Genomic DNA, 72,089 nt, shown 5'->3' with positions numbered 1-72,089 from the left:
TTTAGTGTGTTAAACAGTAAAAGGAAATAAATCTGTTATGCTTAAATGGGTCATGAACAGCTGAAAATTTCATTTGTTTTCTTTCTGCAAGACATGGACATCTTTTAAATATGTATATATCTGAATTGAATACCTTGCAAACCATTTACAAGTAGTTTCAAATTCAGATCAAGTTGGTATCAGATCTATGTTGTTGTTTCTTTGTATCAAAAGCAGTCAAATAAACTATAGACAGAGCCTGAAACGAGCCAGGAAGCCTTCGAAATGCTCTTGTTATACAATTGCAAAGTAGATAAATGCTCTTTGAGTCAATCTCTGGTGTAGTTGTGTTTTGATTGTTTTTGTGCAAAGATCTTCTAACTGTCTTGCAAGTATTGATGCTTACTAGGTTGAAACTTAAAAGAGGGGAAGGATAGTTGACTAGAGACCTAGAGAATCCTCAGTCAAGGAAGGCGAGAGAGCCATCACCTCCACCTTCAATTTCACCCTCAAGAGTCTCAGCGGAAGCTTCAATAATGTTTGCACGTGAAGAAGAAATTCCTGCAGACATGGATCCAAAAGAAGAAGAAAGAGTCTTCAGAAAGGCTTTCTTAGACCTCACTGAAATGGTGAGGATATTGTACCAAGAAAGAAATGAGAAATTGGCTGGAGAAGGGTCCAAACATCCTCACGAAGGAGAGGGCTCTTCAGGAGGTAAGAAGGATGATGATCATTCCAAGAAAGGACATGGAGGTAATGGTGATACACCACCCCCATCGTCACCTTCTTCCTCTTCATCCTCGTCTTCTTCTTCTGTGCATAAGCATAGATCCTCTGGAAAAAGTCCTTTTTTGAAGCTTGATGTAAAATTCGAATTACCTATGTTTAATGGTGAAGTGAATGCAGAAAAGCTTGACAATTGGATTAGGCAGTTGGAAGTTTACTTGAGGATCCAGAATATGCATGATGATGCCACAAAGATTCAGTTGGCTTCTTTGAGAATGGATGGAGCAACATTGGTCTCGTGGGAGGCCAAGACTAAAGGGGAGATCAAGAAATTTGGTAAGGTTACCTTAACATGGCCTGAATTTCTGTTAGCCATCAAAAAACAGTTTTATCCTCTTGCTCACATGCAGAAAGCCATTATGAACTGGAAAAATTTCAGACAAATTAAGGGTCAGAGTGTCCAAGACTACACCCAAGAATTCAGGAGAAGAGCTCTCTTGTTAGGGGTAGATTTACAGACCCAAGAAACCTTGCTGAAATACATTGGTGGCTTGCATAGCTACCTTAGACACATCATCTTGATGTTTAACCCTACTAGCCTGAATGAGGTTTGTGTCCAAGCTACCCATTTAGAGGCAAGGGGAAAAAACACATTTGAAGAGGGTAGAAACAAGCCCCCCAAGGGGAAAAACAAAGAGAAAACCTCCAAGGGAAAGGGCAAAAAGAATGCATCTGTCAAATAGGAGAGTGAGAGAGTGATCTGTAAACACTGTTCTAAACTAGGCCATGACGAGAAAAAATATTGGAAATTGCATCCTGAAAAATGACCTCAATCTAACAAATCCAAAGGGAAACAGAAAACTACTGCTACTACATCTACACCACAAGATTTAGGGGATGATTCAGGTGATGAAACCAAAATTGTAGCCATGGATTTGAAAAACTTGAAGGGAAAAGAAATTGAAACTCAAGCCAGCACTAGTACCTCAAACTGTCATGTACAAGCTCCTAATGAGGAAGAAAGAATTGAACTGTTTCATGTGAGGGTGATTTCAAAACATACTAAAATTGACACACTTTTTGATAGTGGGTCACAAGCAAACCTTATATCAGAGGACTTGGTCAAGCAGCTTAAACTTGAGACCGTTCCACATCCGAAGCCATATCCACTTGGATGGATTTGCAAGGATACAAATTTACAAGTTTCAAGGAAGTGCACATTGCCCTTTGCAATTACTGCACATTTTATTGACACAGTTGCACTTGATGTGGTACCTTTTGATATAGCAGGAATTGTTTTGTGAAGTCCTTACTTGTTTGACAGGAAAGCTATCTTTCATCGCCATGAAAACAAATATCATCTTTTCAAAGATGGCAAGGAGTTCATTGTTAGAGCTCATCGCAAGAAGACAAATATAGCGATGGTGAATGTAGGACAGGTAAAAAGGCTGGTCAATTCAAGTAAGAATTTTGTTCTTCTTATGATTAAGCCCAAGGTTGATGTGAATCATGAGTCATTTGACAATTGTGATCCAAAACTTAAGTCAGAACTGTATGATGTAGTTGATGCATATCATGAGATGTTTCAGGAGCCAACAGGTTGGCCTCTTAAGAGGGAGATTCAGCATGAAATCCATTTGCATCCAGATTGTCCTCTTCCAAACATAGGCATGTACCACGTGTCTATTATGGAGAATGCTGAAATAAAGAAGCAAATCAAGGACTTGTTGGACAAGGGTTTCATAAAGCCAAGTACTTTGCCATGTGGGTCACCGATTGTATTGATTCCAAAGAAAGATGGCACTTGGTGTATGTGTGTTGATTTCAGGGCCTTGAACAAGATAACGGTAAAGAATCGTTACCCACTCCCAAGGATAGATGATTTGCTAGACCATCTCAAAGATGCTCGATATTTCACTAAGCTAGACTTGCGCAGTGGATATCATCAAGTAAGAATTGAAGAAAGTGACATTTGGAAGACAACCTTTAAAACCAAACAAGGACTCTTTGAGTGGCTTGTGATGCCATTTGGTTTGTGTAATGCACCTGCAACTTTCATACGGGTAATGGATGATGTCTTGCATCCTTTTCTTGATGATTTCGTTATTGTCTACTTAGATGACATCTTAATTTTCAGCAAGTCTAGAGAAGATCATGTCATGCATGTTAGGAAAGTACTTGATGTTTTGAAGAAGAATTAGTTATTTCTTAAAATGTCAAAGTGTGAATTTGGAAAGACTTCTTTGGTTTATTTAGGACACATAGTAGGAGGAGGTGCTTTGAGAATTGATCCTGCTAAGATCGAGGCTATTGTGAAGTGGCCTACTCCCAAATCCATAACAGAGGTAAGAAGTTTTTTGGGTGCAGCTCAATATTGGAGGAAGTTCATCTCTAACTTCTCTTCTATAGCAGCTCCTATGCATGCAATGACAAGTGTGAAGCATGCTTCCCAATGGGGAGGCAAGCATCAAAAAGCTTTCGAATGTTTGAAAGAGAAGATTAGTTTAGCTCCGGTCCTTGCATTACCGGATTTGAGACAACCATTTGAGATACAAACCGATACTAGTGATTATGCCATGGGTGCAGTTCTTCTACAGCATGGTAAGCCTATTGCTTTTCATTCTGAAACTTTTAATGGTGCTGTTGTAAATTATCCTACATATGATAAGGAGTTGTATGCATTGGTGCAAAGTGTCAAAAAGTGGAAACACTATTTGATGGGCAAAGAAACTTTTATACATATCGACCATCAGCCCTTACAATACTTGCAATCACAAAGCAAGTTACAACAGTCACAACACTTCAGATGGATGGGCTTCTTGAACAGTTCCATTTGGTAATAAGGTACAAGAAAGGTACTTTGAATAAGGTTGCTGATATGCTTTCAAGGCCTATTATTGGTGCTGTTACTTTACTTAAGAATTATTCCATTGTACATGATAGTTACATAGAACAATATGCAACTGATGATGACTTTAAAGATGTGTATGCTAACTTGAGTAAAGGGAATCATGTAGAGGAAAATGACTATCACATGCATAATAATTTGCTGTTTCATTTGGGAAAGTTGTGTATACCACAGGGGGAGAGAATAAATGTCATAAGAGAAGCTCATTCTTCTCTTATTGCTGGCCATTTTGGGGTAAGCAAAACAATTGCACATCTACAGAGGTATTGCTATTGGCCTCGCATGGTAGATTCTCTTTCAAGGTTCATAAGAGGATGTTCATTATGTGCTACAAGCAAGCCTAGTAATAGGAAGCTTGGCTTGTATACTCCTTTGCCGGTACCTTCTAGACCATGGGGGAGCATCTCTATGGATTTTGTAGGAGGTTTGCCAAAATCTAGAAAGCAGCATGATTATTTATATGTAGTAGTTGATCGTTTCAGCAAAATGTTAATACTTATGCCTTGTAAGAAAACTATAACTGCTGAACAAACTGCTGAATTATTTTTTCATCATGTATGGATTCACTTTGGTTTTGCTACTTCCATTTTTAGTGACAGGGATTCCAGATTTGTGGGGAATTTTTGGTCCAACCTATGGGAGATGATGGACACCAAGTTGAAGAAAAGTACTGCTTTCCATCCGCAAACAGATGGACAAACAGAAGTTGTAAATAGAACCATTGTGCACCTCTTGAGAGGATATTGCAGCAAGCATCCCAAGCTGTGGGATGAACATTTGCACTACATACAACATGCTTAAGATCGAGCCAAGCACTCTTCCACAAACACCTCACCGTTTGAAGCTTGTTTTGGTTACTTCCCAAAATCACCTCTTGATTTCATTCTTGAGAAAGATGTTGCCATTGAGGGACATAGTGATATTGACAAAGCTCATTCATTCATTGAAAAAATTCAGCAAATACATCAGCAAATTCAAGAACAACTTGAGAAGAGTCAAGGAAAGTACAAGGAAAGACACGACAAGCATAGAGTCGATCACAAGTTTCAAGAAGGGGATGAGGTATGGCTGTACATTAGTAAGGAAAGGATGCAAGAAGAAGGTAAAAAGCTGAAGCCTATTCGTTATGGTCCATTCAAAATCCTCAAGAAGGTTGGAAATAATGCTTTTTAATTAGATTTGCCTTCCTACATGCAAATGTATTCTGTTGTCAATGTGGAGAACTTACGTTTGTATGAACCTCCTTTGATTGCTGATCATGAAAGTGTTGTTCAGCTACCATCTATAGAAGATTTCTCACCAGAATTCTTAGATGAACTGAAAGAAGATACAATCCTTGACAGAAGGACACGCACTTTAAGGAGGGGCAGTGTAGATTATGTTCGGGTTGGTTTCAAAGGCAGCAAACTGAGCAAGGCAAAGTGGATAGAGGTGGACAGAGTGATGGAGCTATACCCTCACCTCTTTAACAGGTAGTTGAAGGCTTTTGGGGTCCAAAAGCTTCCCAATGGGGAGGCGTGATCAGGTGCTCATGTCCTAAGTGTCGTACAATGCTCAAAATTTAAAATGCTCAGAACTGGTTCAGAGTTAAATGATTGAAAAGTGCTCATCTTCTTGATTCCAGCACCACAAACGGTTCAAAAAATGGTCGCCGTATGAGAAAGTTATGGCAAAAAGAAGGATTTCTCAGTAACATTGGAATTTTGAATTTTTCAAAAAAAATAATTAAAAAAAAGAATATTCCATAGAATATTCCACAGAATATTCCTTGGAATATTCTAGGGAATATTCCCTTCGAACAGCCAATAAAAATCTGCCATGTGGCAGGCCCGGAGGCCGCCATGTGGCGCACAATGATGTCAGCAAGCATTATATGGGCGCATGTTTGAAAAAAATATATGGGAAGTTCTGTGGTTTGAACCTGCGACCTCACTAGAGCAAAGACAACGTTTTACCATTGCATCAATGGTGTGAGTCATGAATTAAAGGCGGAGACAAGTTTATTTAAAGTTTAAATTTGTGTTGAGGCGGGGCCCAAAGGGGGCCAGGCCCTAGGGGCCAACCCCCATACCATGTGACCACAGCCCAAAAACCGTGGGCCAAACCTTTAACCGCGGGCACAAAATCCGAGGCGCCTAACCGCCGCCCCACAAATCCGTTCACATGTATTTATTAACTGCAGTTAGCATGGCGGAATATTTGGTGGAGCACGCCAAATTTGGTGGCCACTCCATATTTGGCGGGCCTCTCTGGCCATAACTACAGTTAGCTGGAGTTTTTTTAGGCCAAACTAGAGGAAATCTTTAATGGGCCATAACTTTGGCTAGGAAAGGCAGTTTTGGACGATTTTTTTTTTGATTTTGGGTATTTTCGACCTTCTGAAGCTATTGGTGTAGGTCTTATAACCATCTGAGGTCATTTGCAGAGGTTTTGGAGCCGTGAAAATTCTAGGAACCACTAGGGCCCAGTATTGTGAAGACTGTATAGGGTTGCAGGTATCCATTGGAGGTGAACCAGTAGTCAATCCTGAAGGATTCAAGTGTTCTGAATCCATTTTTACCATCTATTCCACCTGTGGATGCTTCTATTCAGCTGTATATTCAATTTGAGCATTTAATTAAATCAAGGACAGGCCCATTTGGGAGCTTTGGACCCAGCAGACGTAGCCCAGGAGGGGTGAACTACTTTATCAACTTCTTTTGCATCTGTGGTTGATTTATTTTGTAGAACAAATTCGTTTCAGTGTGTTAAACAGTAAAAGGAAATAAATCTACTATGCTTAAATGGGTCATGAACAGCTGAAAATTTCATTTGTTTTCTTTCTGCAAGACATGGACATCTTTTAAATATGTATATATCTAAATTGAATACCTTGCAAACCATTTACAAGTAGTTTCAAATTCAGATCAACAGAGGTTGAAGAAAGAGAGTGGTTTAAGAAGTATACCCTCGTTCACTTTTTCCAAGTGGAGTATACACATAGGTTAATAGAACAAAAGGAGCATATATGTATGCATGCCCTTTCACAGAAGGAAAACCACATATGGGATGGAAAATCAAGGTTTGGTTAAGGGTAATTGGTCTGAGGTATTGGTCCTAAGTGGTTTTTGTCCAAGGTATTGAGGAAGGCGTAAAACTATATAAGGAGCAGAAGGTCATTAGGCCAAGGGGTGTAAGAAATGAATCTCTTATGAAGAGTGAGATCAAAAGTAAATATGCATGTTATGGGTTTCTCGTGCAACTAAGGATGAACCTTAGTGGTTGATGAGGGATGAGATCTAATGAGGGATCAAGATCATAAGACTTGAAATGAATTATCATTATGTGGTTTGATCATGGATAGTCTAGATCTAAATACTAACGCATGAGTTACAATGTAAATGTCTTGATATGGGTATGACTAAAGTCTGGAATAGATGTGATGTTTTAAGTTAGTATTTGTAGATCTATACGCTGGTTCTCTTTGGTAAAAGCGCATATACACGCCGGTATGACACATCGAAGTAGCGTATACATTACGAAATATGATGTTTGAAGTTGTAGTTGGTTTTGGTTGTTGATTCAGAGTTCTGGGTTCTAATTTGTGTTCTCGTTATAGTGTTTTGAATGTTTAGACTCATTAATTGGCTCTATGGTTTGTTTTATCGCGGTTGAATTCACCACAAGATTTTAGTTAAAGGTTTTTGCAAGTGAAGAAGGAGGTTTTTGTCTTTACCAGTGGAAATAGGTGCTCAGGCATAGTTTTATATTTTACCTTAGGAATTCAACAAGGTTCATTCTGATAAGGTAGAAGGAGAATTTTTTCTATCATGTCAACTGTTCAGGTTTCAGGTCATGGTTGGAGGTTATCTGGAGGGGTAGTTACCTCGTGATTTTTAGTGGTTTTTTCTTTTAGTTGTAGAAGAGGATATTCACCATAATGGTGGAGGACAATGTTTATAACTTAGTAGATCCCTTCAAAGGAATATCCATCTGAAATGAATCTCCACGCCAACTCCAAGTTTTTGACATGGGTATGACATCTGGCTCCCTAGATTTATGGTATTATTCATCGCTCCCTTATTTGTCTAAAGTTATACAAAATTACCCTAATCATGGTTCTAAGGTAGTGATTACTGATCAAATTCTTATGGGAGAAGCAGATATTTCAGAGGTTGTTGTACAAGAATGATCAACCCCTTTAGAGAAAAATGTTAGTTTGGTCAGGGTTTCATTAGAAGATCTTAATTTTGTGGAAAACTGTATAAATTGTAACACCCAATATCAGTCTCGAGTAAAATTTTTGTCGGATTTATCTTCTCAGGATGCTAATGAGGATTTTTGAACATTTCCTTTCCATAATTTTGTCTTGACAACTTCTCTCGACTAAAGTGCAAGTTTTACTGGGTGCACGGGGTTCTTTTGGGGGGAAGAAATGTGATTATGGGTTTATCTCAGTATGAGGGTTTCCCTTGGTCATATGTTGTTTTTCATGACCTAATGTATTTTGATATTAGCCATGATGTACAGTCCGCAGGTGTGTTATTTGGTCTCCCTGAAGCTCCGTCTATTGTTCCTTTGGAAGGATCCCTTGAAGGTGGTTTTTTGAATAAGTGGAGGAAATCCAAATGCACAAAGCTGAAAGAAAGAGGTCATACAAGAATCCTTTGGAGTGAGCTTAGATTGGATGACATTATGATTATGCCAGAAAGGGTGTTATTCGAACAGGTTAGGGGAAGAAATTACACTTCCTTGGGCCTCAAAAAGTGGGCATAGGAAGAATGGGGCGGTGTGATCTACTCTGTGACATATTTGCACTTTGTCAAAGGGTTGGTTTGCTCTTAAGTTTGGCAAGGAATAACATGCATGATGGGTATTGTTGATTTTTTGGAAAAATCAATTGGCTTCAATATATCTAAAGAGGTGGTCCCCTCTTTTTGATACAGAAACGGAACAACTGGTTGTGAGTCCTATTGAGCTTCCACTTCTGGGGTTGCCACTTCATCTATGGAAAAAATACATATTTTGGAGAAACAGGGAAGTATTTTTATTATAATAGATCTTACTAGAGACTAGTAAGATTTCATATGTTAGGATTTTGATTCATCTACATATTGAATAGGGTTTCATGGCTAATTCTATCTTGCATTACAAAGGGCTCATTCACCACTAGAAGATGGATTATGAAGGTGTGTCATTCCGATGTCCATGGTGTCACAAGTTCATACATATTTTCATAGATTTCCCTTTGATTCTTAAATATTGGTTTGAAATCAATGGTGGTAATAAGGATAGAATCCATAACTAAGTGGATGATTGTGAGAAGCTGTCAAGTGGATCATAAAAGTAGGATGTGGAGAATCGATATAGGATGGACAACCAAGGTTACAAGATCCAACTGAGCAACGTCCTCATCTACTCATGGTTCTTTTTCCCTTTCTTCCCCCTCTCCATTTTTTATTTTATCTCCTAGTACATTGAATATGTCGGTGTCAGTGATTTCACATGCATTGGGGGTTAGGGATACTCGTTTTTCCTTACGGGTGATCTCATGTTCCATTGTTTCTGATTCTATATGTTGCTCGACTCCCATTCCATCCATTCCATATTTTAATGAGAGTTCATATGAAATTCATGGAAAATCCCATTATAACATGCGATCTTGATCAGAATCTTCTACTAAGGGCTCTTCTCAACCTGATTATGGAAGAGATTTGGGTCCCTTTTCCCCTTCCAAAATTCCCAAAATTTCTCAAGTTCGTTAATCATATATCTCGAATGATACTATCTAGGGTAGATATGTTATTCTTGTTGGTAGACAATTATCCTTGGATGTTTTCCTTATAGGAGGAATACCAAATCTCTATTCCTTGATGAAGTGGCTTTCATTTAATTATTGAGGGCTACCAAGTCCCTCCAAAAAACTAGCTTTGAAGCACATGACTGCTTTAGAAAAGATAAATATCATTTTTCATCAAGAAAGTTTAGGGACAAGTGATGATATTGATTAAAATATAGAAGGTATGTTATATGGATGATTTTTCTTTGCAATTGGTGTGCATGGGAGTTCCGAGGGATTGTCTTTGGATATAAATTGTAGATCTATGAAGATTTTGAATATATGGAGGTGTGAAGGAATGATAGTGGCTAATAGTTTCATCGAAGAACTCGGTATGGAAATCAAAGGACTTATGTATATGGGATATGTTAGGGCAGGGTTGAATTTTGGAGTAATTTGATGGAGTGATTGTTTATGGAGGCGAATATGTGATTTTTTTGGGTGACCTAAATTTCTCTATGGTGGTGTCAGAAATTTGGGGATCTCATGCTCACATTGATTCATTGTCTAATTATTTCTCCAATATTCTTGACACCCACAAATTAGTTGATGCTAATTTAGCCAAATTCGAGCTGACGTGGAAGAACATAAGAGTCGGTGATGAGATGATTGCAAATAGATTAAATGGTTTCTTTATTCTTGATGCCCTTTTGGATAAAATTCCCCTTTTCAAACAATGGCTTGGTTCTGGGGGGATATCTAATCATCATCCCATATATCTGGAGTTGGAAAACAACATTTGAAAGCTGAAAGCCACTCTAAAATTTATTGTGTCTTGGATGAAAGATGAATAATTTAGAAAATTTAAATCAAGCCAATTTGTAGAAAATTTAAATCATTTAAAGGAAACAACAATTGAAAGGGTGAAGGTTAAGTAAAAGGGAGATGAGGAGGCCCTGAAAAAGATTGAGGTTGAATTGGAGTAGCTGGAAAACCCTGATTGGGGGGAGGATATAAATCCAATAAAGAAAAAATTCATGTTATTATTTTCGAATCAGAAAAAATGACATTGTTAAAGGAAAACGAAGAAGTGTGGAGACATAAAAGTATGGTTATTTGGTTACAAGATGGGGATGATAACACAAAATTCTTGCAACAATATGAAAAGGGAAAGAGAGCCCTAAATACCATTTGGACATGAGAGAATGCATAGGAGTCAGGGCATTAAATTTTCACGATCTTACAAGGATGGAAACACATCACTTTTAGACCCTTTTTTGGGATCCTAGTGAGGTTACCTTGCCTCAGGTTATTTAGATTGCCTAATTGTTCCCTAGTTTCATTGAAGAGGATGATAATAAGAATATTTTGGCCCGAGTTGTTCCTGATGAAGTTTAGTAGGATTTTCATTGGTTTAAAAAGGATAAAAGTCTACGCCCTAGTGGATAGATGGTTGAATTCTATCATGGATTTTACGAGCGCATTGGATTTGACTTGCTAAAGGTTATTAATGAGTGTAGATTGTCTCATAAAATTTATGATGCATTTAATTCCACATTCCTTGAACTCATTCCAAAATCCGATGATCCAAAAATATCTAATAATTATCATTTGATTTATATTTGCAATTGTATTGAGAAGATGATAGCAAAAATCATTGCAAATAGGATTAAGCCCATATTATCACAACATATTTCTAAGGAACAGTTTTCATTTATGCATGATCATCAAATCCATGAGGTCAGAGGCATAGGTCAAGAGCAATGGCACAACCTAAAGACAAGGAAGTTAAAATGTATGATTCTCAAAATTGATATATCAAAAGCATATGATATAGCCAACTAGCTTTATATTAGGATGTTGCTCACTCATTTGGTATTTCATATTAGTTTTGTTAATTGGATTATTTGATGGGTATCCTCTACTTATTTTCTTGTTTTAATTATTGGCTTCACATCTCATTTTTTTCATATTGAGAGAGGCTTTTGACAAGGGTGTCCCCTTTCTCCCTTGCTCTTCTTGTTAATCATGGAAAGCCTTAGCAGCTTGGTTGGAGAGGCAAAGAGAAGGGGAAATATTAAAGGCACACTATTGGTAGGAAATACTTATATGACTCATTTGTTGTTTGTAGATGATGTTCTCATTCTCCTGGATGGATCTTGAGGAGAAGTTGTTGCTTTCAAATACGTGGTTAATATTTTTTGTAAAGCCATAGTTATGGAAATAAGTCGGCAAAAATCCACCCTATTTCCTACAGAATGTAATATGGATGAGATGACATATGTTTTTAGATAGTTACCATTCAAATCAACAAGTTTTGAAGATGGAATAAAATATTTGGGATTCCACTTGTGGACAAATAATTACAGGAAAATATATTAGATGTGGCTGATAAAAAGAATTGAAAAAAGGCTTAGAGTCTAGCATCACAGGTGGTTATCATGTGTTTAAAGGTTAGTTTCGATAAAGTCAGTTCTTGAAGCCATTTAGGTTTTGTGGATGGATTTATCATGGATTCCTAAAGGTTTTTTGAGACTTATCAAGAAAATTTATTGTGGTTACTTATGTCGGGGATTGAAACAAGGTAAAATTTTCACATGGGTTAGATGGGACCAGATTGCATTGCCCAAGAGATGGGTAGGTTATGGTATAAACAAATTATTATATTTCTTAGAATCCCTTGCTGCCAAGTTTGGTTGGAGGTTAATCAAGACTAACAACCTTTGGATAGAGGTAGTTACCAAGGAATATATTTTTCCATTCCCTATGGAAAAATGGATTTTCCATTCCCTATGGAAAAATGGATTTTCTTACAAAACAAGAGTAAAGTAAATATATTGATGATTTGGAAAATCGTGGTGGAATATTTGAATAACATTGGATCCATTATTTCTTAAAGAATTGCCTGAAGTGAAGAAATGGGAATAAGGACCTACCATTGATATAGTTGCAGTGACATGTATAACCTCCCCTGTTATTTAGTGGCTTTTCCGGTAGATTAAGCTAAGGAAAAATTAAATCAAGTATCAGATCCGAGAAACACATCCATGTGGGTTCAAGTATGGTTATCTTCTCAGAATATAAAACTTACTTGCTCATTGACACCAGACATGTCATGATTACATAAGTGCATTGACTATCTCTCATGTCAAAATTCGGGATAGAGCGGATGATATTATATGTAGTCATTGAAAACATATGATTTATAATCCAAAGGAAGGCAAATTATATCCTTATGCTTCAAAAAATGCTGAGGAGTTATTATGGTGCTAGAAGCTTCTGTGCAAACTTAGGAGTCCACCAAAATAATTTCTTTTAATGTGGTGCATCCTTTCAAATAAAATTCCTACAAGTGAAAACCTGAAAAGAAGAGCATTTCAGGGTCCATGATGTCTACCCTACAAATATTATGAGGAATTGGTAGACCATGTCCTTATATTGTGCCCTACTTATTCACAAATTTGGAACCTGATATATCAAGCTCTTGGAATCTGTATCAAGTGGTAGGGTAAATATTTTAATGTAGCATGGAAAATTGGTGGTTTGAAGTCAATCAAAAAAAACTTTGGAACATCCCTTGGCTTACATGATGGGGTATTTGGATAGCTAGAAATAATTAAAAAAAATAGAACAAACCTATCTTTCTTGATCGGATCAGTGCTCAAATTTTACAAATATATGGTCTTCTTCCTTAAGAGGATCAGAGATCTAGTCCTAGGGTTATTTTGAAAAATCCATTGATCAATCTAAGCCTTGGGCCTACTTTGACAGTTTGGATCAAAATGGAAGGTGTGGTTGGCGTGCCGTACTTTACCTCAACAATTACTTCTATTACAAGATGATGGCGGGATTGGGTCTCGACACAAATTATTTCGTTTAAACATTTTAAATTTACTTCTTCTATTTGCACTAGAAAACTATTGTTAGCAACTACAGGTTTTTGGGGACTCAAAAGTTATTGTAGATTGGTTCAATCATACTTTTATATGTCACTCAAACACTCTCAAGAATTTATTGAATGAAGATTTGATGTTAAAAGCACAAATTGATTTCACTTCTTATGAACACATTTACCGAGAAATGAATACACATTTTGATGGACTTTCTAAGGAATGCGCACAACAAGACCATGGTACTTGGTTGATTACAAAACATAATGGTAACAAGAATTATTAGTATTATCATTGTTCTTTTATTGACCACTTACAAGAGATCGTAGAGATATAATGAATTTATTTCTTCTGATTAGATATGAAAAGATACAATTGATGAATTTATGACAACAAAATTTTCGATAATTTTTTTTATTATAGTTGGATTTTGTTGTATATATTTAGTTATGAGATGGTTTGATACATCATGTTTTTGGAAAATATATGCACCATACTATTTCATATGGTTGTATAGTTATTGCAACAATCAACTCTTTTATATGCTTCACAATATCTACAACATGTAATTTTCACTATTTGTTAATGAAATTACGATTTTCCTAGCAAAAAAATTATAAAATTTAATAAAATCCTTAATTGTTAAATTTGATTATTTTAAATTAGTTAGAGTTAGATCATTCCTCTTAAAATATTTGAAAAAGAATCTCCTTAGACTTTCCTATAATATACGTATAAATATGTGCTTTATGAACCTTTAAAGCAACATGTTTAATCATTTTTGGGATTGATTATCTTATTTTTTTATTTCTATATTTCAATCCTTAAAAGGAAGAAAACTTTATATTTCATGCCTGTTACTGTTCATAAGAGGATGATTCCAATAGTATCCTAGCACAATAATTTAGACTTAGACTCTAAAAAGAATTACTGAAATATCATCTCCATTTCCCAAATACATAATTTAAAAATATATAATTTTCTTCTTACAATTCTACTGAAGAATATGTTCCAAAAAATCGAAAAGCTAAAATAGTATCAGAATTATAATACAAGTTAGTAATTAAAGGATATTAAAGTGGAAGATAATATCTCCTAAAATATGACCTTTAGAGAACTCTCGAGAAACTAGGGTTCCTCCATCAAGATTGAGTTCCTTTTTGGAGAACTTGTGAGTTTCATTATTGATTTCTCTTATAATATTATGAGAAGAATCCAATTGAAATTGCATCTGGTCTCTCGATTTTGACTTGAGTATGGATTGGACACTGACCATTTGAATATTATTTTTTTCATGCAGAATTGAGTTCCTTTTTGGAGAGCTTGTGAGCTTCATTATTGATTTCTCTTATAATATTATGAAAAGAATCCACTTGAAATTGCATCTGGTCTCTCGATTTTGATTTGAGTATGGATTGGACACTAACCATTTGAATATTATTTTTTTCATGTAGCTTAATCAATTTCCACCTGAGAATCACCCATAATATAAACCATAGAAATCCCCATAGATTGTGGAATGCACAACAATAGACAAGTCGAGAAAATTTTAACTTTCATGTCAGAGCCACACTAAAGGCATACCAGAAAATGAAATAATGTATTGCAAAAAATTCAAGTGAGGCACAAAAATACTTAGACTTAATCCCTTACTCAACACTTCCTCTCTCTCTCCTCTAACTATGATATCAACATTTCTTATTATGTAGAATTCATATATAGTTCTACAAATTCCATAAGTTCCCATTAGTTAATATTTATCATTAGTTATTCTTCCTTATCTTGTCTTCTAATTTTTTTAGTTGGCCATAGGGATACAATTCAAGAGTTCTTATTTTCTTTCCTCTTTGGAATCTGATCTAGTTGAAAAATTATAAATTAACATAACACAATTTCCCATCACTTTCCATAATCATTTACTACATCATGGGTCGACCTAAAAACTAGAAGAGATAAGACTTGGCTTTCATTATTTCCACTATTTCAGTTGATTGATTGTCAACTAACGAAAGTTATCTCTATTGAACATTGTTTTGTTAATTCAAAATCAAGCCACTGGGGGGAATAAAGACATGCACCTCATATTTTTCATTTTTTTGGTAAATGATACATAAAAAAAAATGAAACATAATTACGTGAATTTCCAAGTTTTAATTGAGCACTAAGAAGTTTAGGATCATCAAGAATGAGTAAGAAATGTTTTTATTCTAGCGAATAGACCTCAATTAATGAAAATGGTAACAAAACCTATCAATATATGTCTCCATTAACTGCGATATGAGGTATAAGGCCACCGAGATGTATCATCATCCAGATAATTATTTTCTATTTTCCCTAATCCTAGCCAGCTAATGTGTAACTCTCTAAAAGTAGTCATTTTTCGAAGCTTAGCTTGCAAAGAATCATATAGTGAGTTAAATTATTATTAGAGTCATTATTTTATCCTTCTATGATTTCACTTATAATTCACTTATAAATTACCTATTCCACTATAGACCAACACAACATGGAAATATGGCTAAATAATGTATAAAAAAGTTACGAATATCAAGTTCAAAGAAAAAGATCATTAAATGTATGAAAGCAAAATATAAACAATATAATAATTTCCTTTAATACTCTTAGTATTTATTCTATTCACACTATGCCAACTATTGCATCTCATGCCTCAGTGTTTTATTTAAACATGGATAATCTAAATTTATACAAATGCAAATAAATTTGTAACTTACGCTGACACCATACATAAAATGAAAATATTTGTTCATTGCATCGAAAAACACACTCTTTTCAAAAACACATTTATATAATTTTATAAAACCATGATAATCCTAGCAAAAAAACAAAATTACAACATTCATGATATTGAGGAAAGAAAATTCCTCTCATAAATTTCTAAGACCTTCTAAAGGTAAAAAAATGAGCTCACTTTTGAAAGATGCTCAGGCATTAGAATCCCAGTGAAGGAAAACTACTTCATGGGCTCTCTCCCATGAGTTTTCCATTATTCTTTCCATAAGAAGATATTTTTGTTTCTATCATCCATGTTACTTCATCAAGTGGTTCATTATTCTACTCAATTAAATATATGTTTAGAAATTTCGATTGAAGATGATAGGTCACAATCTTCTAAATTAAACATTATACATACATAAAAGAGGATGAAGAGATAACCTTCAACTTAGGGCCCAACAACATAATAAGACTTCCATTGATCCCATTGGAGTATAAATGAGGATAAAAGGAGAACCTTCAACTTAGGAATCAAGAGCGTAAGAAGGCCTCCATTCATCCCACTGGAGTATAGAAAAATATAATATTTTCCCTCTAGCTAGAGAGAGAAAAAATTCACTGCCTTAGTTGATCTAAAATTGGAGGAGAACTTCTCATTCCTATAAAGTGATCATTCTCTTGACATTTTGTAAGGAAAAATGGGTCTTATGACAAAACAAGTTTTCAAAGGTCTCTTCAAGGACTATGAGTGAGTTTTTTCATGTAAAATTATTAAAACATAAGCAACATCTCATCATTTAACTCATACATGCATTTATGAAGAGAAACTACAAATAATTGGGTATCAGAGTTCACCCCTCCCGGGCTACATCTTTAGGTCTGACAACACAGCTAGACTACTCCATATATTCAGTGAAAAAGAGCACATAAAGTTTGCAAATAAAATAAGTGGCTAGTTTCCCCTTTAAGGAAACATTCTCCTACAAATAACTCTCACTATAAAAAACATGACATCCTACAGTCAATCATGAAACCATCAACAATAAAAGATATCTCCTACAAAGACCCAATACTCCATCTAAAAAATGAACATACATGAGCATACAAGTACTTCAATTCCACATTGAGGTATAAAAAAAATCTTTCCTCAACAAGACATAGTGAGAAATGATAAAATGAGGTACACCCTACAAGTCATAGCTACTATAATAAACTTCTAAAGGTAAGAGAATCCCTACAAGGCCTTCTCCATGATTAAACACCTTCAATAACTTCTATGAAACACTGATTTATCCATGCACCCACAAACTTGAACGTACAAAGAGTCTCTTCAAATATGCTATAATCTACAAACAAAGGTCACCATTGGATCTAATAATGTCCAAAAACACCTATATGGACTCCTCATGAGCTCTAAAAGGCCAAAAACTCACCAATTTATGGCCCTCACAAGCTCTGTCAACTCCTTCTCTATTATCCATCCTACAAAATGGATAAACAATACAACAACGCTACAATTTTACATTGTTTCCCGATAGGGAGGTTACAAATTCATTGGTCGAAGTTGCAATTTGTTGGACCATTAATTCACCTAATAACCCTTAACTGCGAAAACTATGGCCACATGAGACAGCTAGTAGGGGCCAGGGCTAACCGCTTGCCCCCGCCAGCCTAGCCCCTTAATTTTTAGGTTGGTGATCTTATATTGGCCATAGGGCCCAGGGCTGTGCAAATGGTCTACCCTTACCACTGTAGCCCCATCATGCTTTGTCATGGTCACATTTGTGGCCATATGGTCGAGGAATTTCCCCCATTCAAACTCCTTATTGATTGTTGTGTCAGTGTCCCGTGGAGGTGGCAAGTGACCATGGGCTAGGTCCAACACTAACCCCCCTCCCATCGACACTCATACTCTGCTCCCACGAGTGGTCATGTGGAGTCCCATGATTAGAGACTGGGATAAGGTCTGTAGCCCCAAACTCCTTGCACCCAAGGTCATGTTATGGCAGGTGACTAGAGTTCGGGGATTAACACCCAACGCCTCCTCCCATATATGGGCTTCATAAACCTTATATAGTCCCAAGGCCCTTATGAGGTAAGAATCACCCATTTGGTATAGTGGCAAGCTATTAGGCTACTAAATTTAAGGTCATATGTTCCAATCTTAGCAACCCTATCTAACCCATACAAAAATTTTGGCCAACCATGGGAAATCACGTGGTGGCTTCTCATTGGACCAGATGGCACACCATCATTGGTCCACCATAATAAAAAGAATAAATCACAATGACTCAAGTCATCTAATATGATGCTATCACTTTGCATATCCTCACTGATATGTACATGCCCAATCAAACTGATGTTGTTAGCGGTAGGCTGCCTAGTCAACAAACCTGCTAATTTCTTAGTTGTTGGGTCAAATGATTAGAGCAAAATAACTTCAACATACAATATTGGATTTATCTAAAACAAGTGTCATTTGATTTAGAAAGGTGAATTCTTCAACTTGATGGAAGTTTCAAAATTATCTAGGAACTTTCATTTTTGAGCTAAAATTTGATTATCGGATCATTAGTTCCATAACACATTATCTCCTAGATCAAAGATAATGTCAAAAGGATAAAACAAGATCAATCTATGGAGGGATAGTGTCTTAGGGAGAACCCCTAACCAAATGATCATTGAATGAGAAATAGATGAGATTCCTCATGTATTCAGTTCTCTAAGGGCTGAAACCTTATGGTTTCCACCCATTCAACTTGTGTTATAGTGCTTGTGTTAGTGTAATATTAAACAATATCTTTGATCTCACTAGTTATTAATGAATACTTCTACTATTACTAATTATTTAGGAAGTGTTATGAATTTCTATGTTACATTAATATGTTTCTATGCTGTGTCAAGATTTCATTTTCTATTAATATTATGTCTTTGTTCTAAATAAATTTCCAATTTTTATTATTGTGTAGGAAAATTATAATAATTAATGCATTAATTTTTTTAAATTATAATTCTCTCACCCATAAATACTTAAATTTTATAAATATTTTATTTATTATATTATAATTATCAAAACTAAATAATGAAATACCTAAATTTAGATACTTTCAAATAAAAATTATTATGTTTCCATTGGTCATAATATAATATATAAAGTATAATTTCGAAAAACTAAAATAAATAAATCATAACCATAATAATAAACCAATATTAAAAATTAACTTAACTTATAAACCAATATTAAAAATTAACTAGTGGCATGGGTGTAGGTGTAATGGACAATCGTTCAAACCCAAAAACAATTTCAGCAAGTTCAGGCATAATTTCTTCTTGGATTTCCTGTGGAGTATCAGTCATCTACCTCCAAAGTTGGGTATTCTACTAAATTAACAGAACCTCTAACTTCTAGCCACATTGAAAAATGCTTTTACAAGTCTGCTAAGCTTTGCACATCGCAAATCTCAATATCGGAGGGTAAGGTTCACTCACTCAAGAAATATTGCGACGCGATACTAATCGGCGATCATCGCACATCACAAACCACAGATCGCAACTCGTCTAGGCCAGGTTCATTCACGCATGAACATGCGATGCGATATTAAATTAGCGATCCAACGGTCAATAGCTAGCAGTGATCCGACATTTACTGTGATATTGCACGGAGATCTACTTGACATTTTACCCGCCCTCGCGGAGCTGATAAGTCCTCAATTTATAAAAGTTCAGGTCCAATTATGAGATTAAAGTCTGAACACTTGATGACCTGATATCCATTAGATAACAGAGGCAATCAGATCTACGGCTCATGGGACTTCGATTAACACAAGGGTTAAAAATAGGCCTAACCCCGCTATTGATGGTGATGTAAAACATTGAAAATGAAATCAACGGTTGGGAATGAGTGAAGGACTTCAGTCCTAGATCAAGAGTTCGTACAGTTCTACCCCTGTAGTTGCTAATACATGATGAAAAGAAATTATATGTGATTACACAGAACTCTAAATTCTCAAAGCTAATTGGAAATTCAATAATACACAAAGACATTGTGGAGGGACGCAATGCCTCTAGGACTGACAAATTACACAACACAAATACACAGAGTTATGTTTTCTGCATCTTAATCATATATGGCCAGAACAAACCGAATCAGTCAAAATCCTTTTACAATCATTCAGAACTTACATAAATACCATTTCATCTAACAATAAGATCCTTAAACGCTGGATCTAATTTGCCTAATCTTGAACAATATCTAATCTAGTCGATATTCTCCTCGAGAATCTAAACTGAATCAAAACTGCATGAATTAATTACAAAACCACTCAATCCCTGAATCCTAGCTCAAATCCTATCTAGAAAGCTTGTAAATTGACTTCTAAAGGACCCCACTCCTTTGCTTGTAACTTTTTTTGTATTCTTGGAATAAGTTCAAAGACTTTTGCCTTCAAGCATCTTGCTCCTGCATCAAACTCCTGACAATAAAATTCTTCATGGGCTCCTGTCCATGAGATCTTCTACAAAACTGCCCAACTTCTGTAGCATGGAATCTATCATCCAGGTAGCTTTAGCAATTGGTTAATCTTTCAATTTGACCAAATGCTAAAAATATTCCTGTCCTCTTGTCTTCTTCAATAATTTCTTGTCCAAAATCCTCTACGGCATCAATTCCTTTGCTATAGGTAACTGTTTTACCCAATCAATCTCTTGTTCTTCTTGATCCTTTGTTGTGTCATCTGCGTATTCTTTTTCATACATGTATAAGTCAACAACATTAAAAATTGGAGATATTCCAATACCAAGAGGAAATTCAATTTCATATGCATTTGCAGAAAATTTTCTCAAGACTCTGCATGGTCCAATATTATTAAACTTTAGTTTATTATACTCCCTTTTTGGAAATCCTTCCTTCCTCAGGTGTGATAAAAAAAAATCTCAAACCTCAAAATAAACTTCTCTTGTCTTCAAATATTCTTTGCCCTTGTATTTTATGTTGTTGTCTTGTAGTTGTTGTTTTACCTGTTCATGTATTGCTTTAACTTTTGTAGTAAAATTTTCTCCCCTAACACATCTCTTTTCATCTTTTCCCAGGTCTCTCAATTCAGACACTCCTATTGGGTGCATTCTATAAATTATATGGAATGGACTCTACCCTGTACTCCTATTAGGAGAATCATTATATGAATATTCGGCCTGTGCCAATACTTGATACCACTGTTTTGGATGTTCACCTGCAAGGCCTCTCAAAAGATTACCTAAGCTTCTATTTACAACTTCAGTCTATCCATCAGTCTGAGAATGATAAGTAGAACTGAAACTCAATTTCGTTCCAAGCTTCTTCCATAACGTCCTCCAGAAATGTCCAACAAATCTGGTGTCTCTATCTAAAACAATTCTCTTAGGTAACCCATGTAATCTTACAATCAGCGTAAAAACAGATTAGCGATATGAGTAGCATCACTAGTTTTATAACATGGAATAAAATGTACCATTATTGAAAATCTATCAACTACTACATAAATTGAATCATTTCCTCTTTGAGTTTTTTGTAAACACAAAACAAAGTCCATACTTACCCTATCCCAAGGCCTATCTAGAATAGGTAATGGAACATACAAACTTGTGTTTTGACTCCTTCCTTTTGTGTACTGACAGAATTTACAAATTTTCACATACCTTTCCACTATAGACCTCATTTTCGGCCAGAAATAAAACTTGTTCAATTGTTCATAAGTCTTGTCTACACCAAAATGCCCTCCAAGTCCTCCACTATGTTTCTCCTTGATCAAATTCTCCCTCATAGAACAACTTGGTATGCCTAGTTGATTTCTTTTAAACAACAGTCCCTCTTGCAGGAAATAATCTAACCACCTGCTTCTGTCTAATAAAACATGATTTCTACAAGCTTCGAATGCCTCTCTAAAATCTAGATCTTTCTCATATAACTCTTTAAGAAAATCAAAACCCAACACTTGAATTTGACTTTCTTGAACAAAAATGCTTTTTCTACTTAAGGCATCTGCTACTTTTTTTTATTGACCAGTTATATGTTTTAATGCAAAATTAAAACTTTGCAGGTATTCTACCCATTTGGCATGCTTTTGGTTAAGCTTTGGTTGTTGCATGAGCTTTGGCTATTGCATGCTTATGTGAATACATTATGAACTCCTTGGACATCAAGTAATGTCTCCACTTCTTCAAAGACTCCACCACTGCATAAAACTCCCTGTCATAAGAAGAATATTTCTTCTTTGTCTCATTCAGCTTTTCACTAAAATAACATACAAGCCTGTCCTCTTGACTCAAAACAGCTCCAATGGCTTCTCCACTGGCATCACACTTCACTTCAAAAGGTTTATTAAAATTAGGCAAAATCAAAATAGGTTTCTCAGTAATCTTTCTCTTCAACAACTGGAAGTTCTTTTCCGCTTGAGCAATAGATTTAAATGATTGTTTGTCCTTATTTATTGTGTCAATAATTGAAGAATTAATCTTACTAAAATTCCTTATTAATTTCCTGTAAAAACTAGCAAGATTGTGAAAACTTCTTACCTCAGAGACACTTTTTGGTGAAGGCCACTCAATGATAGCCTTGATCTTCTCTAGATCCATATTTAACCCCTCAATAGAAACAACGAAGCCCAAATACACCAACTCCTCCATGAATGAACATTTCTTTAAATTTAACAGTAACTTTTCTTGTTGTATCCTTTGTAAGACATAATTCATATTTCTCAGATTTTCGTCCTTATATCTATTGTAAAACTAATATATCATCTAGATATACTATTACAAATTTACCAATAAATTCCTTCAAAACTTCATTCATAAGTCTCATAAATGTACTAGGGGCATTCGAAAATCCAAAAGGCATTACCATCCACTCATACAATCCTTCATTGGTTTTAAAAGAAGTTTTCCACTCAGCTCCTTATCTAATTCTGATTTGATGATAACCACTTTTTAAACCTGACTTTGTAAAATATCTAGCTCCACCCAAACAATCTATCAAATCTTTGATTCTAGGTAAAGGAAATATGTACCTGATTGCTCTCGATTCAGTGCACATTATCTAGCCTCCATCTTTCTTTGGCTCAACACTGTTGGCACTACATAAGGACTCAAACTCTCTCTAACCAGTGCCTTGTCTAATAGTTCCTAAACTTGTTTCATGATCTCTTCATTCTCTGTGGGAGTCATCCTGTAAACTACTTTATTAGGTAGATTTGCTCCTAGAATCAAATCTATGTGATGACTGACTTTTCTAATGGGTGGTAACTCATTAGGAAAATCATCTACAATGAGATCATAATAAGTGTCTAGAATCTCTTGAATTCCAATTGGTAAATGAGAAATTTTTGTGGAAGTAATTATTACCTTAGGTTTGCAAACTAGCACAAAACTTACCTCATCTTCATCCACTTGTTGTAAGTACTCCTTTCCACTCAGCTAAAGGGTCTTTGGATGAGGTTTCTTCGTTTTATCCTCGTCCTCTAGTGGTAGCAATGTATGATTGACACCATCTTTGCTGAATTTGTGTGTTCTTCTTTCCATCGTTCATAGGTCCTCCATCAGACTGCCATGGTTTACCCAATAATATATGACACACATCCATAGGCATCACATGGCACAGAATTTTGTCTCTGTATTTTTCCAACTGCAATTCCACTTCATATTGCTCATTCACTAACAACTGATATCCCTTTTGAAGCCATGACACCTTATAAAGTGTTGGATGACCACTGTCTATTATCATCTGACAACACTTCCCTTGAACCTTGCACACAGTTTTGAAGAAGGTTTTGCTTTGTGCTGGTTAAACAATTTCCTTAGCTAGTTTTAACAAAATTTTGTTAACTACCAAAGATTCTCCTTTTTCTGGTACATTCTCTTCGTCTATTACCTTTGTTGCTCCACCTTAAGTTTTTGCAACAATTTCATTCCTCTAATTCATTCTTATATTTTATAGGCATTCATAAGCTCTATGTCCCAGCTTGTTACATCTATAACATCTAACTTCTCTTCCTCTACCTCTGCCTCCTCTTCCTCTAGAAAAACTCCCTCTGCCACTTTCATCATCTCCTGTGGGTGCATGCTGACTTGAGTTGCTATTAGTTGCACCTTTAGGTGCTGTAGATCTTCCTCTACCACCTTGTCTTCCCCTTCATTAGAAATAACCTGTATTTCTAATAGATTGCTTCCTCATCAGCTTTTCTTCAACCTTCAGTACCATTTGATAAGCCTCTTCTACTATTTTAGGAGACAGTACACTTATCTCATCTTGGATGTCCATTCTAAGACCATTCACATATCTGGAAACCTTCTCATATTTATCTTGGATTTGTCCTACTCTTATACTCACTTCGTAGATTTCCTTTATGTATTCCTTTACTGTCATAGACCTATTTCTAAGTTTCTCCATCTATCTAAATAATGTTTGCTGATAGTCACTTGGTAGAAACTTAGTTTTTCAGTTTTTCCACCATCCTGTTCCAATTCTTAATTGGTTGTTTGCCAAGTCTTCTTCTTTCTACCTACACTCCATCCCACCAAAGTGCTACATGTCCTTTCAGTTTCATGACAACAAACTTCACCTTCTTTCCTTCATCTATTTCTTCTAATCGAATAATTTCTCCATGTCATTTATCCAGTCTGTCAATTCCTCAGGGCTTAAGCTTCCCGTGTAGATTGAGACTTCAAGTCTAGGCTTAGATTTGGATCTCAATACTGACCTAAAGAATCTCATTTTAGGAGTTACATCTACGGGTTCCTCATCTTCTGCATCTCCAACCTTAGGTTCACTGACATCCCCAACATCTATATCTCTTCCCCTTTCCACTGCTTCCAATCTAGCTTGGATCTATTGCATAGCTTCCAAATCTTCAACATTTGCAACTAATCATCTTCTTCTTCGACCACCACCTCCTCCTCCAACTCTAAAATCCATGTTGGATTTCTTTTTCTGATACTTGAGATCTTGTTCAGTGTCAATAAGCTGCTCTGATACAACAAATGGTGGCCTGGGTGTAGGTCTAATGGACAATCATTCAAAGCTAAAAATGATTTCAGCAAGTACACGTAGAATTTCTTCTTGGATTTCCTGCGGAGTATCAGTCATCTACCTCCCAAGTTGGCCATTCTACTAAATTAATAGAACCACTAACCTCTAGCCACAATGACAAATGCTTTTATAAGTCCCTCAAGCTTCGCACAACGCAAATTGCAATATCGGAGGGTAAGGTTCACTCACTCATGAAATATTGTGATGCAATACTAATTGTTGATGATCGCACATCGCAAATCACAGATCGCAACTCCTCCAGGCCAGGTTCATTCACTCATGATAATGTGATGTGATATTAAAAGAGAAATCCAATGGTCAGTAGTCAATAGTGATCTAATAGTCACTATGATATCGCATGGAGACCTACGCGACGTTTTACTCTCCCTCACGGAAAAGATAAGTTTTATAAGTCCTTAATTTATAAAATTTCGGGTCTAGTTCTGAGATTGAAGTCCAAAGACTGGATGAACCGATATCCGTTGGACAACAAATGCCATCAGATCTATGGCTTGTGGGAATTCCATTAACATAAGGGTTAAAAATAGGCCTAACCCTACTGTTGACAGTGACGTAAAATGTTGAAAATGAAATCAACGGTTAGGAATGAGTGCGGGACTTTAGTCCTAGATCAAGAATTCGCACACTTCTACCCCCGCAGTCACTAATACATGGAAAAAAGAATTTAGATGCGATTACACAGAACTCTAAATTCTTAGGGCTATCCGGAAATTCAATAATACATAGAGACACTGCACAGGGATGCAACACCTCTACGATTCACCAATTACACATCACAAATACACAGAGTTATGTTTTTTGCAACTTAATCATATATGGCTAAAACAAACCGAATCAATCAAAATCATTTTACAATCATTCAGAACTTACATAAATACCATTTCATATAAAAAAATAAATAAAATAAATTATTTAATTTATTAAATTAATTGATTAATTAATCAAATAAATTAAATAATTTGCTTATTTATCAATTAGATACTTAGGGTTAAATAAAATTAACATAAAATAGAAATAATAATTTATTAAAGCAGAAATTATAAATTAATTAAATTAGTTAAAAGCTTATTATAAATAAAAACTAGAAAATAATCTAATTACATCATATAAATAAACTTATTACAATTAAATATCTCATTGTTTTAATTAGTTATTAGGGATTAATAATTAATTTATTTAAAATATAATTAAAATCAAATAATTAAAATAATTAAAATTAGAATAATCAAAAACTAAAACAATTAAACTTAAATAAATATAATAATTAAAATTAAAATTAAAGAATTCATATATGTAAGGGTCGGCTTCTATATAAAACTTTATCATTTTCTAGGTTTATATATACTCTGGTCGGAAGATTCTTCTCTCAAAAACTATCATTCATATTCTATCAATTTTGGTCATGATGGTGGACCCCCTTTGGGGTTAGAAACGTCGACATAATGGACATGATACTGTGGATAATCTGGATCATGATACTCCAATAATCACATCCTTAAACACTGGATCAAATTTTCCTAATCTTGAACAATATCTAATATGCTTGATATTCTCCTCGAGAATCTCAACTAAATAAAAAATGCATGAATTAATTACAAAACAACTCAATCCCTAAATCTTAGCTCAAATCCTATCTAGAAAGCTTGTAAATTGATAGCTAAAGGATCCCACTCCTTTACTTGTAGCTGTTTTTTATATTTTTGGAATAAGTTTGAAGCCTTTTGCCTTCAAACCTCATGCTCCTACATCATTAACTTAACTTATAAATGAATATATAATAACAATATAAATTAAATCTATATTTATTTCAATATTTAGTTAGAGATAAAAATAAAAGAAAATCATAAATTTAGTATAATAAGTTGATTAATCATAAATTGTTAGATGATCCAAAATACAAAATTAATAGTTCACAAAGTTAGGATAGAATATTTATTTATTTATAATATTTAATTAAATATTGGAGACACTTAGAAATAGAATATTGTTGTAAAAGATATGACATCTAGAATAATGTCGTACCTTAGGCTCCAATTTAGGAGTAGAGTTAGTAGATTGGTTAGAATGGCATTTATTGTAATTGAATACTTGTTAAGTTCGTAAGTAGTCCACAACTAGAATAGGTTAGGAAATTAAGCTTATATATAGTTCATTCTCCTTATTGAAAGAGTGTTGGAGTGTGTGTGTAAAATCTTGCAAAATTAATATGTAATTTCTTTTCTGATTAATAATATTGTGTGTCTGAGGACATTTCTACCATTATTGAATGGCGGGGGGTGGGGGGCAGGTGGACTACACTACTTATAGATAGTTGATTGATAGTCTAATTTATCTGACAACGGATCAACCAAATCTATCTTATATAGTTAGTATTCTTTCACGTTTTATGCAGGAACCACGAGATAGCCACTAGAATGAAGCCAAAAGGGTTCTACGATATATCCAAGGAACAAAAGATTTTTCTCTTCTTTACAAAAACACACAAAAATTTGTATTTGGTGGATTTTTAGATGCTGACTTTGCTGACAGTATTGATGATCCAGGATCACCCTCTGGTTATTTAATGAACATGGGGTCAGTTGCAGTATCTTGGAGTTGTAAGAAACAAGCTATGGTGGCCACTTCTTTAGCCGAAGTAGAATACACCTCAACATGGGAAGCAGGATGTAAAATTGTTTTGTTGCACAAAGTTTTGCAGTATTTGGGCATTCGTCAAGAAGAAGCTACATCATTATTCATCGACAACCAGTCATCCATAAATCTCGCCAAGAATCTAGTTTTTCATTCCAAAACAAAACATGTGGACACCAAGTATCATCACATTATATCACTCATTGCCAAGGATGTCATTAAGCCAGTTTATTGTCCTTCAGAGGATCAGCTCTCTGATATTTTCACAAAACCACTTGGCAGAATCAAATTTACTAAGTTCAAAGATCAACATGGTATCTATTGTAATGTATCTTGGGGTCACAGGAGGGAATGTTAGATTGCACAAAATACAAAATTCATAGTTCACAAAGTTAGGATAGAATATTTATTTGTTTAAAATATTTAATTAAATATTGGAGACAGTTAGAAATAGAATATTGTTGTAGAAGATATGACATCTAGAATAATTTCATATCTTAGGCTCCAATTTAGCAGCAGAGTTAGTGGATTGGTTAAGAATGGAATTTATTGTAAATGGACACTTGTTAATTTAATAAGTAGTCCATAACTAGAATAGGTTAGGAAATTAAGCTTATATATAGTTCATTCTCCTGATTGCAAGAGTGTCGGAGTGTGTGTGTAAACTCTCACAAAATAATATGTAATTTATTTTCTGATGAATAAAATTGTGTGTTTGAGGACACTTCTGCCATTATGAATATCGTGGGATTAAAAATCTTTATTTCAATATACAAATATACCCTTTTATTTTATAATATTGGTTGTAGTATTTGTAGTATTAGGTATTATAATCTAAAATTTAGTTATATAGAAATAATTTTAAAAATATTAAATTTGATATTAAAACATTTAATTTTACTTAATTTAAAAATTGAATTACTAAAATAATATATATTAATATGAGAAAGAACTTTCATAAATATTATGATTTTATTAAATAGAACAGATATGTAAAATCATGTGTACTCCCTCATTTTTTATTATGTTGTGATATCGAAGTCAACATAAACTAGAAGAAAAGGGTTCATGATTATAACTTTTTGTATAGGTGAATATAGATTGTTTCCTGAGTAAATGATATGACATGTTTATTGTTGTTCATGTATAGTTGTAGTTTGCGCATGACCTTATGCTGTTTTTCCATCATTTATTAAGTAGGGTATGATCAGTAAGTTAGCAAAGAGTATGTGTATCCTATAAAAGTTAATTTGTGAAGAAAAATATATGCCAATCTAATAAAAGTAAATGCTGGTTGTTGGCTTATTTGATAATAACAATGGTTGTTGGCCTGTTTGATAATGAGAATGGTCTAAGGCTTATTTTGGTAGTGTTTTCATCACATTTTACACCACGACATTATTGGATGCGTTGCTCCAATGAGGACCCGGTGGATGGATATGATTATGGTCTTGGCATAAATACAAATTGTTATACATGGAAGCTTGGGCCATGAATGAGCCCCATCAATCGAAACTAGTCCACATATATTCTACTCATGACACTTGTACGTGTAGAGGCTAAGAGTCAAGTGTAAATGATTACATGTCTTTTTTTATCAATCTGTTATTCAACTTGTTAATTTCAAGTTGCGGTACAAAAAGCTGCTAGTTTTGTAGATCTGTGTACAAAACATGAATGTTATGTTTATATTGCATCTACTATTAGTGATTGTAGAATGAAAATCTATTGGGATTGGCCTGTCCACTTTCGTGTTGAACTTGAGGATCTTGGTAGAAGCATCATATCAATTCCACTTAGTGAGGGAGTGACCTTCTTGTGCAAGAAATAAATCTATGGTAGAAAATTATATCTCAGGATCACAAGGACATATGGTGTGATAACTCTTTGCAGCCATGTGACAAACTTGTTACTTATATGAGAAACTAATGTTGTTTGGTTGAGTGAAAGTGCATATTGCAGGTAAAATGGTCATAGTTATGGATCTACATGTAAAACCATAAGAAGGATAGGTGATATCATATGCAAAAGAGCCAAACATTATGAGAAAGAGTCTCATGTCTCTGAAAATTTGATTTTTATGAAACATCTTAAGATCAAGGGATTTATTTTATTATGATCAATATCATGAGAACAATGTACATGTGCTACATGTGAGATGATAGATAATTCCAAAGATGAAGAGATAAAGGATGTGAAGCTGGAAAGTGTTGAGCCACCATTTTTTCAACTTTTTAACCATTTAAAACACCTTTTCCTTATCATTTTACCTGATCATTTCAATCGTTCATCACCTCTTCTTACCATGTTTTTTCACTAATATACTACGACAAGCTTTGGCATAGTTAATTATGATTATTTTCCTTTATTTTTTACGAATTAGAAAGGATTATTCCTAGTTTTACTAATAATAACTTTTTCATAGTTTAGTTCTATAACTCCTATGTAATCCTATAGCTGACCTCCAAGGTTGGCATATCTATGTAGCTCTAGGTGGAATTCAAAGATATGGTTTTTCTTGTTGGAGTTGATCACATGGATTCATGTTTTATAGAACGTACCCAGGTTGATTGCACAAACCTACTCATGATCAATGTGTCAATCAAAGTGTGTCAAGAAAAAAGGAGTAATGAACTTCAAATACGATTTTTCAGAGGAATGTAAAAGAATCCAAAGATTCTATGAAATGGGTTGTGTTTAGAACACCCCTAATTATATGACTCGTGATTTATTTCCCTAAAAAGTGTGAGGATAGGAAGATAAATGCATTTATTTAAAGGGTATATTTTTTGTTGTAGTTGTTGTCAAGCCATATCCAAAATAAAGCAATCAACCAACAAAGGAACCAACTCTAAACTATTCTTAGTTGATTGTTTGTCAAATCGATCAAGTGTAATCATATCTTTAGTTTTTCTATAACTATGATATTCCAAAAATAGGAAAACCATAACATTTTATATTTTGTGAAAAAGAGAGTGCATATAGGTGAGTTTTTTTTAAAAGAATATTTGGAAAAACCTATTTATGACTTTATTAAGCACAACATTTCACACTTCAAAGTGAGTCCATCATGAGGGGATCACAATTTATTATTGAGATGCTTTTAGACATAGCTTTTTTGGAGTTATTAATAGTCATGTGCTGGAAGATTTGATTTGTGTCGGCTCATCATGAGTATTATTTATTTTCTTTAGTAATGGTTTCCATGTATTGCTAATCTTTAAACCATCATCCCAGTTCATTGTGTTTGTTGTTTTTTCTATTTCTATAGATTCTTTTATTCTTCTCTTAAGATAATGGTATTCCTTCTGAATGAGTTTGGCATTCTCCATGCAAATGTAGCGAGTAGAGGATCATGCATGTTCAACTAGGGAAGATTTTGATGCCCTATCTCTTAATATGTCTTCCATATGTTCTTTTAATCTAATGCCAATTGATATTCTTGTTTCACGTATGTAGTCTTTTATGCATGAGCATGGAATGAAATAAACTCCTTTGTGTTTCATTTAGTCAATTGAATATGTTACAGAGTCAATCATTTTCCTTATGTTGTTTGTGGGGGTGAAAGCAACATTGATGTTATATTTATTAGGATTTTGGCTATTTTATCAGTGGAGCCTTTGATGTAAGTTAGGGTTATTTTAGGGATGTCTATAGGATTTTTTGTTTTGTTTTTTTATTGTAGCATGTTGTATGCATTTTTTGATGGTGCTCCTTTGGCATCCATTATTTTCAATGACATTGCGAAGATGGTCAAACTCATGTTTCAATTTTTTTGTATCACCTATTATGGGCACTCTTGTTGCAAGGGTTTTGATAATGCCAACCTTTTTTTTGGGATGGTGATGGGAGTCACCATGGAGGTTTTTATTAGTGTGGTTTTTCTTTCTAAAGACCTGGTGTTCAATCTTACCATTTTTCTTAGTGATAAGGATGTCAAGGAAAGGAAGTTGGTTGTCTTTCTCTATTCCAATGGTGAATTTAATGGGTTTAAGAGAGGTTGTTGATGTGTGTAATAAATTCTTCAAGCTTATCTTTCACATTACTCCATTTGGAAAATATGTCATCCACATGCCTTTTCCATTATTTAGGGGTTATTGGGAAGGAAGTTAGTGCCTTTTGTTCAAAGTGTTCCATATATATGTTAGTAATTATGGGAGATAAAGGTGACTCCATAGTTTATCCATAGTTTATTTTAAACTTTATCCATGGTTTGAAAGTCCATATATAGGGGAATTGGTTTGAATTTTACCCCTTGCTTCTTTGTATAAATATATGAAAAAAAAGGGTTTTGAGAGTGACATTTTCTAGTAGTTAGATTTTCTAGGGGTTCTCATTGTCAAGTCATCTTTTTAACCTTGTAATTTGATCATTTAGAGTTGTTGGAACTTATGAAACTTTGATTTTATGTCTTAATTAATGAAAAATTGTCAAAGTTGGTGCCTAAGAATTTTAACTATGCAACTTAAGCTTAGATTAATTTATTCTTTAGGACGTGTGGTGCTTGTAGGGAGTTCACATGAACTTAGGCCATGTTTTACTATATTCCTCATTGTCGTAGAATATATTAGAACTTTAGTTTAGATTGCAATCTATTTCTCCTTCATTATCATAAATCAATGTGTGCTTGCTTATTAATTTTTTTATTTTTCTACTTACTTGGTTGAATGAGCGAGATTGATCTTTGAAGGGCAATGATGCATGTTGAAACCCTCTTGGTTGCATTACCATTTAGTCCAACCAAGGTGACAAATTTGTAGTCTATAAAATAGGGGTTTCGTGTGCAATCCGAGTGATCACCATATCTCATAGCTAATATCTCCCCTTGCTTCCATTTAAATTTTTGTTTGTAGAGGTGATATTTATTTTTGAAGGGGAAATGATATGCATTGTAGTTTTTTCTCGGTTGCATGAATGCATTGTTAGGTCATTTTGAAAGATTGCAACCCATGGTGAAGGGACCCTATATTTCTGTCTAAGATAACACAAATCTCCTAAATTTCACCTTTCTATTTCCATCCTATAGTATATGTTACAAATCCTACTGATGCTTTGAATTATACACATACTATGTAGCATCTCTAATTTTACAAACCCTTTCTTGATAATTTATGTTGGAATTACTAAGAAATTATTTTGTCGAACATTTTCACATGCATGCTAGGGGCATGCTAAAAGGGTTATGAAATTAATAGTATAGATTTTTTTTTTCAAATGTTTTTTATTTATTTCCCCGACACTTAATACTATGAGGAGTGAGAAGGTAAGAGATTATCTATTAATTTGTGTGACCCATTGGTGCATCTCTATGAGCCCTTGTCATGTTTGTACAATGTGTTTCTTTTATGAAAGTGTTTTTTCTTTTAGTTTGAATCATGGAAAGGAAGAATCTAACTCATGTCAACAAAGAAGTTGGTGTCAAAAAGATATTTATAGTGTCATGGCTTCCAAGTAAATGATAAAATACGTTTTCAACATTTTATTTTAGCATATTGCATTTATTTCTATAAACTCTTTATTTTTAAGGTGTTGTAAGAACCCCCTCATCACCCCCCCATCCCCCCCAATGTAATAATCCATGTGTAAGACATTGCCTTCAAGCCAAAGGAAAAAGGATACTAAAGAGCTTGTGGATAAAAAGAGGAAATGCTACTCCAAGAAATCTCTCAAATCTTAACAGTAGTTGGAAACATCTTTGCATCTTAGGAGGAGAAAATCTTGACAATATTTTGAAACATACCTGCACTCTAGGAAGTGATAGAAGAACAAAAGTTCCATGAGGAAAATTAAGAAGAACTAAAAAAAACCAAATAATCATGGATTTCATTCGATGGAGAGAAACCAATAGACCCAAGATCGATGAGTCCCTAACATACCTATCATCATATCCTTTATGTTTCCAAGATACCAACCATCCAATAATAAAATATCTAGATGGCATAGTAGAAGAGGACATGGAAAGTATTCTAGATGAGCAAGTGAGCCACAAGTATCATTATGCTTATAGACAACTATCAACAAACAATACTCCTTCAAACTTCAAATTTTCTTGACATCATCGTCAGAGTGGATGGTTTCTCATGTTTTGGTATACATTAAAGTATATACTTTGAACTTCAATATGAGTATATTTGTAATCATGTTACACACACGGCTTGATTGGAAATATGCCTACACTTGAGAAGATTCTTTATTTTCATGTAAATTAAGATCGCATAGGAGAAAAAATAAATATAATATTAAATATAAAAATAAATACTAACTTTCAAAACTAGTAAATCGACATAGTTAGACAAGGACTTTGCTTGAAAATCATGTAATTGGTTAGAGAATTTATCAATAATTTATACATCATGTTGTTAGGATTCTAAAAGTATTTCAAATTTTTATATATATGCTCATGTTAGCTGATGTGGGATGCATTAATTCCATCCTAGTAATGATTCTTAACCCATCATCCTCAACACATTATCTAGGTTCAATATTAGAGAGTTCTTCTAATACCTTGGGGCTTGCATACAACAATGGTAGGTCCTCTCATTGAAGAAAGTGGTAATACATCAATGTCCCTTGATTCTCATAACTTTTAGGTGACTCAAATTCAACACCTTAATTAATACCTAGAAAGAGTAGTAGGTACCTTGATGCTCATTGACATCAATGGTGAGTCATCTCACTTTTGTTAATGACACACAAGAATGTCCGGTAATGCAATGATATATTTTCATACTTGAATTCAACATTTTCATTTGCATGACAAAAGTTGTACCATGGGTTCTGGATTTGATGTATATTATGTGGAGTACCAAATAGAATTTAAATCCTTCCATTTTTCCAATAATAAGGGTAGATTGAGCATTGGAGAATTGGTGAAAAATAAGTTAAACATTCATTCTTTCAAAATCCTCAACAACCATTCTAAATTTTCCCTACAAACTAAAATTTGATTAGAAACGTTCAATGAAACATACTTAGCTTTCATATTTCTTGGTCATAGCAATCATCTTCATACAATCAACATACATCAACATTACTCTATTTTGGATCAACTTTGTGGTACATATTTGTTAGGATCAATTTATTTTCATCATCATGCATGTAAACTTTAGCATATAGGTAAAACGTGAGGTAAAATCCATATTGAATCTTTTTAATTTGTTAAAAGGTTATGGATAATGATAAGGATATAATAGAGTCTTGCATTCCTATCCTACCATTTAATTTTTTCTCCATACCTTTCCAATATGTTTTTTTCCTCATATTTTATCATCATTCTACTATACCATCATTAAACCATTTCCTTAATCCATTAACCATTCCATTTGTATCTAGCATGATCCAATATGATTATACTCGATTTTCATCAATTTTTATGGTTGTATTGTTGGTCATGTTCAAAGAAATTAAGGTACAAATGTTATGATAGTAATAAAAATCAACAGGAAAATTTCACTCTATGGAATTCCAAAAACTACTTGAGAAATGGGAAAATGAAATGGTTGTTTCTAGTCACTTTCTATCATAAAATGTGTCATGGAAAATTTTATTATAGAGGGTCAAAAAAGAAACGTATGCTTAACTCGTGAAAGAATAACATAATTGATGTATGGATTGGATGGGATAGGAGGACTTGCATCCCCTTCAAATCGACTAGTAGATAGAACATTTTGGTGAAGTAGGTTCATTGGATGATACTGTTGGGTCTTTTTCTTCCCTCAATATGATGATGTTGGCCACATGAATGCATCGTTATGACAGCTTTTTAATTTTCCTTTCACTTATTTACCACTTATCCCTGTACCACTACATTACCATTTTGAAATACAAAACCATCAAAGCTACATAAATAAGCAATAAGGTAAAATTCAATATGCTCTCAATTATATATGTTTTTCTTTGTAAATTTGATTCTATTTGCATGAATTATGGAATTTGACACTTTTTGCAAGCTCACTAACATTCTACAGTTGAATCCAAGGTTGAAATAGATCCCGTTGTAGATAATTCAGCCAAAGCACATGGGAAGGTCATGGATTTCCACCTATTAGTTATGGGCACAATAATCCTAGTTGACCATAATCTCAAAGTGAAACATATGATCAAACAGGGAAATGGAACATTTGGATACACTGAACATCAAAACATAGTATTAAGAAAGATTGGATCTTGATTAAGTGAGCAAGATCATGAAGAATTTGAAGAACAATGATGTGTTTGTCACATGATTCCCTTCACAGATAAGAAAAACCATGTGAGTAGGAGTCTTAATAGAATTTCTAGTCTAAGATGTTGATCTGTAGAGCTAGCCTTTAACAATAAGTTTCACAGAAGTAGTTAAGTTAAAACTATATAAAATTCTTCACTAAGGAAGCGAACCGTAGTGTTGAATGTTGAGGGTTTCTAAATATGCTTGGATGTCATCATTACTTCTTAATACAATTGAAGTTCATGCACATTTTAGTTAATACAATCCTTTTATATGGTTATGCCTTCGTGGTGAAATTTGGTGTTTATTCAATAGTTTCCTGATTTTTCAATGTTTCGTTAACCTTAAGAGGGCTCCCTAATGAGTAAGAGTGCATTTTAAATTTTCTTTATGTTTCATTTATACAAGACTGAAAAATTTCCTTTTATGCTTGTTTTCTAAAAGATTTCTTTCAAGTATTTTGTTTAGATGCTTTGTTTTGTATGCACTATCTTTAGATGCTCCTTTGTGCTCATTTCATTTTTTTTCTTTTTTATATCATGAAATTGAATAAATATGTGAAAACAAAAAAAAATTGTTAGTTTCTTCCTTATTTAAGTATTTTACTTCTGCATTTAAATACTCTCAAATTTATAGATAATGCATATAAGCGAATGACTCTAAACTCTAAACATGCACATCAATAATCATAGTTTTATTTGATCTCATAGTTAGATGTGATTTCGATTCAATTTCTTAGAATAATCTTATTTTTATTTTCATAGAATAAGTTGTCTTTGTTTTTTGTTAGCCTAGAATTCATTTTCTTCCCTAGAATCAAAGTTTTTAATGTTTTCTAGAACAATGTTTTCAATTGAGTTTTCATAAAATAGGTTTTATGACTTTCATAGAATAGATGTACAGTTTTAGAATAAGCTTTTATAGCATAAGAATTTAGCTTGGGAAGTTTATTACTTTAATAGTATAATAATCTAGTGATCTTTCAAAGTAGAGGACTGATTTCATATAATAGAGTTTCATTTATTCTTCATATATTAAAATTTGTACATTCATTTCAAATAGACTAAAATTTCATTGCTTTCTAGTTTATAATTCATTTCTTTCCATATATCAAATCCTATTGCCTGTCTAGAAGCTTGTATCTTGCACTCCTATGATAAGAAAGTGTGTGTTCTCATTTTAGATATCTTCATTATTAGGGTTTTATTTTAGTCTTGCAATATTTTTCAATAGGTTAGATTTCCTTTTAAATTGAAATTCAATTTCCAAGCATATATTGTCCAAGTGTGCTTCACAAGTGTATGAACCTAGATTGATAACTTAATGCAAAGTAATTTAACTCATAATTAAATTACCTAACATTTTTGGTTCCATTATTGGGGAAGTATACATAGGTATTTACTTTAAATTTAGAATGTCTTTTTACTTACATATCTTTATTTAGGAGTAGTAAGAAGAGAGGTAAGAACCTTCACATCAACATTGTGGGGTTCTTTCTATCCAAATTTATTGCAATTGAATCTCATTTTAGTTGAATTCATTTTTAGAAACATAGTTAAAATTCATGTTAAAAATAAATTAAGATGAATGTATAGGGAACAAGATTCTAGGGGTATATTGGTTAGAGTATGTAGTTAAATTCCATCATCACCATTACCCCTACTAGACAAAGTGATGTTGTAAGAGACACATCACCATTTATATCATGCACTCCATATTTTGCAAGTAAAATAAGACTTTTGGAGGTATATATATTAGAAATTATACCTAGATAAGAACCAACTTCATCTACAAAAGTAGTTGCAGTAAAACCTACATCTACAGCTAAAGGAGTCATATTCCTGTCCTCAATAGGTGAACAACTTGTTGGACAAGAATTAGAAGTAACTAGCAAAGAAGAAGAAGAAGACGAAGAAGAAGAATTGTTTCCTAAAGAACTATTAATAGAGTAATCAGAGGAACCAAAGGAAATAAATCTAGTGAGGAACATTATATAAAACTATTCCCATGCCATAGTGACAGGGGTGTCCCATGCATGTATCATTGAAATTAACCCATGGAAAATCTAAGTCGATTTAAAGCATGATTATGATCCTTTGTTTGGGTATCTTAGGATCCAAATGACATTCAAGGGTTTCCACATAAAATTTTGGAGAGCATGTCTTAAGATGCACATAGAAGTCATAAATAACACTTTAATTCCTAGACCTCCACATGCATGTAATGAATAAGTAGGGAACCTTATTGAGAGAATTGATAGATTCATCAACAAGACAAGCCCTGAATGCATCGCTAAATGAAGCACTAAAACACATTGATTTAGGCTTAAATTTTTTCTAGAGAATATTAAAAAGCTGAAGAATATAATTGCAATATAGAAAAAGGTGCAAGTGGCATTTCTTGGCAGGTTTACACATGGGGAATATTTTTATCCTTGATCATTCCCATTTTAGCGAAGAATCCCATGTAAGGAATTTTCCACTTAATCCTAGTGAAGATGTGATTTTGGATTTTAATGGATCACCCACAACCCATATAACTTTCCACCACCACATCTTATCTAGATTAAAAAGTTATTTTCTTGCATCCTTGTATCTATGTTTTGCTGTGAAGTTGCTTGCATTAGGATTTGTTAACCAACAAAGCTAGACAATGATTGCATCTCTGATGTATGCTTATATTGATAATATCAAATCCATAAACATGATCAATTCCTATACAACATCATCCTTGATCCCCAAATCTACAACTAACTGCCAACCATTTTGCCCTCATTTTTTAGTATTTGGAGCCTAAGTAATGGCTAAACAAACAATATTTTGATGTACAAGCACTTCAATTAAGGGATCCAAAAGGGAAAATTTATTTCTTACACCTTACCAGGGATCATGCCAAATTCTAACTATCCTTCCATGAACCTCATGCTAAGATATCCATTTTCTAAATAAGAGAAATGTTCTCACTAGTTCTTTCCACACATTTGAAACTATAGAAGATTTATTTAGGAACTAGAAACACTCACCCATAGACATCCATAGAAAGTGTATTGATTGGAAAACTCGAAATCATAGGGAGGAACCCTGAGTAAGTCTCCATACATACATACCATATAAATATCTAGAAAATAAATGTATTTATTTGGTTCCTGATTCTCCCAGCTCCTTCATAGCTAGAAGATGAGGTCATTGAACAAGGGAAATACCCTTTCTGTTACCACCTCTAGCCCATAGGAAATGTAAACAATATTTCCTTATCAATGTAAGAACTCCTTTAGAAAAAACCACAATATATGTTTAATATGTTGGTATACTCTCCATTACTGACTTCAAAAGAATAAGATACCCAACATGAGAGAGAAAGCGAGAGGCCTAGTTAGAGATACGTGCCTCTAAACTTTTCATCAGCCATAGCCAATCCAATATTTAATAGTTATTTCTCTTAATATAAGTCCACAAATATTTGAAGCCATCTTATAAAAAAATTATAATGAGGGTCATAGTTTTTGTAGTCAAAGTGATTGAGGCTTCTAAAACTCCATTTAATATCATACATGATTTGTTAATATTGATTTCCATGCTTGTGTCTTTGCAAAGGAGATCTAAATAGTTCCTAAAGAAAGAAAAAATCATTATATTTCCCAAAATTCAATTAAGAACATCATCCAAAAATAATAAATGGAAGATGATAGTTGACTCATAGATCTTGATACTATGGAGAATCCCCCAGAGTTAAGATCTTCCAAAAATCTACTCAGAGCATTAACCACTATCAAGAAAATATGGGGAGAAAGGGGAAAACCTTGTTTCATCTCCCTAGAAGCTTAGAAAAACCTCAAAGGGGATCTCTTGATGAACACTATAAATGAAATATATTGAATGCACCTCATAATACAATTGACAATTTATAGAGAAAAACCCATCTGAATAAGAACCAAGCAAAGAAAGGTCCAATCCACTCGATCATAAGCCTTGGAAAGACCAAATTTGAGGATTGATACCATAAAATTTGACACTTTAACAGAATGAAAAACATCTTGTGCTAGGATAATGACATCATGAATATTCCTATTTTGAAAGAAGCTGAATTGCTCCTTAGAGATGAAATAGTCGAGCATCAATTTCAATCTTCTTGCAATAATATTTGATATGAATTTGTAGAGGAGATTGGTTCAAAAAATATTCATGTAACATATGAATGATGTACCTTCATAAGACTTCAAAATGAGACATAATAATGTGTAATTAATGAAACCCCAAACCTTACCTGAAACTTGTGACTATTGAATAGGTAAGACCAAATTATCCTTGATCAAATCATAAAAACCCATATAAAATTCCATTGAAAGGCCATTAGGACCCAAGTCCTTCAATTTATACATATATTTTAGTATCTCCAATTATTCCTACTCAAATAATTCCTCTACCATAATCTCATTCATATTTCCATCGACCACATAATTTACGAAATTTGTGACAACTTGGAGAATTTCCTGAATGAGGTAGCCTTGAGGGGCTTTGAAAATAGCATGAACATATTAAACCACTTATTCTACCTTATCATTGAAGGAGAGGATATAATTTCCATTCGAGTCGATTATAATCAAAATAATGTTTCCCTACTTCTTTGAGTTCACATAATGATGAAAACGTTTAAAAATATTATCTCCAAAATAAAGATAAATGGTCCTACTTTTCAACCACCATAACTTCTCTTATTCCAAAAGGACATAATACTTTTTGGATTCCAAGGAATTAAGAGTATCCAAAAAATAATTTGTGAGAGGGGAAGTCTCCACCAAATATTATATTTCAACCATCATGTTCTTCACTTCAGCAAGTCCATCTTGTTTTTATGCATACTACTCCTTATCCCCAGCCTTGGAGACCTATTTAACATTGGCCAAATTATCTCAAATTTGAAACATCAAGGAGGAGGAGGACTATAATGTACATGACCCTAATTAGAATATATCAAATCCTAATAGTCCTCCTTTCCCAACCAAGGATGGTTGAATTAAAATGGAATAGATTCCCCCCCCACCCACCACAAGGCTAACCAAAATAAAGAAGTACGGTTTGTGATCAAATACACCTGCAATGTCCATTAATGATTTAAAATAGAGACCAAATATCATATAGGATTTAGATTACAAAAATCCATCTAGCATCTCAAAGACTGATTCATCCCTAGAATGGCATTTTGACCATGCTGGATGAATTTTAATTAGCTCCAAATCCACTAGGTGATTATTAACTAGATACTCTACAAAAAAAAATGTTGAGGGTCCATACAATTCCTTTCTTCCCAAAAAGTTTTTAGGGAGACGATGAAGTTGACATCCCTTCTGATAACTGTGTATGAGTTTGTAAGAGCCCTTGCCTTTGCCTAATCTAGCCAAATAGTATGATGATTAGAATACAAGCCATACACACTGGGAATGGACAAGGGAAAGGAAAAATAATTGAGGATCAAGTTGGATAACATGTTAGAGGAAAAATGGGAAGAATAAATGGTTTTATGCTCTTTGCTCCAACTCGTAATCAATATTTCTAAAATATTGTTCAGATCTAAATGATGAGAGGACCAATTTTGTAGTAGCCACTCAATCAAGTAGCTTTCTTTCTATAGATATAACATTATTTCCTATAGCATGATGTATAGGGATTATTTGATGAAAAATCCCTCTTGAGGGCTAGCCTTTTATAGGAACCCCCAATAATCCTTGAATTAAAAGAAGGAATGATCATAATTCACCATTAGGTAGGGTTATGTTTACTCTAAGGGCCTTTGAAATGGAAGATTATTTCCCTTTTATAATCTCCAAATTGGTCTCCTCCTAAGCATTATGTAATATGGATTTCCTACCTATTTGGTTGGCCAAGGAAAACTCTAATTCTAAACCACCACAAAGTAGAGGAATTTCCCTTAACTTTTCCCTTGGGAATAGAGCATATGATTTATTATCTTCCTGAGCATAGGGAGAGGAGTATGAGGAGTGTAGAGGGCTTGATAAGGTGGATAAAAGGGACTTCAACGTAGAAATATTCAGAGAAACATGAATAAGAGGGATATGATAATGGGAAAAATAGTAGGGAGATGTAACCCATGGAAAAGGGGAAAGGAGGAAGTGTTGAAACCATAAAAGGAAGGAACTGATTCCAAAGGAGGGTCAGAAGAAAAATAAACCATACCAATCAAAGGGAAGCCATCTTGACAGATATCAAATGGAGACTACTTCGTTGCCACAACCTGTGGAAGATATTTTGAAGAAGACACAAAATCAATTTCTCCATGAATATCTATAGAAATCTTATGTGGGGGAAAGCCAACGTAAAGGGACCTGTGGCCAAGAAATATCATTTAATATGCCCAAATTCATGGCATGTAAAACATATAAAATGGAGCTTATAGTAATAATCATTTTGATGCCATGAAAAACTGTCCATAACTAGCTCCAAATTGACCACTAGGCCACACCTTAAACTGACATCAATTTGAATCCATCCCATCGACTGAACATCCTAACTTTTCCATCCTTCTTCAACATGAAAAATGAACCAAATTTGTTTGCAATGTATTTAAAGATATCCAAATTCCAAAAATCTAGTGGAAACCCAAGAAAAATGGAGCAAACCCTAAGCTCATTGAGGAGCTCCTTGACTTGGTTGAAGGTAATAGTATAGGGTTTTAGTAGATGCCATGTTTGTCCCAATTCTAGCACTAGGATTGAATCTAAGCATAGTTCACTATAAAGTGAAAGAAAAAAATGATCTAACCCCTAACCAGAATATGAAAGGTGGATAGGTATCCAAGGATAGACTCCTAGAAACTAGGAACACGTGACTGAAGCAATGAGTCCTTGAAATATTTCACCCTAAACTTCCCACTAAGATTTTCATGATTAAATCCATAATGTGCTCAATATTTATATCCATTCCAATGAAAATATTCACTGAATCATAGCACATACAAATACATTTTCCCTTACCCATCTATCTCAACAACTCTAGGCTCCTTGGAGCAGAAGGGGTTTCTTTCGGAACTCCAGAGGAGCATAGGGAGGGAAGGGAACCAGACTGTGAACAGAGAGAGGATGTATGAATAGAAAGAGTATGGGCAGAAAGTTGAGGGAGACAAAGGTGATCGATAATACTAGTTTTCCTAAGAGAATAGGAACATGTCATTCTTTTTGAAATCTATGAGAGCTCTAACAAAGCCCCCATATTAACAATTGTAGATATGAAATGCAAGGAAGAGTATTAATCCTGGATACAAATCATTAGGACCCAGGGGGGCTTGATATCATAGTCCACATGTTCCTCCTAGTAACTCAACATTTGGCCATCGATAAGACCACCATAAGTTGCCAGTGCACTAGATAGAGAAACTATATGGACAGGTTGAAGCAATAAATATAAAGAAATGGAAAAAAAAGAAAGGGATGATTGAGCAAGTTGGAAGGTTGTGACCATAAATGAAAAAGAAAAACTCATGAACTCGCAAAAAATTCATTAGAAGAAAAACACATGCCGACATGAGTAAAACTGTTAAGGAGAATTGAAGAAGTGCATTTTCTATCTCGATGATTTTGAAAACAGGGAGTGGGTTGCATTTGTGTTGCCTTGTTTTCATTATTTTCACACACAATGCATTGGTCCTTGGATTCTATCTCATTCCAATTTCCCTATCGGTACGAAGCCCATACTGAGAGCAGTAGATGATAACTCAGGAGGAAGATAAGTCACTGCGTTGTGCATGGTATACCTGCCAAACACAGTTTAACAACTGTGATTTGGTGCAACGACTGCACGTATAAAGATGGTGACCCAGTCTTAAAGGTATCATGCAAATACAATTTTTCAGAAATAGATTGGAAACATCCAAGAGAGAGGGAATATTAATCACTTTTAGAGGTTTATTAGTTTAGAAGGAAGGAATTCAACCAAAATACATTATGATTTTATGTATTAGGTGGTCTGCTCACATATTAAGCATTACAACTTAATGTAGTGACACACAACAAAAGTATGGATTTTGACTATGATTCCATTATTGCAGTGCAGTGAGAATATGATTATTGCCAACGTAGTCTTGTCATCATCCAAGATGAGGTTGCATAATCTTGCCTTGCATATGTGTGTTTTCATTGGATATGCCTTGTTTCTATACCCATCAACTTCTATCCACAATTATTCACTTCATGGAGATGCCACATAAAACCCTGAGAGATTAGATGTATATGTGCTAAGGTTATTTCATTAAGGAAAAAAGTTGGTTCTATTTCCTTCAATAATATAATCCAATTAAATGAATTTGAAATAAATTCACACAAGGATTTTAATATCTTGAAATTGCTAATTTTCAATAGTCAACAAAATAATGCGGAAACATAAAATATAATTAAAATGAACAAGGGAATTACCCAAGATTGTTGTACCTTGCCTTCTATAACTAAATTTCCAATCAATATTGGAAAATACAAATTGAGTTCTGAATCCAAATTTAGTGGATTAAAAACCATAAGCCAAGGTAGCATTAGGTTAAGTGTATGTACTAATGAATTATACAAGTGAGCTTGTTAATTCTAGAGTCCATCCAACATGTGGTTGATAGGGGCAAGGGGCAAGCATGTTGTTGGATAAATAAAATTTGTAGCTTCATGTGGAAGCCTAAAATTTGCAACTTTATATGTCAGCCAATTTTTGTAATTTGGTCGTTGTGCTAGTAAACAAAATTTGCAAGGTTATGTTATGGCAACCACGTGTAACACATGCTGACATAATTTTATTAAGTCACCAAATATGTTGAGGCATAAATGTCTAATCATTTTGGTATGGGAGCTCACATGAGGGATAAGTGGTGATTGAGCATTCCATTATTAATGGCACGCTATGCGTCCACCTTGAACCCTTGACCTCTCTTCTCTCTACCTCATTTTGTCCTCTACCTCATGCAATGGAGAGGAACATCATCCCTTGGAAAATGAAAAGTATTAGGAATCTTGCACTATAGGAGAGAGTTGTGGAAGCACCGTACATCATTTAAAAAGCGCATCAACCTCTGAGGATCATCTCAAATGCAAAAAATAAGTATAGTTGGTCTCAAGGAGCTACATTCTGTATTGGAAATTTCTTTCACTCTATGTTCATCTCTGAGTATCTCTGTTACTTGGGTAATATAAATTTCCTTATATAAAGTTCCTTACAATAGAGTAGGCCACTGAATATATTTTTTTAATCAATTTCACCTCTTTAATCAATTTCAGAGAGGTGAGTTCACTCTAAATTTTGAGATGGCAGTATTTTTTGAGCTAGGGTTCTTGACTTGCAATTGTTTAACTTTGTTAAATTTGACATATTAAGATGTTTTTTTAGTAAATAGTAGTTGTGTTTTTTTGAGAAAATATAGGTGTTTCCATGGTTCTATGTATTCATTAGAGATTTTCCAATGACCCTGAAAATGATGGATGAAAGGCCTTGGCCTGGCGTGTTGCTATGAGCAAGATTTTTGACATTTGGGTTAGTTGAATCAATAGGGTGAGTTCAACTAGTTTGCTTATTCATGCTTTTTCATCTCATTGCTATTCATGCAATTGCATTTGAAATGAAGAATCTTCTAGGTGTCTAGAAAAGGAAGGAGGCTCTTTTGCATGCATAACATGGTTAGTTGTGGAGTTCCGCTCTCATTCTTCTTAGTTTGACAACATTGCAAGAAGATTTGTGACTCTTCTCAAGTGGTTCTTCTATAATTGTGTTTACCAGTTGCTCGTTAAGACATGCCAGCCAGCAAGCCATCCAACCATCCATTTCCAGAAATCCAGTCAAAAAGCCATATATAAAGCCCCCTTTCAGTGCCTTTTTTCAAGCATGGAAGGATTGGATTTCCCTTTCCATTACATATAATATCAAACATTATTACCCTTACTACTAAAAATTCATATTTGTTTTAAATTCATATCTTGACTTATTAGCATTTACTCCATTATTTTTTATTATTCAGTTTTAGTGATCACATTTTATACCCTAAAATTGAGATGCTTCCTATATATCCCTCATACCCAGAAGTTTGAATGCCAGTTTCTGAATGACTTACCTAGAATATCTCTAGTCTCATAGGTATCTTGACATGTTTCTTCTCTTTCGGTCATATTTGAAATTTACCCTTTTCATTATTTTTTGGTCCTATTTGAACTTTAACTTTTTCATTCCTTTTGATCCTATTTGAACTTTACTTTTTTCATTCTGTAATTGATAAAAAATAAATAAATAAATTTGAAAATTTAGTTGAAGGAAATCCCCAATTAGGCATTGCATGTCTAAAAAATCTGCAAATGATAACAATAAGGAATGAAACATGTTTTAACAATATCCAAACAATACTAGTAAATAAATAAAATAAAATATGATTAAATATGAAAATAATCCTGAGCAGGAGTTTCGTTTCGTGACTAAGAAATATGTCATCAATAACAAGAGTTTCTGCAGTCAATAACGTGTAACAATAAAGAATGAAAAAAATGATTAAATGATTAAATTTAAATATCAGGGAAAAAATTTTGATATTTGGTTATAGACCATTATAGAATCTCTTGATTGAGACAAAGCTCCTACCCCCAAGTGTTTTTTTTTTTATGGATTCAGATGGGTGGAATGTTTTGTATGTCGGTATCTTACCATTCATGTGATTACTTTATTTACTTTAGTATTGGATATGTTGCCTCATCTGGAATTATGTGTTAGTATGATGCTATCTGTATTCATGTGATTCATTCCATTCTTCTACATGTGAATGAGTACGATATCAAATGAATCTAATGGCAATATTCATTATGTTAGGGAATAAACCCGTAATATTATATAAAGCCTATAATTGACATGGAAAATAGTGTTAGCTACTTACAGATCATTAGGTATAATGTAAGTAATGGAATAGTCTATGAGGCTAGATACTCAATGAGGCTAGATTGCATTTTGTCTATTGCTTAGAAGTTATCTTATTATGGAACTGATGGAATATTACTATGCACGTGGATAAATGATTTAATATCTTTTATATAGTCTATGCATGCATATGGAAACTAGGCATGAGATATAGATGCATGCAAAACTATTAGGATTTAACTTTTATATAATCCAATAGACGAGGATTTTGTTACCATGCATGTCATGAGAGGTTTGATGGATGCATGTTATAGCTTCTTCTTTCCTTCCAACTGTAGTTGTGTTATAGAAATCATTCGATGAAGATGACGTAATGTGTCTGTGGTATACAACTCCTTCTTGAAGGTGATATAACAGTCCGACTAGGGGAAAGGAACATGGAACCTTAACTATGTCTAAGAAAATTTTAAAATTTTTAAGGGATTTGGGCTTATTTTCCGGATAGGCCATGGAGTTTGGTTACAAATGGTATCATAGCAAGTTCAAACCCAGTGGCCTACAGGCCAATACGCCTCCATAGGGTATGGACAAGTTTAAGTCTTAACTTGGCCCCACTACCACAAACTTAATAAGGAGACTAAGTGTAAGTCTAGACTCCTTAAGGTTTAATCTAAATATTAAAACCATTAACAATATAATTGTAAAGTAAGCTTGGAGGAACCCATAAAATGATATGACTGGCGGTCAAAATAAACCAATACATATATATACGAGAGGAGTTAAATATTTGGAATTTTAATTGTATTATAGATCGTATGTCAAGATCAATGAGTTAGTATGCCTAATATTTAGAGGAAACTTTCTCAAACATATGTCATTGGACTCTATATTATACTACATTGGGTATATGGTTTAAATGAAGATATGAGCTGAGATGTCTCATCCTCACGGAAGTGGCGCAAGATGCTAGAAAACCTAATTTTTGTAATAACAAATACGAATTGTCTGACAACCATAGTCCCAGCATATATAAGTGTATTTGTGCTATACTTTGCATATTCTAGTGCAGTGACATAATTGGTTGCAAGAAGCACTATTCGCTGAGAATACTAAGATATTTATGTTTATAAGGAGATGGTAGTGTAGATTGTGAGTTAATCTTGCCATTAATAACATAATAGAGAGAAATCTGGCCAACCTTAAAAAAACCTCAAAGAAGCCCATGTACCTGTTTTCTCTGACCAAAATGATGCAATAAGGTCTTCCTTGCTTTGGTCACATGTGAGGACATCTAATATCCTTATGGGAAATAAAGTATCTTTATCTCTACCTCGTATAATAATGAACTGTGCATACATTAGATATGGTTAAATAAGTTAGAATATCCCATATTATTCACGCATGGGCACGCACTGTTGTGGGAGTACGATGGAGAATGATGAGCAGCCTTGGTAGGTATATTGGATACAAATTCAAATCCAATAGCAAGGAACTAATGCCATCGAATCATTCATCATGACCCTTGCCACGTTGACAACTAGGCTGACATGGAATCCATGTTGGAAACCCACGTTGTTCTTCATTTCTTCCTCCCCATGCTGAATCGAAGGAATACAAGAATCTTTTGAAATAAACCACAATGACTAACCTATATCTTGGCATGTGCATACAAGATACCAGTATCCAGGGGATGAAGTAATGAAATTTTTATTGGTTGTGCGAAGTGATAGCGTTAATCGAGGTGTTGTTTTAACCCTACGTTAATTTTCAATGAAGTTATAAATTGTTGTTTAATCTCCATGGCATGAAAGATACGTTATTCGATTCAGTAACATCACCCTTTAAAATCACAAAAAGATAAATTTCCCTTAAAATGTAACACTCTTTTAGCATGTTGATTGTCGAGCTAAAGTCGATTGGAAATTTTAGCCTATAAAAAAGCATGTGAAGAGGCCCGCATGAGACATTGGGAAAAGTTGTCATGAATCACAGTAAGATTCTACCAACCGCGAGTTATCACTAAGGAGGAAAGTAATTAGGATAAGCGACTATTCTTTCCCTTATCTGCTGGCTTTCATACTGAAGAAAAAAATGTACTAAATAAATAAGGAAACTTTTCCCAACACGAAACCTTGGATGATTGCGGTTTCTAATTGCACTGTGGAGAGGTAGGAAAAGTTGGATTCCATTTCTTTTATGCTGTTTACCATGGGATAAAATCATACAATGGTTACAAAACGTTGGTAAAAACATTAGCTATCTCAGTATATGAGTAAAATCAAACGATAGATTTCTTTTCTAGAAAAAGCTTTAATGTTGTTTCTTTCATTAGATGGGGTATCTATCCGGTGGTTGTACATGAGGATTAGCTGAGGATAAATATTACCATATATTGTTATCTTATCTTTAAGTAATGAATAGATAAGAATGGGATTGAGACCAGAATTAATATGGAAAGAACATAAAGCCTTTATTCCCGAGGAAGCCTCACTCTCACCTCAATGGTCGTTACTATTACAACTACCTTTTACAGTGTGCCACATGATCACAAAACCAATAATGGAATTTCGTGTACTCTTCAAAAATGTAACCTTCCTTTGAAATGCCTAGATTCTCATTTTTGCAATTCGTAAACCCCCCTCTATTCGTTAGTCTCTCATGATATAGAAGAGATTTTGTTGATCATTTTCTAAAGGGCCAAATCTATATGAGCATTCCACTGAATTTAAGTAATAAAAAACAATGGGAGACACCAGTTGTTTGAACAAGTCCTAGAATGGATCAGGTGGAAAAATCCTCTGTATTTGAAGGAAACAAATTATGAGGGTTTTTTAGAGGAGAAAAATTGGCAAATAATCCCTACCTGGATGGTGCGTTTTGTAAGGTCGTTTATCTGGGTTTCTTTTATGTGGTTAAAGTGCAATCAGAGACATGAGGTCTTTGGAAATTCTATGGTTAGGAAGCCCCTTTTTGTACACATTGTTGGCTTCACTGGGTGATATGAGCAAACTAAAGAAGTTTGAATTCAAGATAATTGTCGGCTTCTACTGAGGCAGTTAAGGGACTTGAGAGTATTTGATTGTCTGTTACGCAAGCTTCCTTTATAAATGTTTGTAAGCTTGCAAAGCTTCGAAGGTTAGACATTGACTAGGGCAAAGAAATAGAGTTGTCACCAAGAATTGAAACTTGGGTATCTTTGGAAGTGTTGTGGGCATCTCCATGTGTAAGAGCGAAAAATCTAAGAAACTTAGTGTAGCTAACAAAGCTTGGACTACTTGATGTTCATCAATGTTGTAAGATGGAACGTCAGAGGGTGTTGCACATTGTATATCAATGGGGTGGAATATTAGAACTACAACAATGACCAGAGGAGCTTAATACATGAAAGGTAACTTATAGATTCATCAGGGCGAAGGTTATATATCAAAATCAATATTGAATTCTTATCACTTACATAATCATGTATATGTAATAAAACGCAATAATAAATGAGATCTTCATGAACGTTATTCTTAATATTATAGAAGTTGTTGTTCCGTTTTGTTCTCTACATGTATACAAATTTGGTGTACAGTTATAGTTATAAATAATACGATGGAATACTCTATATAATCTATAAATACTTGACAAGACCTCAGAATGAATGAATGTTTAATTGGACAACATAGAAAGTTGTTAAATATTCAATTTTTGGAGGGAGTTTGTTTGGATTTTGCAACCAGGTAAGCTATTTGACTTAGCTTCCACTTGAAAGCTACATAGAGGATAATGAATGTTGATAGCATTCCAAGAAATGTATAATCTCCATGCCATTAAAAGTACCTAAAGCAAAGAGGTTGCTTTGGTTCATTTACTATTGTTGGATAATGAATTAATGTTGGTTACCATGACCCTATACATGCCCTCTTTGTCCAAATTTTAGAACAAATCAGATAATTAAATTTAAAGAAAAATTGGAATGTATTATTTTTAACAACATTTCTAGGATGAGCGTGGTGATATTGAGACCCTCTCTAGACAAACCTTCTTGATGCTTTGAGGTATTCCTTTGGCAATCTTGCTTCTATCAAAATTTGTTTAGACCTAAACAATTTGATCACCAACCTTAAGTCCTGAGAAGATTTTTTCCATCCAATGATTCTCCAATTCATAATTATTTTCAAGTCCATATTAACATCTCAACAATGTTATTACCCTTGGACAAGAATGGAAATTTATTGTAGTGAAAGAAACTGTCTGTGGTACTACCTTAAATTATTATATACCATTTGAATTATGTAGTTATATCCAAGATGGTGTAAAGGAATTGGCTATTAGAGGAGCACAATACAATAGTACCATGAATATATATAGGAGTAAAACCTGTTTAAACCGGTTAAAATTATGACCAATTACTAAGACACCATGTTGTTGATTATTTAAAATTGTCCATACTCTTTGATTATATATGAAGCTACAATAATCATGGATTATTTACTGTAGTAATCTTGGAATCAAAAACCTTGAAATGGTGTAGCTCTTTTGAATCCAGTAAAAGAAGTTTGGAACCACTTGTACGGTTTGATTCGATTTAACCTAAACATAGTTGTTATAGGTGATCTATGACTGATATGCCACAATCACATTTGTTTTACCTCCTTTGCCTAAAAACATTCCAACATTACGGCATTTCAACGTATTCTCGTTGCTTAAACATGTGTTATTTTTTAATATTGGTGGAGGTCACATTTTTTCTTTATGCTCACCTTTCTAGAAACTGTGTACACAGCAACCGACCTAGAGATGGCATAAAGAAATTGGAGGTAAATTGCATAGAGTTATATTTTCACAAAAATGGTTTGACCATGTGTGGTAAGTTAGTTGGAAAAGATAAAGTTGGCTAGAATGTAATAATCCTTACCATCATATGAAAGGTTTTAATAACTAAGTTATGGTTAGAAAATTATATACCATAATATGCCCTTTTGTAAATAAACATGATTATGGATAAGAAACCATATACACATACATTGTTAACATTAATGTAAATGAACATATATCGTCAGGATAGTGACAATTAGTTTCATACTAGCTAGAGCAGCTTGTGTGCTTAATGCATTCTGCTATGCAAAACTCTCATCGTGTTTTCCTGTACTTGTTGGAAGAGCATATATATATGCATATTCATCTTCCAATGAGCTAACTGCATTTCTCATTTTTTGTCAACTGATGCTTGACTAACATATGGGTCATGCTAGCATAGCATGTAGCTTGGCAGGTGATTTGTTGACAGTTTTGGAACTCTTCCCTTTTATAAAGAATCATCTCCCAAAATGGCTTGGATCTAGCGGCATAGAGCTTTTTGGGGGCTTTTTCTCAATCAATGTTTTGGCTCCAATATTGCTGATAGTGTTAACCCTTGTGCTGTGTCAAGGTGTAAGGGAGTTGTCCATTTTGAGTGACATCATGACTATGATGAAGATTGTGATCGTTCTGCAGGTAATTATTAATGATTCTTTTGAAGTTGATGTGTCAAATTAGACTCCTTTTACTCCAAATGAATTCAAAGAAGTTGTTGTAGGTGAAACAATGGTGTTTTTTAGCCTATGTTGGATTTGATGTAGTCACTAATTTTGCTGAAGAATGAAGAAAACCAAAGGTATCACAAATGTATGATTTTTCCAATCACTTCTATGTGTTGCTATATAATTACATTGTTTTGCAGTGAAGGACCATACAATTATTTCAGATTTGTCTAGATTCACTTGCAGTTTTTTTGGAGATCATAAAATTGGCTACAAACAATGTTGCTTCATTAATTGTGATATTCTTTCAGCGTTTTACTCTACAATACATTCATGAAATTTTATCCAATCATCTGTTGTATTGATTTGAATACTTTACTTTAGAGGGACTTTCCAATAGGCATAATGGTCAGCCTACTTGCTTGTGTAGCCTTGTACATTGGTGTTTGGTAAGTGATAAAAGGCATGGTTCCATACAAATCATTAGGTGGAGATGCACCTTTGGCTGAAGCATTTTCTGCCAAGGTCGTAAAATTCAGGGTCATCTTTATCAGTGTGGGTGTTGTTGTTGTTTTCACTACCACAATTCTAGTTGGATTATATGATTAGTCATGATTGTACCTTGGCCTTGGAGGGGATGATTTATTACCATAATTTTTTTGCAAAGATTCACCCAAAAAAAATCACACCCTGATTCATGCACAAGTCTGGGTGGGCTCTGTTGCTGGAATAATGGCAGCTTTATTTAATGTCAAAGAACTTTCTCATATTTTCTCAGTTGGTACACTGACAGGATACTCATATATTGTCATAGAGAGTTGGTATATTGTTATCATAAGCTTGGTTGAATGGTCATCAAGATAAACATGTCATGGAAAGAATCATGCTAAAATCTACACATAATAATGAGGCATATGAATCTTCCATGTTAGCACATGGGGTACAATATTATAGCCTTGTAACAATATTATAGCTATCATTTGGTTCCTGATAGATGTCAAGCATCCATGGCATTAAAGAGTCTTGAGTTTAAAGGATTGTTGGAATTGTCTTGCAACTCATGGTGAATCTCGATATTGGTCTTGGGTTCGTTAGACAACTTATATAGAAATCATTAAATATGTTTGCTACCCCAATACATTTCAAGGGGGAGTATGCATGAAGAAGGGAAGAACATGATTGACACAATGATCATGTTGGTAAAGTATAGTGGGGAGTTGTTAAGTTGTTGAAGCATAAAAATGGAAATAGTATATCACCCTAGATGAATTATTTAAAAATCATTTACACTTGACAAAAAATTCTCCGGTCATAGAAATGAACCAAGCTCATACAAATTCGTTGCCAACTAAGAAGAGTTGTTTTAATTGCTAGAAAAAGATAAACGAATGTTTGGCATGATACTGACATGGTAAAAAATTTGTGGAAATTTTTTTTGTCATGCAAGTGATACCATGGGAATAGTATGATGGGCTATAGCACAGGTGGTACTATGTACATCAGTACATATGATACTCATATGACTACATATGCTACATGTTTGAAATGTGATATGTATATCGGTGTGTATAATACACATTGTGTGCAAGTATGCATGAATACATTGGGTAGATGTCTGGAAGGACAACCAATTGGGTGGTTGCATAGAAGAAGGAAAGTAAGAAGTGGTTCAAGGATGAGTACCCATTGTTAAGTTTGTCATACATACGATTGCGAAGAATATATATGATAAACATATATATTGTTATGTGAAGTAATATGTTATGACATTACAGAAATATTGAGGTGGAAAATATGCTAACAGATGTGTTGTATGCAAAGAAACTACAAGAAGCAGGTGTTCAACAAAGAACACAAAGGCTTGGAAGAATTCTAGAGGTGAACATGCATTGTTCAGATAAAATGGAAAATGTGGAATAGTTTGTTTCGTAATATTAAATAACAGATTATGATATGTATCATAGTTAAACTTCCACATCTATAAATTCTCACAAATGGTTTGAAAATAATGCTAGAGGTAGCTATGAAAGGAGAACGCTCCTTGAGATAGATGTAGATATGGAAGAAGATCACTCTTTGTGACCAATGTAGCTATGAAAGAGGAGCACTCTTGGCGACCAATGTAGATATGGAAGAGGAGCACCCCTTGTGACCAATGTACATCGGAAAAATTGCATCAGATGCCAAAGCCATGAGAGCTGCTGATTCAGAAACCATCTACTTGTGAACGAAGGGATGATGCAGTGGTACACAGAGGATGATGTAAAATTTAAGGGGGGGAGTATGTAACACCCCTCCCTTGTGTGCTAAATTATTGTAAACCTAAACTGAGTTAAAGCTAGGTGTGATATCCTCTCCTATGTGCTAAATTATTGTAAACCTAAGCTAAGTTAAAGCTAGGTGTGATATCCTCCCTTGTGGGCTAAATTATTGTAAATCTAAGATGTGGAAAGCTAGGTGTGATACCCTCCTTTGTGGGTTAAAGTATTCTAAACCTAAGCTAAGCAAAGTTAGGTGTGACATGTAATATGAAAAGAAAATGTGTTATTAAATAAAATAATAAAATAAATTACATGGAGGGTGGATAACCAATAGAGAGGAGCTTCTGACAAATCCCATTGAGGAATGGGATAGATATGAATATTTCATGATAAAGCTTGTAGATGTGATTCTAGATAAGCTTGGATGGATTGGAGATCCATGAGATGGATGGGAGGTAAATATCCATCGGACGTGAAAAATTTGTTGGAGATAAAGGAAATATTTTATGAGGAAAAGCCTCGTGGGAGATAAAGACGAGATTTTCTAAAAAAGACCTAGGAAAATGGAAAAGTGCATAAAAGTCAGATGCCAATAATGGAAACTAAATCATGAAAGAGGGTATTAAATAGCCAGTGCATTGATCAATTGAGGACAATTGATCCTCGGCAAGAACTTTTGCTCCGGAGGAATCAGGGGTGATTCATGGTTGGGTGGTGGTTCTCCTCCCTCCAAGTTGTTGTTTTAGATGGATTCACATGTGTGAAATGTTTTGTATGTTAGTATCTTACCCTTCATGTAATTAATTTATTTTCTTCAGTATTGGATATGTTTCCCCATCTAGGCCTATTTGTTAGTATGATGCTATCTGTATTCATGTGATGGATTCCACTCTTATGCCTTTGAATGAGTATGATAGAAAATGAATTTAATGGTGATCTTCATTATGTTAGTGAAGGAACCTTTAATGTTATATAAAGCATCTAATTAACATGGAAAATCATGTTATGTGCTTGTGAATCACTATGGTATAATGTAAGTAACGAAACAATCTATGATGCTCGAATTATCTATTGCACAGATACTCAATGAGACTACATTGCATTTTGTCTGTTGCTTAGTAGTTATCTTATTATGGAACCGATGGAATATTACTATGCATGTGAATGACTGATTTAATAGATTTTATATAGTTTATGCATGCATATGGAAATTATTCATGAGATATATATGCATGTAGAACCTTTAGGAGTTAATTTTTATATAATCCAATAGACGGGGATTTTGTTACCATGCATGTCACCAGAGGTTTGATGGTTGCATGTTATTGGCTCTTGTTTCCTTCCAACTGTAGTTGTGTTATAGAAATAATTCAATGAAGATGAGATAATGTTTCTATGGTATAAAGCTCCTTCCGAAAGTTGATATATCGCTCTAACTAGGGGAAAGGAACATGGAACCTTAACTATGTCTAAGGAAATTTTAAAGTTTTTCGGGGATTTGGGCATATTTTCTGGATAGGCTATGGAGGTTCATTACAAAAAATGAATTATAAAGAAGGTGAGTACTGATTATAATTTTAATTTAAAGTGACTCGTGGTAAAATAAAATATATTAATATGTCTTCTAGAGAGCTTTTAAAATTTAGGAGTGTTGCTTAAAAAAAAAAACAAGGTTAAAAGAGAGAATTTTGGAAGGGATGTTACAGATATAGTATGTATGTTTTTGTAGACTTTAATATCAAACTTATAACTTGATTGTTAATTTGAAATTAGATTGTATATTTATTGCAACTATCCATAATTAAAATATGGAATCTTATAATTATTCAGGGGTAAAATATGGAATTGTATTTAATTGTATATTCTAGGTAACTTTCCTATTGGAGTTGTACTTGAACATTCTAAGAAATTTGTTTTGCTTCATGGAAATGTACTTGAATGACTCTTTCCAAGTGAATGTATTTTTAATAAATACAAGAAAAAGGTTTTTGAAAAATGATTAGAGTAAAAATAATGTATTGTTTTTATGTGTTTGCAAGATGTAATGACTTAACATTAAGTCATTGTCTAGCATGTTAAGCCATCTACCCGCAACAATATTGAGTACTGTTGTAATTTTATGAATATTAGGTGTTCTAATAAGTTTTCCATGCTAGAGAATTTTGCAAGTTCTATTACTTAATGTCACTCCATTTCTATACTAGATTAAATAGTTATCATAACAATAGTTTCCAAGTATGTTCTTATAAGTTGCAAGGTATATGCATCATAATTTTGCAAGTTTAAGTACAACGTGTGACTCCATTTGGATGGATTAATGGAGGTCAATGTTATAGTGAACTCACTTTTAAAAGCTTTATGAGAGTATCAAAACATAAACTAAGGAGTTTATGATCACAAATTTTGATAATGTATTGTTAGACTCTATCAAAGCTTATACATTTTTATAACTTTTAACTATTTTTTCATTACTTTCTTTATAACCAAAGAAGGAATTATTAAATTATATATATTCAAAATGATAAAATTTATCATAATTTAATTACCAATTTATATTAATAAAAAATATTATTCATTAGTATCAATAAATGTAAATTGATAATTATTATTAATTAATCAAAGTATTTTTTGTATTAATGAAATACATAAATATCCTTTAATATAAATAATGACAAACAATTTGATTGTTAATGTTTACAAAAGCATATACATATAGTCTATTTCCAATATAAATTTATATACTACTTCCAATATAAATTTTAACTTTTAACTTTTATCTTTTATGGAGAAATATAATCAACGCCAACCAATTATAAGTGAGAAAAAATTTACCATAAGAAAAATCAATCATGGTCAACCATTGTCAATCATGGTCAATAACCATGGTCACATTATGTCAAAGGTTATCCCTTGGCCAAAAATCATATTGTTAAAACCATGGTCATCCATGTTCAACCATGTTCCATCATCACTTGTGACAAAGATTGACTCAATATGAAAATAATGAATGGTCAATAACCATGGTCACATTGTGACAAAAAATGTCTCTTGTTCCAACATCACATTGTGACAACATGGTCATCCATGGTTAACCATTGTCCAATGTCACAATGTGACAACATGGTCATCCATGGTTAACCATGGTCCAATGTCACATTATGACCAATATTGTCCCAATATTAAAAGAAACCATGGTCAACCATGGTGAACCATTCTCCAATGTCGCATTGTGAGAAATATTGTGTCAACATGAAAATCAACTGTGTTCAACCGTGATCAAAAATGTTTATTTTAGGGTTTAGAATATTTATCTTAGGGTAATATATCTTGGGTTTATAATATTTATCCCTTGGGTTTATCATCCCTTCATTTTTTAGTATTAATCCCTTGGGTTTATATACCTTCAGTTTATAATATTAATCGCTTGGGTTTAATATTATTCCCTTGGTTTTATAATGCCTTGGGGTTTTAAAATTAATCCCTTAGGTTTATAATATCAATCATTTTGGTTTATCAATCTAACATTTCATATTCTTAGGGTATATGAAAATCAACCATGGTCAACCATTGTCATCCACAGTCAATGATGGTCCAGTCTTGCATTAAGAGAAATATTGTCTCAATACGACAATCAACAATGCTAGACCATGGTTAACCATGGCACACCATGGTCCAATTTTGCATTGGGACAAATATTGTCTTAATATGAAAGCCAATCATGGTTAACCATGTTGAAACATTGTTCAACGTAGTATTGGGCCAATGATTGTCCCAATATGTAAATCAACCATGATCAATCATGTTTATTTTAGCATCTATAATATTTATCTTAGGGTTTATATACTTGGGTTTATATTGTTTATCTTATTGTTGATCATAGGATTTTCTCAATATGAAAACCAATCACGATCCATGGTCAGCCATGGTCCAATTTATCATTGTGATAAATATTGTCACGATATGAAAATCAACCATGGTCAGCCATGGTCCGATGTCCCATTGTGGAAAATATGCTAAAACATGTGTTGTATGCAAAGAAACTACAAGAAACAGGTGTTCAACAAAGAACACAAAGGCTTGGAAGAATTCTAGAGGTGAACATGCATTGTTCAGATAAAATGGAAAATGAGGAATAGTTTGTTTAGTAATATTAAATAACAGATTATGATATGTATCATAGTTAAACTTCCACATCTATAAATTCTCAGAAATGGTTTGAAAATAATGCTACAGGTAGCTATGAAAGGAGAACGCTCCTTGAGACGGATGTAAATATGGAGGAGGAGCACCCTTTGTGACCAATGTAGCTATGAAAGAGGAGCACTCTTGGCAACCAATGTAGATATGGAAGAGGAGCACCCCCTGTGACCAATATACATCGGAAAAATTGCATCAGATGCCAAAGCCATAAAAGCTGTTGATTCAGAAACCATCTACCTGTGAACGAAGGCATGATGCAATGATACACCGAGGACGATGTAGAATTTAAGGGGGAGAGTATGTAACACCCCTCCCTTGTGTGCTAAATTATTGTAAACCTAAGCTGAGTTAAAGCTAGGTGCGATATCCTCCCTTGTGGGCTAAATTATTGTAAATCTAAGATGTGGAAAGCTAGGTGTGATACCCTCCTTTGTGGGTTAAAGTATTCTAAACCTAAGCTAAGCAAAGTTAGGTGTGACATGTAATATGAAAAGAAAATGTGTTATTAAATAAAATAATAAAATAAATAACATGGAGGGTGGAGAACCAATAGAGAGGAGATTCTTGACAAATCCCATTGAGGAATGGGATAGATATGAATATTTCATGATAAAGCTTCTAGATGTGATTCTAGATAAGCTTGGATGGATTGGAGATCCATGAGATGGATGGGAGATAAATATCCATCGGACGTGAAATATTTGTTGGAGATAAAGGAAATATTTTATGAGGAAAAGCCTCGTGGGAGATAAAGATGAGATTTTCTGAAAAAGACCTAGGAAAATGGAAAAGTGCATAAAATTCGGATGCTAATAACGGAAACTAAATCATGAAAGAGGGTACTAAATGTCCAGTGCATTGATCAATTGAGGACAATTGATCCTTCGCAAGAACTTTTTCTCTAGAGGAATCAGAGGTGATTCATCATTGGGTGGTGGCTCTCCTCCCTCCAAGTTGTTGTTTTAGATGGATTCACATGTGTGAAATGTTTTGTATGTCGGTATCTTACGCTTCATGTGATTAATATATTTTCTTCAGTATTGGATATGTTTCCCCATCTGGGCTTATTTGTTAGTATGATGCTATATGTATTCATGTGATGGATTCCATTCTTATGCCTTTGAATGAGTATGATAGAAAATGAATTTAATGGCGATCTTCATTATGTTAGTGAAGGAACCTTTAATGTTATATAAAGCATCTAATTAACATGGAAAATCATGTTAGGTGCTTGTGGATCACTATGGTATACTGTAAGTAATGGAATAATCTATGATGCTTGAATTATCTATTGCACAGATACTCAATGAGACTACATTGGATTATGTTTGTTGCTTAGTAGTTATCTTATTATGGAACCCATGGAATATTACTATGCATGTGAATAACTGATTTAATAGATTTTATATAGTTTATGCATGCATATGGAAATTAGGCATGAGATATATATGCATGTAGAACCTTTAGGAGTTAATTTTTATATAATCCAATAGATGGGGATTTCGTTATCATGCATGTCACCAGAGGTTTGATGGTTGCATGTTATTGCTTCTTATTTCCTTCCAACTGTAGTTGTGTTATAGAAATAATTCAATGAAAATGAGATAATGTGTCTATGGTATAAAACTCCTTCCGAAAGGTGATATATCACTCTAACTAGGGGAAAGGAACATGGAACCTTAACTATGTCTAAGGAAATTTTAAACTTTTTCGAGGATTTGGGCTTATTTTCTGGATAGGCTATGGAGGTTCATTACAAAAAAGGAATTATAAAGAAGGTGAGTAGTGCTTACAATTTTAATTTAAAGTGACTCATGATAAAATAAAATATATTAATATGTCTTCTAGAGAGCTTTTAGAATTTAGGAGTGTTGTTTAAAAAAAAAACAAGGTTAAAAGAGAGAATTTTTGAAGGGATGTTACAGATATAGTATGTATGCTTTTGTAGACTTTAATATCAAACTTATAACTTGATTGTGAATTTGAAATTAGATTATAGATTTATTGCAACTATCCATAATTAAAAGATGGAATCTTATAATTATTCAAGGGTAAAATATGGAATTGTATTTAGTTGTATATTCTAGGTAACTTTCCTATTGGAGTTGTACTTGAACATTCTAAGAAATTTGTTTTGCTTCATGGAGATGTACTTGAATGACTCTTTCCAAGTGAATGTATTTTTAATAAATACAAGAGAAAGGTTTTTGACAAATGATTAGAGTAAAAATAATGTATTGTTTTTATGTGTTTACAAGATGTAATGACTTAACATTAAGTCATTGTCTAGCATGTTAAGCCATCTACTCGCAACAATATTGAGTACTGTTGTAATTTTATGAATACTAGGTGTTCTATTAAGTTTTCCATGCTACAGAATTTTGCAAGTTCTATTACTTAATGTCACTCCATTTCTATACTAGATTAAATAGTTATCATAACAATAGTTTCCAAGTATGTTCTTATAAGTTGCAACGTATATGCATTAGAATTTTGCAAGTTGAAGTACCTGTGACTCCATTTGGATGGATTAATGGAGGTCAATGTTATAGTGAACTCACTTTTAAAAGATTTATGAGAGTATAAAAACATAAACTAAGGAGTTTATGATCACAAATTTTGATAATGTATTGTTAGACTCTATCAAAGCTTATACATTTTTATAGATTTTAACTTATTTTTCATTACTTTCTTTATAATCAAAGAAGGAATTATTAAATTATATATATTCAAAATGATAAAATTTATCATAATTTAACTACCAATTTATATTAATAAAAAGTGTTATTCATTAGTATCAATAAATATAAATTGATAATTATTACTATTGAATGAAAATTGATAATTATTATTAATTAATCAAAGTATTTTTTGTATTAGTGAAATACATAAATATCCTTAAATATAAATAATGACAAACAATTTGATTGTTAATGTTTACAAAAGCATATACATATACTCTATTTCCAATATAAATTTTAACTTTTAACTTTTATCTTTTATGGAGAAATATAATCAACGCCAACGAATTATAAGTGAGAAAAAATTTACCATAAGAAAAATCAATCATGGTCAACCATTGTCAATCATGGTCAATAACCAAGGTCACATTATGACAAAGGCTATCCCTTGGTCAAACATGACATTGATAAAACCATGGTCATCCATGTTCAACCATGTTCCAACATCACTTGTGACAAATATTGTCTCAATATGAAAATAAAGAATGGTCAATAACCATGGTCACATTGTGACAAAACATGTCTCTTGGTCCAACATCACATTGTGACAACATGGTCATCCATGGTTATCCATGGTCCAATGTCACATTGCTTGAACATGGTCATCCATGGTTAACCATGGTCGAATGTCACATTATGACAAATATTGTCCCAATATTAAAAGAAACCATGGTCAACCATGGTCAACCATTCTCCAATGTCGCATTGTGAGAAATATTGTGTCAACATGAAAATCAACTGTGGTCAACCGTGATAAAAAAATGTTTATTTTAGGGTTTAGAATATTTATCTTAGGGTAGTATATCTTGGGTTTATAATATTTATCCCTTGGGTTTATCATCCCTTCAGTTTTTAGTATTAATCCCTTGGGTTTATATACCTTCAGTTTATAATATTAATCGCTTGGGTTTAATATTATTCTCTTGGGTTTATAATGCCTTGGGGTTTTAAAATTAATCCCTTAGGTTTATAATATCATTCATTTTGGTTTATCAATCTAACATTTCATATTCTTAGGGTATATGAAAATCAACCATTGTCAACCATTATCATCCACAGTCAATCATGTTCCAATCTTGCATTAAGAGAAATATTGTCCCAATACGACAATGAACAATGCTAGACCATGGTTAACAATGTCACACCATGGTCCAATTTTGATTTGTGACAAATATTGTCTTAATATGAAAGCAAATCATGCTTAACCATGTTAAAGCATTGTTCAACGTAGTATTGGGCCAATGATTGTCCCAATATGTATATCAACCATGATCAATCATGTTTATTTTAGCGTCTATAATATTTATCATAGGGTTTAGTTTATCTTATTGTTGATCATAGGATTTTCTCAATATGAAAACCGATCACGATCCATGGTCAGCCATGGTCCAATTTATCATTGTGATAAATATTGTCACGATAAGAAAATCAACCATGCTCAGCCATGGTCCGATGTCCCATTGTGACAAAGACTGTCTCGACAATAAAATAAATCATGGTAAACCATGGTCCAATGTCATATTGTGACAAGGATTGTCTTAGTATCAAAATCATCCATGGTCAACCATGTTCCAACGTCGCATTATGACAAATATTGTCTCAATATAAAATAAACCATGGTCAACCATGGAAAATCATGGCCGATCGTGGTAAGTAACCATGGTCGCATTGTGACAAAGACTATCCCTTTGTCCAACGTCACAACATGAAAACCATGGTCATCCATGGTCAACCATGTTCCAATGTCACATTGTGACAAGTATTGTCTCAATATGAAAATCAACCATGGTCAACCATGGTGAATAACCATGGTCACATTGTGACAAAGATTCTCTCTTGGTCCAACATGACATTGTGAAAACATGGTCATCCATGTTCAACCTTAGTCTGATACCACGTTGTGACAAAGATCGCCACAATATGAAAATCAACCATGGTTAGCCATTTTCCAACATTGCATAGTGATGAAGGTTGTCTCAATATAAAAATCAATCATGGTCAACCATATTCTAATGTCGCATTATGACAAAGATTGTGTTAATGTGAACATGAGCTATGGTTAACCTTATGAACCATGCTTATTTTAGGGTTTATAATATTTATGTTAAGATTTATATACCTTGGGTTTAATATTATTCCCTTGGGTTTATAATCCATTGGGTTTTTAGTATTAATCCCTTGGGTTTATACTATTTATCTTAGGGTTTACATACCTTGGGTTTATAATATTAATTTCTTGGATTTAATATTATTCTCTTGGGTTAGGGATATTTGACCTACTCAATTTGGATATCAATCCATGGGGGTAGATTTTATTTGTTTACCTCAAGCAAACCAAGGAATTCATTCCCCCTTCAAGCCTAGCTTATCCCCTTCTTTCAAGCCTAGGTACATTCACCCTTCAAGCCTAGCTTATACCCTCATGGACTGATACTATGCATCATCATTTGGCTATTACAATTATGCTTTATAGTTGGCCAAAACTTTAGTGAACCCATGGTTTCCATCTACTCTCCCTTGGAATACTACCTGCTTTCCTTCCTACTTCTAGGCTAGTAAGCTTATTCCGTTGGTTCACGTTGTTCAGTACAATACATAAGGGTTTCAGAATTAGTCCCTTGGGTTTATAATATCAATCCCTTGGCTTTATCAATCTAAGTGTTCATATTCTTATGGTATATGAAAATCAACAATGCTCAACCATGGTTAGCCATTGTCAACCATGGTCAATCATGGTCAACCACATTGAAGCATGGTTTAATGTCGTACTATGCCAATGATTGCATCAATATGTAAATCAATCATGGTTAAATATGTTTACTTTAGTGTTTATAATATTTATCATATGGTTTATATACCTTGGTTTGTAATATTTAACTTAGGGTTTTTATATTATTTTCTCAATATGAAATTCAATCATGGTCAACCATGGTCAACAATTTTCCAATGCCACATTGTGTCAAATATAGCCTCGATATGAAAATCAACCATGGTCAACCATTGTCCAACGTCACGTTATAACAAATATTATCTCGACATTAAAATAAATTATGGTCAACCATGGTCCAATGTCACATTATGACAAGGATTGTCTCAATATGAAAATCAACCATGGTTAACCATTCTGACATCACATTGTGACAAAGCGTGTCTCTATATGAATTCAACCATAATAAATTATGGTCAACCATGCTCACATTGGGACAAAGACTGTCTCAATATGAAAATCAGCCATTGTCAACCAAGGTCGATCATGGTCAACCATGGTCACATTGTGATAAATATTGTATCTTGGTCCAATGTCACATTGTGACAACATGGTCATCAATGGTCAAGCATGGTCTAATGTCATGTTGTGGAAAATATTGTTCCAATATGAAAATAAACCATGGTAAACCATGGTCAACCATTTTCCAGCACCACATTATGAGAGAGGTTGTCTGAATATGAAAATAAATCATTGTCAACCATAGTTTAATGTCACATTGAGACAAATATTGTGTTAATATGAAAATCAATTCTGATCAACCATGGTAAGTCATGATTATTTTAGGGTTTATAATATTTATCTTAGGGTTTATATACCTTAGTTTTATAATATTTATCTCTTGGGTTTAATATTATTCCCTTGAGTTTTTAGTATTAATCCCTTGTGTTTTAGTATTAATCCCTTGGGTTTATTATTCCCTTGTGTTTGTAATATTTATCTTAGGCTTTATATACCTTGGGTTTATAATATTAATCACTTGTATTTATAATGTTTATCTTATGGTTTACCATAGGATTTTCTCAATATGAAAATCAATCATGGTCAACCATTGTCCAATGTCCCATTGTGTCAAATATTGTCTCGATATGAAAATCAACCATGGTCAACCATGGTCCAACATCGCATTGTGACAAAGATTGTCTTCACATTAACATCAATCATAGTCAACCATGGTACAATGTCGCATTGTGACAAGGATTGTATCAATATGAAAATCAACCATGGTTAACTATTCCAACATCACACTGTGACAAAACTTGTCGCTATATGAAATTCAATCATGGTCAATCATGGTCAACCATGGTCATATTGTGACAAAGATTATCTCTTTGTCCAACATCACATTATGACAACCATGGTCATCCATGGTCAACCGTGTTCCAACATCGCCTTGTGAAAAAGATTGTCTCAATATGAAAACCAACCATTGTCACATTGTGACAAACATTCTCTCTTGGTCCAGTGTCACCTTGTGACAACATGGTCATCCATTGTCAACTATGGTCCAACGTCACATTGTGAAAAAGATTGTTCCAATATGAAAAACAACCATGGTTAACCATTGTCCAACACTGCATTGTGAGAAAGGTTCTCTCAATATGAAATTCAATCATGGCGAGCCATAGTCTAACTTCTAATTGTGACAAAGATTGTCTCAATATGAAAATCAACCATGGTCAACCATGATCAACCATGTTTATTTTGGGTTTATAACATTTATCTTAGGGTTTATATACCTTGGGTTTTTAATATTTATTGCTTGGGTTTAATATTATTCCCTTGGGATTTTAGTATTAATCCATTGGATTTTAGTATTAATCCCTTGGGTTTATTACTCCCTTATGTTTATAATATTTATCTTAGGGTTTATATACCTTGTGTTTAGAATATTAATCACATGGGATTAATATTATTCCCTTGTGTTTATAATACCTTAATGTTTTAGATTTAATCCATTAGGTTTACAATATCAATCCTTTGGGTTTAAAAATCTAAGGGTTCATATTCCTAGGGTATAATATTATTCATAAGGTTTATAATATTAATCCTATGGTATGATGTTATTCATGAGGTTTATAATATTAATCCTGGGGTTTTATATAACTCCCTTGGGTTTATAATCATGGTCAACCATGCACAACCATGGTTCAATGTCACATTGTAGCAAATATTATGTCAATATAAAAATTAATCTTAGTCAACCATGGTCACATGTCTCCTTGTGACAAATATATTCTCAATATTTAAATCAACCATGTTTATTTTAGGGTTTATAATATTTATCTTAGGGTTTATATACTTTGGGTTTACAACATTTATCCCTTGGGTTTAATATTATTAGCTTCAGTTTTTAGTATTAATCTTTTGGGTCTATAAAGTAAATCTCTTGGGTTTATTAATCTAAAGATTCATATTCCTAGGGTATGATATTATTCATGGGGTTTATAATATTAATCTTTGCATTTAGTATAAATCTATTGGATTTAATTAATAATAATAGCAATATTTATATTTAGTAACACTGTTTTATTAATAATTAACCATATTTGTATTAATAAAACAAAATATTATTTATAATAAATGAATGAATTATTACTAATGATTAAATTAATTTTTATTAATATTTGTTAATTAATGATGTTATTAAATTTAATTAACAATAAATAATAACAGTAATAATATTAATGGTTAATAATAACAATTTTTTTAATTAATAATAATATTAACAATAAATTTCATTGATATATACTTTAATTTATATATATATATATATATATATATATGGAAATCTATATAAATATAAATTTATATAAATATATATTTATAAAATGTAATTAATATATCTTATAAACACTTATCAATTTAAATATAGTTGTGCTAACTAACCATTTATCAAACTTAAAAATGTCACATATATTAAAAAAAATATAAAAAATTACAGTTTGATTCACCCTTATCAACATTATCATATTATAACATGCCAAAACATTATTATACTTCATAAATCACCGTCTCGTCAACCTGACCACATTGACAGCCAAATCAAACATAAACAAACCACATAAAATCGAACCCCCAAAATCAAACCTAGACCCAATCTCAAATTTACACATTCGGACTATATCAATTTATAGACTTGAGCATCTGAACTACATTAATTTAAACACTAACGCAGTTCAAACAATCTTTCCATGGAGCGATATTGTTTTAAATCTTCATATGGGAGGGCTAAATCGATATGTATGAATTTTATAGGTGTAAATTGATATTGATATGCGTGAATATTTAAATGGATAATGATAAATATTAAATATTAAATATATTAATTATTAAATTAATTAATTATTAATATACAATCCTATTAAATCATGACATATTTCCATCATAATTGTGTTACATATTGGCTTTCATATGTTTTTGTTTTTTTAATTTCTGTGAGATGTATTCACGGCATGAAGGAAAAAACTTAAAAAAATGAAAAGACAAATGAAAATGAGTAAACTTATATATAAATTTATTTATAGGTTAAAATAGTAAGAAAGTTGTGTAAAAAGATGGGCTTGGATTAAGTAAAATTTGTAAAAATAATAATGTAATTTTGATTACTTTACAGTTTTAAGTCGTGTGATTTTTAATCATAGCTAGGTTTTCAATAGGGGAAAGATCTGCTTCTATAAGGAGAAGAGGATAGGGTGTATTACTTTTAATTTTCAGGTTATAAGTTATAAAACACTTATGGATTTGCTCAATCTTTCTCCATGATTCTCTGGAGATACTGCAACCCCAAACCTCACAACCATATAAGATAACAGGAGTGACTAAAGTTTCAAAGAGGAACTTCTTTTTATCCCACATTACGAGGTTTGCTAGGCAAGACAACTGAAGTGAATAAATAACTTTACTGAAGGGCAAGTGATGGGGCCTTCGGCCAACCTTGAGCCTTCTGCCAACCTTGAGCCTTTGGCCTAGAGGGGGTCTCCTGACACATGCATCCTTGATGGGGCCTCATCACCCCACCTTCCAACCCAAACATCCACCAACCCTCTGCTTCTTTCATTTTTTAGTTTAAACCTTTGGCTTCAGCCCTTCAAGGCCAGAGCCTTTGGCCCAACCATCCATCAACTTAGGGCAAAAACTCCTACCCACCAACCATCCATCAACTATGGGAAAAACTCCTACCCACCAACCCACCCTGTTGGGTTATTTTTTTTAGTTTAAACTTCTGGTTTTAGCCTTTCAAGGCCAACCAAATCGAGTGTAGGGTGGGCTTAGCAAAATGAACAAAACTGACCTAAAAACACTCATCTTCATAGACAACACTTTAACCAAAATATAGTACCAGTAAGCTAGTCAGCAGGGCTGACGAAAACGAGCGTAGCGTGGGCTTAGCAAAATGAACAAGCCCCACCAGCTTGTTTCAAAAGGTTGGCAAGGATGTTAGGGAGCCAGGGGACTACCTTGCCTCAATGGGAGGTTTACCATAGGAGGAAGTCAAACCTGTGGCCCTGGAGGGGACAGACATGACTCTCAGCCCCATTGCTGAGGGTGTCCATCATGGTTAGGGCTAGAAGCAGGCTTGCCAAACAAGAATGACTCCACAAGCTACACCAAGACTGCATGTCGGTCCATGGGGCCTGCTATAAACCTAATCCAGAAGGTTAGGGCTGAAGACACTGGCTTGCCACAAGCCTCATCAATTCCACAAGCTCTCTCTTTCATGTGGGCCTATGGGGCTAGCTCTTCAACCCAGCCACTGACTGTCCCTTCGGACTGTCCCTGCTATCAACCTACACTATTCTATAGAGTGTCTTCAATGTCGGGCTTTCATAGATATCCCTTCTCACTAATGGAGAATGTCGGCAGGAGTCGAAACATGCCTTAAGCCTCCTCCTCGAGCTATTCACTTGATTTTTTTCAATTTATATCAAGTTGTGGACATAGCAGGACTCGAACCCTGCGACCCTAATTGGCTCTACCCACAAAGCTATATGCCCCAATTGATTACATCCTATAGTTTTTTCTTTCTATACCCTAAAGGGTGCACTTTTTTGGTTATGAATATTGTGGGCAAGACCATTAAAATGAATAAAGAACTTGCCCGAAGGGCAAGAGATGGGGCCTTCGGCCAACCTTGAGTAAGACCTCTTAATGTGGGATAAAAAGAAGTTCCTCTTTGAAACTTTAGTCACTCCTATTATCTTATATGGCTGTGAGGTTTGGGGTTGCAGTATCTCCAGAGAATCATGGAGAAATATTGAGCAAATCTAGAAGCGTTTTATAGCTTATAGCCTGAAAATTGAAAGTAATACACCCTATCCTATTCTCCTCATAGAAGCAGGTCTTTCCCCTATTGAGAGCCTAGCTATGATTAGGTTTCTGTTGTACAAGCACAAGCTCAATAACATAGATGATCATAGACTTCCTAAGCTAGCTTTAAATTCCAGCCAAAACCACCTAAGGCTCAATCGGGGGTGGCATAAAGAGGCAAGGGCCTGGTTAAACAATTGGGAGATCAACAAGAATGATGCATTGCAAAACATAAATAACATTAAAGATATTGTTACTTCTAAGTTCAAAGAAAAAGTGTGGTGTGAGAAAGATTTAGAGGCTAAAAGAAAATTAAGTTATTATAAGAAGGTCATCAACCTCACCCTATAAGATCAAAAGTATCTCTCTATTTTAACTAGCTCAAAGAAGAAAATTAATATAGCAAAGATTAGAACGAATTCTCATGAGCTCCATAGTGAAACAGGTCGTTGGGCAGTTCCTAAAACGCCATGGATAGAAAGGCTCTGCCATATATGTGAGAATGGGAACATCGAGGATGAAAACCACTTCCTCTTAGAGTGCCCTATGTACAACCACATTAGATCTCAGTTTCACAATCTTTGTCACAATACTGGCCTTCCTAGCCTTTTACAATGTCAAAATTATAGTGAGCTTGGGAGGCTTCTCTCCAAGCTTTTTGAGCATAGGAATAAAATCTTAAATCAAAATAAATAATTTGTTTCTTTAGGTCCAATAGACCAATATTTGGTCTCAACAAACATTAACCATCATCATCATCATCATATTTATTTACAATATATATAAGTAATTGTTTTGATTTATTTATATAAATATATTATTATGTTTTAAATAATTTAGATTATTATTTGATATTAAATGTAGGGTTTTGATATTATAATGATAATTTTTTGATAATATATAATTATTTATTTTTTTATGATTAATTTTATTGAAAATTTTATTATCACTGTAATATAATAGAATATTTATCTTTGTAATATATGTGTTGATTTAGTGAAAACTAATATATTTTAGAAAATGTGTAGTTAAATAAACTATTATTTTATAGATGTTATTTTAAGATTCAAATGTTTTTAATAATAATAATAATAATCTATTTTTAAAGTTATGATTAAGCTAAATACTAAATAGTATGTGAAAACCTATATGCTTTTATTTAAAGCCCATAAGAGATATACCCCTGGATATCAATTATAAGTATTGAAGTAAAAGAATCTTAAAAATTGTTTAAATAAATTATAAATATTATGTAATTATCATTTATTAGTAACTGAATTATAAAATTTTTATTCCTTTAAACGATTGTAAATTAATAATTATTATTAATAAATTGAAAAAGTAGAGATATATTAGAAAAAAATATGTGTTTTTGTGAGTTATTATATAGAAAAACAAAAAAATATGATATTGTAATATAACTTATAAAGTTTTGATTTCTTTGTATGTAAAATTAACAATTAATTAAATTTATAAATTAAAAATAATATAATATTTTAAAAAATAATAACTTAATTATATAGTTGTATAGTTGTTGAATTACTATATATATATATATATATAATTATAGAAAAATGTATGATTAAACAAAATAATTAGACAAAATTGAAAAAGAGAAATAACTTTACTTATAATGTATATTAATATCTTCCTCTAAATTGGCTTTCATCCTCTACACCTCATAGGTTTTCTTGCACTATCTTTTCACAAATCAAATGGGTTTTATTATACAAGCTTTCCACAAATCAAATGTTAAGTAGTTGTGGAATCACATAACTCATGTGTGGAAAAGGAAATAAACAATGTAGACTAATGACAAAACACCTTTCATAAAGTATATGAAGAAATGTTGAGAGAAATTCTATAGTAAGACCTTAAGAATGATTATGCACAATTGAAAAAACAAGTAAGAATCCACTAAGGGCACTCACATGAAAACTCATGGCTGGTAAACCCTCCAATCCATGTATAAAATGGCTTCAAGGAATGTTGAGGCTTGCATGGAAGGTGGGGAAACTCTAGGCGAGGAATGGTGAGGCTTGCATGGAGGGTGGGGAAACTCAACCCACATTGGATAGCAAAGCTGGGCCATCCACGTCACTAAATAAGTATCTCCACGTTGACAACAACAAAGTATTTTTACACACCTAGTGTGTGTGGTATTAAATTAATGGACATTACCCTTTTTAGGAAATTGAAATAGGAAGAAGACCTTAGTTAGGATTCTTATTTACAGGCAGCTCTGCCCCTCCATTTCCGGAACCTTCTTAACCTAAATTTTAATGCCATAATTGTGTATGACCCCTCCAAAAAAACAACCTAAAAGGGATTGCTCTCTAAAAGCAATACACGTTATGTGATTTCCCTTTATCTTCTACCTTTGAATAAGATTTTATTTACTAATTTCTATTTTCAATAATTTTTTACATGTCACACTGCTTCTTGAATTTTTATGCGAAAGTTGCATTTACAACCTGTAATACAATTACTAATTTTAAATATATTATAAATTACAA

General features: G+C 33.5%; 1 pseudogene; it reads left to right on the top strand.

The window, feature by feature from the left end:
• Window positions 1-48,218: 48,218 nt before the first annotated feature.
• On the top strand, window positions 48,219-53,158 carry LOC149142666 (cationic amino acid transporter 9, chloroplastic pseudogene; annotated as a pseudogene).
• The last annotated feature ends 18,931 nt before the right edge of the window (window positions 53,159-72,089 follow it).

The sequence above is a fragment of the Pinus tabuliformis genome, chromosome X (genome assembly GCF_031772625.1).
Source record: "Pinus tabuliformis cultivar Carrire ecotype Pingquan chromosome X, CPIR1, whole genome shotgun sequence".
In the NCBI taxonomy this organism is placed as follows: Eukaryota; Viridiplantae; Streptophyta; class Pinopsida; order Pinales; family Pinaceae; genus Pinus; species Pinus tabuliformis.
The sequence above is the reverse complement of the archived record's forward strand: the minus strand, read 5'-3'. Positions and strand labels throughout refer to the sequence as shown.